This window comes from Coenobita brevimanus, chromosome 87 (genome assembly GCF_032717465.1).
Source record: "Coenobita brevimanus isolate Jiangsu-jjx chromosome 87, ASM3271746v2, whole genome shotgun sequence".
Lineage (NCBI taxonomy): Eukaryota > Metazoa > Arthropoda > Malacostraca > Decapoda > Coenobitidae > Coenobita > Coenobita brevimanus.
Window position 1 is genome coordinate 21009774 of NC_137040.1, and position 72089 is coordinate 21081862.

At 43.7% G+C, this 72089-nt stretch overlaps 3 protein-coding genes across 4 annotated transcripts in view; 2 read left to right on the forward strand and 1 right to left on the reverse strand.

The window, feature by feature from the left end:
* Positions 1–8187: 8187 nt before the first annotated feature.
* Positions 8188–36771, reverse strand: hay (ATP-dependent DNA helicase hay). The gene is made up of 2 exons (XM_080281137.1): positions 36649–36771; positions 8188–10660 (listed from the first exon to the last, which is right to left on the reverse strand). The coding sequence occupies exons 1-2, from the start codon at positions 36769–36771 to the stop codon at positions 8411–8413; spliced, it is 2373 nt and encodes a 790-aa protein (XP_080137263.1). The 3' UTR covers positions 8188–8410.
* A 19394-nt stretch (positions 36772–56165) lies between these two features.
* Positions 56166–72089, forward strand: part of LOC145410919 (nischarin) — a 106113-nt gene continuing 90189 nt past the window's right edge. The window contains exon 1 of one of the 2 annotated variants that reach the window (XM_080280961.1): positions 56166–56215. The gene's annotated coding sequence lies outside the window, so the exon portion shown is untranslated. The remainder of the gene's footprint in view (positions 56216–72089) is intronic. The other variant, XM_080280960.1, reaches the window with a different exon arrangement.
* LOC145411026 (uncharacterized) lies at positions 63453–64064 on the forward strand. The gene has a single exon (XM_080281088.1). The coding sequence runs from the start codon at positions 63453–63455 to the stop codon at positions 64062–64064; it is 612 nt and encodes a 203-aa protein (XP_080137214.1).

A 72089-nucleotide genomic window follows, 5' to 3' on the forward strand; every position in this document is an offset into this window, starting at 1 on the left:
GTTCTGTCTGAGGAAGTTGGGGGATTCTGGAAGAGAGCTCACATTCCTGCACCTGATCCACGGAATCGTTTCCCCAAAATCGAATCTCTCTATAAAGAACAGAGAAAGTTGGAGAAGAGTAAGAACTGGAATACAGGAGGAGTGGGTAAGAGAAAGAACTTCCAAAAACAGATGAAAGATCTCAATGACACTGCACACATGAATGCCTTCGACCTCATAATAAATCATGAGAAAATGGAGTTTCTTGTGGCTCAGAGGGAGAAAGGGAGGCGAGGCTCCATGATGGGTATTAATGGCAAACTCCAACAGGAAGAACGAAGATAGAGTGAGAGCGACAACAGATTGAACGGGATAGGAGAGAGCGTGAGGAATGTCACTAAGCAGTACGAGAGGAAATAGTGGAGCTGGAGGAAGACCCATCTAGTGATGAAGACAAAGCAGGTGACGATTATGCAGATATAGTAGGTCCTTCCTTTTCAGCTACAGTTCTGCCTCTGAAACATCAATGGGCAAAAAAACAGTTGTCACTTCTCCAGCTGCTGCTGCTTTAGATCAGACCAAGACTTCAGACTATGCTGCAGTCCATCTGCTTTCTGCGACCATTTCTGTCTGTGGACAAGATCCAACAATGTATACTACAGTATAAACAGGCAAAGTATCCGCCGAGATCAAATCAAGAGTTGGTGGGAATCTGCAGAATGGTAGAAGAAATCATTCCATTCGACTGTGCCACTTACTGTGCACTGGTATGGAAAACTAATTCCTGATTTAACAGGAGCAAATGTCACTGAACACCTTCCAATTCTCATCCCAGGTGATGGAGTTTCAAAGCTTTAGAATGTACCCAGTCTGGAATCAGGGACAGGCAACTCCATGCCCAATGTCATTATTGAAACCTTAAATGACTGGGGTATACCTGAATGTGGTAGGAACGGCATTCAACACCACTGTCAGCAATACCAGACTGTGCACAGGGGAGTGCGCCCTTATACAACAACACTTGCACAAGGATCTCCTCCACCTGGCTTGTCACCATCACATTTTGAGATCCTTGTTCAAAAGGTCTTCACCATTTGCCTTGGACCGTCCTCTGGTCCTGACATTCACATATTCAAGCAGTTCAAAGCAAAGTGGAATACTATTGACACAGCATGCTTTCAGACCCTGAATGACAATAAGGAAATGCCGGTGATTAATAGTGAGCAATGTGATGAGCTCAGCATTTTGTATGAAACAGCTGCAAGAACGCCAACCTCGAGATGATTATCAAGAACTGCTAGAAATGTCCATTGTTGTCTTCGGTGGTGTACTGCTGCCCCGTGGAACATGGTTTCAGCAACCTTGGGCTTGCCACCATGCCAGATGCAAGGCTATGTTTTATACAGCATCAAAGTCTATCTTTTCCATCATCAGACAAGCATCACACTGAAGAATGGCCGAAGATTGAAGCTGTTTGTTGTGTTCATGAAGCAATAGCTGAAATCATGGTTAATGGCAACAAAAGCAGATCTAGCACTATCAAAAGATCTGAGGTTTCTCCAGGAATTGTCACTTTACCCAGATAAGGACATCTCACAAGTCTCCTTGAAGGCATTTGGTTGTCACTTGTGGTATCTGTCAGAGGAATCAGTTGGATTGGCCTTTTCTGATCCAACTCTTGACCCCAAAGAGGAGAGAAAAATGGTGATGGCTCTTAACGAAGAAGGAAGCAAAGATCAACTAAAGACAGCAACAACTGAACTTCAGGCAACAGCACTGAATCAGAAATTTCAAGTTTTGTGACCAGTAACTTGTGGTAGGTGGGGGTGCTCACCATCCACTCACTCGATGTAATGTTGCTTTGGGTGTCTGCCCTTTCCTCTCTTCCTTCCTTCCTCTTCTTTCTTTCTTTCCTTCACTCTTTCCTCTTCCTTCTGCCTATGGGTGACTCTACACTGAGTGACAAGCCAAATGGTTTCCAATACACCAGGAAACCATTTACTACATTTACTGTGCTGGGTGGTAACCATATAACCAAATTAAGACACCTGGTGGTTTAGTGTGTAATTAAGGCACTCTAATCAGATTGAGCCTGTGTAGGTTTATCTCCAAGGCATGATTGGGATTTATTGCTCACATAATGCCATTCAGGGATGAGTGAGACTGGTCACTCCCATCTTAAATGTCAGGACCAACTTGCCTAGCCCCAGGCTCCTACAATCCTCATGGGGCTACATAAGATTCGATGATGATGATGATGTGCCAGTAACACCAACATAATCTTCACACTGTTTGGCCTTCCTCATTCATTCCAAGAATTCGATCCATCCACATGGGAAGGTCATGAGGATTATAATAAGTAAGGTGAGCGAATCGTCCAGGGGTTACAGGTAACAAATGACTTTGCTGAAAGAGGAGTATAACTGATTCAAGTGTTTAATTCGGTGTTGACCAAGAACAAAGATCAACGGCAGTTTCTTTTGTTGGCCATTGAGCAACACAGGCAACTGTACCCAGATGTGAAGGCTACAGCTGGCAGCATCTACAACATAAAACTAGAACACAATGAGAGGGAGTTGGGTTTGCATGACATCCTCCCCCAGTGAGGGAGGGACCTAGGTAACCCAATGACATAACATTATGCCATAATGGTATAACTTTGAACAAGATGTGGCACCAGTTAAAATTATGTAATAAGCATGAAGATTTGCATACACCATTTTTTAATCAATAGGAATGAAGTCCCACTGCAGCTGAAGCAAATTTTTCAAGCTGAAAATTAAGGACCACCCTACTGTACATTCAGTGGCTTCATTTCTCTCAAAAACAATAACTTTACTTTTCCCTACATTCAACTTTAGATTCCACTTCTTACACACTCTCCCAAACTCATTCACCAAGCCTTGCAGCTCACTTTCGTCTTCACTTAACAATACAGTATCATCTGTAAAGAGCAGTACAGGGAGTTTCCAAACACTGCCCTCTCTCATTACGGACGCTCCACCTCCCACTACCCTACCTTGTACCTCTCTTATAACCCCATCGAAATACAGATTGAACAACAATGGAGACATGACACATCCCTGTTTCAATCCAACATTCATCATCATCATCATCCAGACCTCCTTTCCCACCCTAGGGCAGGGTGGGAGTAGCAATGTCCAGACAGCCCAAATCTGCCCAGTCCAATGGGCCACTCTTCCCTTCACTCACCATTCAAGCCCCTGGAATCCCAGCTCTACCTGATATGCCAAAAACATTCACCACGTTCTGTAGCTTCACATAAATGCATCCGATAGAGCAATCTAACATTCAAACAGAAAAATTCACTCAGTTCATTATCCAAATACACTGCAGCCTTGGCCCCCTTATAAATACTCTTCACAGCATTCAAAAAATTCCTGTTTACTCAATATATTAATATTTTCCATATTCACTGCCTATCCACCCTGTCAAGTGCTTTCTCCAAATCCATGAAGGCTGCATACAAGTTCTTTCCCATCTCTAGAAACTTTTCCATTAAAGACCTAAGAATGAATATCTGATCTACACAATCTCTTGCCTTCCTAAAACCTCCCTGTTCTTCTCCAACTAATTCCTCTGTTATTTCCCTAACTCTGTCAATAAGTATCCTACCATATAATTTTCCCAATACACTAAGAAGGCAAATACACCTATGATTACCACACTTCTTTTTCCCCTTTTTCTTGGTGCTGGGGAATAATTATATCTGAGTTCCAATCCTTTGGGATTCCCAGGCCAATCTACACATCTTCCATATCCATTCCACAAGTATCTTTTCCCCATGCTTCAGTATTTCACAACACAGTCCATCAATTCCTGGGGCTTTCCCCATTTTGACCTTCTTCATTGCTTCCACTACTTCCATCCTACTGATTTCTTCCTCTCTTCTCACCTCCTTCCTTCTCCATTTCCCAGTCACGTATACTCACATTACTTTCATTCTCTATGTTCAACAATTCCTTAAAATGTTCTATCCATCCAATCACTTTTTCTCCCTTCTCCACAAGCAATCTACCACTTTTATCTTTCACTCCTCGACTTACTTCTTTATCACCATGTCTAACTTTCTTTACCTCTTTCCAGAATATTTTTTTACATTCCCTCCACTTTACAAATTCCTTATCCACTCTCTTCTTACATTCTCATACTATATTCGTTCTATTTTATGAAGGCAGTTTGGGTGGGGCGCTCTGGGGCCTCACTCTGTTAGCTCTGTTGCCACATCATCGCCACACATGTGCTCTCTCTCTCTCTCTCTCTCTCTCATATTTATATTAACTACTACTAATTGTATTTTCTTTATTTTTCTCTTGTTTTTGACTTTTTTCCACACCACCCCCGAGGTAAAAGTCTATAGGTGCGTTTTTTTTATAGCTTCCATGGCGGCAGGCTGACCGAGTATGACCCGCTCACGCAGGGCTGTCCCTCGTGTCACCACCTGACAATGTTGCACAAGCAACGCTGACAAATCTTATGAGATTTATATTATACTACAGCTTTTTTATTGAATTACATCTATAAAGAGTGTTTAAAATTCATTTACAAGTAGTTACTAGCTTAAAATAGGAGTGAGAGAGAGACAGAGAGAAAGAGAGGTGAGCACAAATAATTACACGTGTGTTGGCGGCAATGTGACAACAGAGCTAACAGTGTGAGGTCCCAGATCGCCCCACCCAAACTGCCTTCATTAAATAGAATGACTGTAATCTTTTCACCTCCCTCTTTCTCTCTACATGTAACTCTCTCTTCCATCTCTCAACTTCCTCCCCGCCCGTTTCTCATCCAGTCACTATATGCTTTATTCTTTTGCGTCACAGCCTGTCTCACCTCTTCATTCCACCATGCTGTTTCTTGAATCCCTTTTCATCTTCTCTTCACCTCACACACCACCTCACATGGTGCACAGATTTATCTTCTGTGAATATTTTGCACACACCTTCCACTTCAATGCCACTAAAAGCTCAAAATTTCTAACATTGATCCTGGACACATTACTGTAGACAGTGACCTAAACATAGCATATCCATACTTGATTATATGCCCTTTCATCTCATCACACTAAAAACCATCTGGAATTTTTTTTAAATTATGCATTAGTATCATTCATTCATTCATCATCTAATTCAGTGTTGCCCTATGAGGCACATTGAAGCCCAGGGTTGGGAAAGTTGGTTCAGACATTTTAAATGAGTGACCAGCCTCACTCATCCCTGAGTGTTATTACGTGAGTAGTAAACCCCAACCATCCCTTGGATATAAACTTGCATCAGCTCAATCTGATTAGAGTGCCTTAATTGCCCATTAAACCCCCCCGTGCCATAATTTGGTTATATAGTTACCACCCAGCATAGTAAATGGTTTCCTGGTGTATAGGAAACAATACAAATCCTGAATATAATTCAATTACAACGAAACTATGGAAGGTATGGTCCTCATATTATGAACACTAATATTTTAACATATTCCTTTTCATATCAAAAGAGTGAGAAGGCTTAAGGTAAAACTGATAAATTAGTATTATTTGCCCACCATAGGATGGACAGGAAATCCTAATGCCAATTAACAGGTTGAACATTATAACTTGTGTAATTTTCAGTACAAGTACAGAGCATATGATTTTCTTTTATGTTTCTGTAAATACTGCAAAGTACTAATAATATACTAGTACAGTAATGGACTATGCTGTATGTACAAACAAGTATGCTGATACACCAGAAAAAGAATTTGTAACTAACAAAACAAATTAATTAATAATAAATGATGAAAGACCAGAACAATAATACAGTATTGGCAATTATACACATCAAGATATGACTGGTACAATATTAACTATGTATATCTATCTATAGCCCCACATCCTAACCCCGCAAAGGGTGGCCACAGACAAAACGCCTCCAAGTCGCTCTGTCACCAACCATTTGACTACACCCCCTCCCTCATGTACCTCTCAACTCCATCCCTCCGCCCCATCCTCGGTCTTCCCCTCCCTCTCCCTCCCTCCACCTCACCTACACACACCCTCTTAGTCAGTCTTTCATTCTCTCCACATGTCCAGACCACCTCAGTGTATTTCTCCTAATCTTCTCAACCACATCCACATCCACCCTACAACATTCCTTCACTTCTTCATTCATCAACCTGTCCCTCCATGTTACTCCACATGCTCCTCTCAAGTAACTCATTTCCACTGCTCTCACTCTTGACTTGTTCCTCTCTTGCAAGGTCCATGCCTCACTTCCATATGTTAGGGTAGGGATCATAATACTATCATGCAGTGACTTCTCAACTTCCATACTCAACTCCCTATTTCTCATCACTGCTTTCAGTGAACCAACAACTTTCCTTCCCTGTTGTACCCTTTCAAGTACTTCATCCCCAAAAGTTCCATCCTTACTCATCACACTACCCAAGTACTTGAATGCTCTCACATTCTCCATATCCTCACCATCCAACCTCACTATGCATTCTGTGACTTCATTCCTCTCAAACACCATAACTTTACTCTTGTTTATATTAACTTTCAGATTCCTCTTCCTACACACTGTCCCAGATTCATTCACCAAACCTTGCAACTCCCATTCATCTTCACCCAACAGTATTGTATCATCAGCAAACAGCAACACCAGAATCTTCCACATCTCACCCTCATTCATTAGAGCCACCCCCACATCCACTGCCCTACCTTGCACCTCCTTTACAACCCCATCCATGTATATAATAAACAGCCATGGAGACATCACACAACCCTGTTTCAGTCCCACACTGAGATCAAAGAACTCACTCAGCTCATCATCCACTTGCACCGTAGCCCTAGCTCCTTTGTACATACTCTTCACAGCACTCAACAATTTCCCCTCCACTCCATATATTCTTAATACCTTCCACATACCTTGCCTATCTATTCTGTCATAAGCTTTCTCCAAGTCCATGAAGGCAGCATTCACTTTCTTTCCCTTCTCAAGATACTTCTCCACTAAACATCTTACAACAAATATCTGATCTACACACCCTTTTCCCTTCCTAAATCCCCCTTGTTCTTCTCCAACTAGCTCCTCTGTTATATGCCTAACCCTATCAATGAGTATTCTACCATATATTTTTCCAGTCACACTAAGAAGACAAATACCCCTATGGTTACCACATACTTCTCTCTCCCTTTTTCCTTTGTATAAAGGAACAATTATACCTGATTTCCAGTCCTCCGGAACCCTTCCCTCTTCCCAAGCCAATCTACATAACTTCCACATCCACTCCACAACAATCTCACTCCCATACCTCAGCATTTCACCACACACTCCATCAATTCCTGGGGCCTTTCCCATCTTGATCTTCATTGTTTCCACTACTTCTGCCCTATGGATCTCTTCCTCCTTCCTCTAATCTCTTCTCCCAGCCATTCCCCAACCACTTATACTCGCACTGCTCTCACTCTCTACATTCAACAAATCCTCAAAGTGCTCCTTCCATGTCCTCAATTTCTCTCTCTTCTCCACCAACTATCTATCATTCCTATCTTTCACTCCCCTACTATTTCCCCTTTCACACTGCCTTACTTTCTTTACTTCCTTCCAAAACAATTTCTTACTCTCCGTCCATTTCACATTCAGATTCCTCCCAAACTCTTCATCCCCTTTCTTCTTACTCTCCTTCACCAATCTCTTCACCTGCCTTCTCCTGTTCACATATACCTCTCTCTTCTCTCTCTCATCTTCTCCCCTACCTTGACTCACTAGCCATTCACTATGTCTTATTCTTTTGTTCCACAGCTCGTTTCACCTCATCATTCCACCATGCTGTCACTTCCATACCCCTGCATCTCCTCCTCACTCCACAAACCACCTCACACGCTACGCCTATCTTTTCCATGCATAACTGTTTAAAATAGATTATACAGAAAATTGCAATGCTAATATTTTTATGTATTCTGATCAACATGCAAAGTCGGCATTGCCTCTGGATGTACGTAAGAGGATACAGCAAAATACTGAAACATAAAGCAAATTCAAGACTGATCCTTTTTCTTGCAAACTTTATATTACATGTAAGTGCACGAGTATATTTGTTTTAACCTTAGATATACTGGACTATTTCTTAGAGATATTTCTATACAGCTGGCACAGTAGGATGCGTGTCACTCACAGTACAGTGTTAGGTGATGCATGATATCGGAATACCTGTGTAACTGCCTGCATAACAGACAGCTCCTCCTTCAAACCATAAAGATCCAATATGCTACACTTTCACAGAACTGACTGCACTGAATAAAGGATGGACCGCCACTGTTTAACTGGGAATGTACAATGCAATTAGAGTGAGAGAAACTTTTCTCAAAATGCAGAGATTACACCAATACAAAACATACATCTGCACTTCTGAACACCACTACATAGCAAAATTATGCGCCGGTCTATGACCTAAACTTTTTGAATAAATAGTGCTGATGATCTTTCTTTGAACCTTTTCTCCTCTCCCCATAGATGGAGTCATCAGCACCCGAAAGGGAACCCATATTGCCAGGCCTACGTTGAGATCCACCCATCCCCCGTTCACCCCCTACACCCTCCTCATACATGTCTGCTTCCGAGGCAGCCAGAATTTGTTCCAGCAATTGTACTTTCTCTTCACGTGTAGTGTAGTGCAATTGCTCCTCCTCCATCCCTACCATCTGTGCTGGAGTAATTACCTGGTAGGCATAGCCCTGGTTAATAAGAAAACTTTGTCTCTTACGGGAGTACCCCATCTCCCTTGTGTCTTGTGACAGAAGAGCATAGAAAAAGGCATTGAAGTTTTCTGCTATGGCACCTTTCTTAGCTCTCAATATCCTCCCCAGTCTCTGTGCTTCCTGCCTACGGGAGCCTCCCTGGGAAGATATTTCAATTAAAACATTTGCTTCAGGAATATCAAAGGATGTGTCTGCTACCCTGCTGAAAAATATAGTGTTTACTTTTGGATTCAACTTGAAGTTCTGAATAATTGTCATTCGTTCCTTCTGACCGGTCTTTCCACAAATGTAGGGTTTCTGCATGGTTTTTGCATAGTGGATCAGTGCAAACACTTCATCAATAAATACAATAATCTTGTCATTGCGGTTTTCATGATACTTAATTAAGAACTCACATGTCCTAAACTTATTAGGATTCATGGCACAAAGTAGTTTGATTTTTTGGTCAGACACTTTGCCCTGGAGGTATTCCCTGTAAAATTCAGGAGTCATAGGACACCACACCTCAGCACACTGCACCTTGGCAATGAACCCTTCCTTTTGAAGCTCAAGCCAGTTAGCTTCATACAACTTTGGTCCAATTAGAAAATTTAAATCTGCAATCTTATCATCTTCTCTTACAAGTGTTGCAGTCAGGCCTAACTTGCAATGTGACTGAACAATAGTAAGGACACGTCTGAACATCTTGGCTGGAATAGTATGTACTTCATCAAGAACCATTATACCCCACTCTTGTTCTTTTAGCCAGTTCATTGTTTGTTCAGCTTCATATGCCCTTTTCTGATTGTGGGAGATCATAGCATAGGTTGTGACCAAAATACCAGCATTAAAAGGCTTATCTTTGGCATCAGAGGTAAATCTACAAATCATATCATCTGTTGCTGTGGACCACATTTTGAACTGCTGTTTCCACTGTTCTACTGACACACCAGAATTACATAATACCAAAGCTTTCTTGTTAACTGTACAACAAGCTGTGACACCAACCAAACTCTTTCCAGCTCCACATGGCAGCACAATAATGCCTGATCTTGCACGCCCATTTCCAAACATTTTGCGCAAACTTTTTTCCTGATAGGGGCGCAGTACTGCAGAAGGCTTAAGGTCAATCTTGATATCTTCATTTACTGTATCATTCTTGAAATCATACTCAGCCAACAAAGGATAATCAAGGCCAATACAAGTTTTCTGCAATAATTCAATTCTATCCTGATTTACTTCAAATGAAAGAGTTTTCAAGTTCTTTTCATCTTCCTCCTCTTCATCAGCTTTATCAATCTTATCATAAAAATCTGTAATATCCTCTGGTATGGCACCACCCTCTTTGCTATCCCCATTTGGAACATCAGAGTCTGGCTTTGAATTTGACTTTGACTCCTCTGAAGTTCCAGCCATCTGAGCCTGATGACTGGTAAACATAATGGCTTGTGACTTCTGCCTTTCTGAACTTACTACCCCCTCATGGGGACTCATCATGCAATCCTGAATGGTTGGGTGTTTGATGAGCTTCTGAATGACATTGGGATAATCGCTTTCAACATAATAACGGTTCTTTTTCAAGACAAGCTTCACTTTGCCATAGGAAAGTGTACAGCTCTGAATGAACTGACAAATTCCTGGTGGCAGTGATGTCTTGCATAACCTTTTCAGATACTCTATAATGTCATGCGTCTGCAAACCAACACTAACTGCGGCATACAAGGAATAGGCTGTCAGCTTGTATTCATGTATATGTTCAGGACGACACACTGGCTCCGCAATGGTAATTAGGAAGTCCTTAGCATGCTTGTAGACAGGGGAAAAGGATTCAAGGAAAATGTGGCCATTGGTGGCAATCCAGAGGGGGCGTGTTTCGTGATCTTCCCGTAGCTCCATCTGAGTGCGGTAGTCAAAGGCTCCATATCCATCTTTGGGAGTTGATTGGTCACCACGTTCCTAGAACAAAACATATCATCATCATCACCATCACATCACTGTCTGAAAGCTACCCCACCCCTAGCAACTCAGGTAGGTATGATCCATAAAAAAAAAAAATAATAATAAAAATGAAATAAAAACAATTAAATATCATCATCAGCATCATCCAGACCTCCTTTCCCACCCTAGAGCAGGGTGAGGAGTAGCAACATCCAGACAACCCAAAGTGCCCAATCAAACAGGTCAAGCTTCTATTCACTTCATCATTCATGCCCCTGGAATCCTGGCTCCATCTCATACACCAAAAACAGTCACCACATTCTGTAGCTTCACAAAAAATGTATGTGATAAGAGTCAATCTGGATGCTGTCACTTTAAAAAGGGGTGCCAAATCCCTGATCATGCACTTCTTCTCACAATATTCATCCAGCCAGCTCGATCTCATCAGTCCCCTAGCTTCACTGACTTCCAAACCTCACACACTCATCCACCATATCTCTCCAACTTCTCCTTGGCTTACCTCACCTCCTCCCTCCTTCAAATTTGTTCATACATACTTTTTTCACCACTCTATTGTTATCCATTCTCTCCACAAGACCACACCATCTCAGTACACTCTCTTTGATTCTGGTGTCCAAAGACTTCCTCATTCCACATCTTTCATGAATCACATTGTTTCGTATCCTATCCATTCTCTGTACTCCACATACACTCCCCAGCAGTCCCATCTCCACTGCTCTCACTCTTCACTTTTCATTTTCATGCCACTTCATAGTCTCAAATCCATATGTACAAGTTGGCACTAACACTCCTTCATGTACGCCTCATGCAGCTGCAACATTCAAGCCTCTGTTTCTTATCAAGGCCTTCATTGCACCAGCTACTTTCCTTCCTTGTGTCACCGTACTTTCCACTTTTTTTGCACATTTTCCTCTCTTTTCTATCACTGTACCCAAGTATTTCAATTATCTCACTGATTCCAGTCTGTCTCCATTCACTGTAACATCACACTGAGAGCCACCTTCTCTCTCAATAACCATGACTTTACTCTTTTCTACATTTATTCAAAAGGCACGACACTCACAGACATCAGCAAAACTCTGCACTAATCTACCATGTTCTTGTCCAGTATTTGCAAGTAGTACTGCATCATCAGCATACAACAAATTTGAGATATCCAATCCATCACCATTCATTACTGACGCCATCCCCCTCTCCATTACTCGTGTTTTTACTTCCTTCATCACCCCATCCATATATACAGTATGGTATATATGTTGAACAATTACACAACCCTGTCGCACACCCACATCGATCGTGAACCATTCACTTAGATGCCCATTTACCCTCACACATGCTTCACTGTCATAAAAACTCTTCATGGTGCCTAGCAGCTTTCCATCTACACCTTACATGCAAAGCCTTCCACAATCCTTCTCTGTCTACTTTGTCATAGCCTTTTCTAGATCCATGAATCCCATAAACAATTTATAGTCCTTCTCACAAGCCTTCTCCACTATCTGTCTCACTACAAATATTTGATCTACACATCCTCTGCCACTCCTAAAGCCACCATGTTCATCACTCACTAGGACTTCTGATATCTCCCTTAATTTCCCTATAATAATAATTCTTCCATATACCTTCCCTACCAAACTCAATAGTTATCTCACAATAGTTCTTGCACTCACTTCGTTCACCTTTACTTTTGTACATGGGTACAATCACAGCCTTTTTTCACTCTGCTGGCACAATTTCACTCATCCATGCTTTCTAATATGTCTTAACCCTTGAACCGCGGGCTTGTTTTGCTTTGACTTGCGGCTCCCACGGGCATATTCGCGCTCCGACAGACTCTCTAAAAATATTTGCCAAAAATCAGTTATTAGTCCTAGAATATTAAAATCACATATACTTACGACACATACCTTCAGCTTTCTCCTGGGGTGTTTGTTGAGCCTTCGTCGAGTACCATAGGACTTGTGGAGACCTCTGAAGTTGGGTAACAAAATCTCCACTTTACACTTCCTGACAACTTGTAATATGATTACCACAGCCTGATATTATCACTAGAAACACTATTCTATGATTCTCAAATAGTTTGGAATCCATACTCAAAAAAAAAAGAACTGTGAAAGCAATGAAAATTACGAGGGCGTATGACCATCCCACTTCCGATCGTTTGCCGCTGGTGGTGTCATTTATTATTCATAAAAACACTCACAGTTTATATTTCTATTACTATACAACACTTATATATATCTACAGTATTTATCCATAAGTTTCCTTCAGTAATAGTAGTTTATTGTCACTGTAGGGATTCAATTTCTTTCAGTAAAATACATAGCATTCACTTTCTCGTCCTGTATACTAGCATTGAGAGTGAATATCACTTTCACCTTCACTCTCATAACTCATAGTATTCATACATGCTAGAGTGAAACTTTCACTTTCATTACTCCTAGTATATATACTCGTATTCTTATAATACTACTCATTTGCATTTCTATTTACGTTCTCTATTTTATTTACATTATCTACATTTCTATTTTATTTACACTGTGTTATGCACTGTCACTTGAAGTAACTTATAAAACTATTTTCCACTGTTCACTTATATTTATTCATTGCTTTCACTTGCTGTTTACACATTATTTACACATTATTTACAATTCCACTTGAACTGTTTTACTCAACAGAAAGATCGTAGTCACTCTCTTTCAATTGTCAGGCCTTTACCTCTTTCCACATGAGGTTTAGTAGGGGGTAAAGGTCACAGGGCCCTTTGCATGGGGCTAAAAAGCGGCGGAAGTTAGCAGGAGCGAATCTGGCATACTTTCACCTTGAAAGATGACAGTGAACTGATAGTGGTGGCCCCCTGCCGCCTGGCCAGGGTGAGTGCAATACCACCAACTTCAGCCTTGTGAGACCTGCTAATATATAGCAATGAAATGATTGGCAGGAAACCAAGACAATACATAATAATTAAGGTAGTTCCAGGTGAATGTAAATATCATTTAGGCTTCTCCCTTCCTTTCTTATATATATTTTTATTATGAAAATAGATTATACGGCATATTTCAAGGGGAAATAAACAGTGAAAATTTGCGAACGAGTGCATGTGAGGTGCTGTCAGGTGATAATTAGCCAATTCTAGGTGTATGGCACTCTCACTTACCTTATTTCTTTCTTGTATATATTATTTGGTATAAGAATAGGGCATAGTGCTTATTTCAATGGATGAAATCAGTGAAAAATTCCAGGGAAGATTTTCTTAGCATAGCACGGCTGAGCAGGCGAGAGGTTAGGGTAATGGAGGGGAGGTAGGGAGGGGAGTCAAGAACGGGGAGAAATGGCTAAATTGTCAACAATGGATGGGAGTACAGATGAGATTAGGAGTGCTGACTAGTGTTGGACATTGGCAGTACTGGTAGATGATACAAGCCACCGCTTGAAAGCCCGGGCGAATTCAAAATAACACAGAATCACAAAAGTGACGCCCAGCAGTATGATCCCTTGTTCCCAAGCGTCACGAAAGTGACGCCCCGCGGTTAAGGGGTTAAACAAGCACTCATTCCACTCTCTCCACTACATTTAATCATCTCTGCATACACCTCACCAATCCCAGCTTCTTTCCCATTTTTCAATCGATTCACAGCATTCTTCACCTGTGCGAGTGCCACGTTTCCTATCACTGCATTCCTTCTCTGCACACCCACAAAACCAATCATGTTTACAGTGGTTCTGCTCTTACTATTCCCATTCACACATAAATATATCTATATTATATATATATACATATATATATATATATTATATATACTGTATATACATATATATATATATATATATATATATATATATATATATATATATAATCACGTTTACAGTAGCTCTGCTCTCACTATTCCCATTTATATACTGTATATATATATATATATATATATATACAGTAGAACCTCTCTCATTCGGACTATATGGGGGGAAGGGTTGTCCGAATTAGCAGATTGTCCGGACCATCAGGGTAATCTCCAGGTCATACCATATGGTATATATGTATATATATATATATATATATATATATATATAATAAAACCTCTATAATTCGGCATCCTTCAAGTCGGAAACCTCTACAACTCGGGAAGGCTCCAAAATATTCATTTAAAAAATCAAAATTCAAAAATTCCCAATAATGCACACATGAGAGGAAGAGAGTCAGCAAAAATCCCCCAACTCCGTAAGATGCCGAGTTGTACAATGTTTAAGTGTTTAGTGCTTAGTTCTCCAGTATAGTACAAGTGATAAATACATTACAGTAATGGCCTTTATAGTGTTAATTGTGCTTTACATAGTGTACAGTGACATGTACAGTACAGTAAAGGTGTGCCCAAAAGTGATCTTGAGCCCCCCTAACACCTCCAAAAACTACCAAAAGTCCTCCTCCATGCCTGGAATACACCCTACAACTGCATGGAATCATGGTAAGGCAGCTTTTACTGTTTATTGTAAAAACTTTTAATTTTTGTCCATTTTTTTCCATTTTTCTTTTTTTTTTGTGTGTGTGTGTGCTGGGGGGGAACTTAAAGTTCATCCCTACAATTCGGTTCGGCAAATAGGCTAACCCGGCAAGGCTTGCACATGTATTATGCCAAGATGTAGAGGTTTTACTGTGTATATATATATATATATATATATATATATATATATATATATATTTGTGGTAGGGGGGGCGCTCACCATCCACTCACTCGATGTAGTGATGCTGTCAGGGGTCTGCCCTTTCCTCTCCTCTATCCTTCTTTCCTTCCATCCTCTTCTGTCTTCCTTTCCTTCATTCTTTCCTTGTCCTTCTGCCTACAGATAACTTTACACTCCCTCGTCTGTCTTTCTTTCCTTCATTTTTTCCTCTTCCTTCTGCCTGTGGGTGATTCCACACTAAGTGACAAGCCAAATGGTTTCCTGTACACCAGGAAACCATTTACTATGCTGGGTGGTAACCATATACCGGTAACCAAAGTTTGGCGCCTGATAATTTAGTGGGTAATTATGGCGCTCCAATCCGATTGAGCCAGTGAAGGTTTATATCCACGGGATGGTTGGGGCTGACTGCTCATGTAATGCCACTCAGGGATGAGTGAGGCTGGTCACTCTCATCTTAAATGTTGGGACCAACTGCCTAGCACTGGGCTCCTATGGTCCTCATGGGGCAATGTAGGATTGGATGATGGATGGTACTGGCGATCTTCTCACCTACCTTTCAGACTCCTGGTCATCCTCCTTTCGGGACTTTGGCGAAAGCTTTGCCATTGCACTTGACATCTCAAAGGCTTTTGATCGAGTCTGGCATAAATCTTTAATTTCCAAACTGCCCTCTTACGGTTTCTATCCTTCTATCTGTGCCTTCATTGCTAGCTTCCTTACTGGTCATTCTATAGCCGCTGTTGTAGACGGCCATCGTTCTTCTTCTAGATCTATCAACAGTGGTGTTCCTCAGGGCTCTTTCCTATCACCAACTCTCTCCCTTTTATTCATCAATGACCTAAGCTGTACATCTAACCCTATCCACTCATACGCTGATGACTCCACCCTTCACCTTTCCAATCGGTTCCCACAACGCCCACCTCAGCAGTTACTTCAACAAACAAGGGATGAAGCTATGGCACATCTAATGTCTGACTTGGCTCGTATCTCTGACTGGGGTAAAAATAATCTGGTTGTTTTTAATGCATCTAAGACTCAGTTCTTACACCTATCAACCCGACAAAATCTTCCACAGGTATACCCACTAATGTTTAATAATATTCAGCTTAATCCTGCATCATCCTTGAACATGCTTGGGGTTTCATTTACTCAGGACTTAAATTGGAAAGATCATATTACATCTCTAGTTAAATCTGCTTCCAAGAGATTGGGTGTGCTAAGCTGACTCCGTTCTTTCTTTACCCTTGCACAATTGTTGACTCTATACAGGGGTTCTATCCGCCCCTGTGTGGAGTACAACTCTCACGTGTAGGGAGGCTCCCCACATACAGCTCTTCTCAATAGGGTGGAGTCAAAGGCTTTTCGTCTCATTAACTCTCCTCTTCTTAATGACTCCCTTCAACCTCTGTCTCTTTGCCGAACTGTTGCATCTTTATCTCTTTTCTATCACTACTTTAATTGTCACTGCTCCTCTGAACTATCTGCATGCATTCCTCCACCTCTACAACGGGCACGTAGCACCCGTCTGGCAGCAAAATCTCCTCCCTTTTCTGTCCAACTCTCTAATGCAAGAGTTAACCGTTACTCCCAGTCCTTCATTTACGCAACAGGTCAACTCTGGAACTGTCTCCCTCTGTCTGTTTTTCCTGCTGCCTATGATCTCCAGTCTTTCAAACGCAGTGTGTCCAGGCATCTCGAAAAGAATGGATCTTGAATTTGGCTCTCTCTTGTATTTTGTTTTTCCTCTTGGAGAGAACTGTTATTGCGGGCTCATGGCCTTTGGTTCCTTCTTCCTCGCATAAAAAAAAATATATATATATATATATGGTAATCCCTCCAGTATCCGATCTAACAGAGCCAAAGGCATGTCCGGAAAGTGGGTCCATCCGGAAACTGGGAAAATGCCTCCTGGACTGGTACTTATGGACACTAACCCAGCCTAACTTTGAAAGCTATCTAAGTAACTCCCTACCGGACATGCATAGCACCTATTTAAGACCCTATTCACACCAGTAATAGACATAAAACATGAAATAAATGAAAAGGAACCAGAGAATGAGGAATTAGAAGTGAGTATGGAAAATATTTAACAGTGTACAGGGTACTTACAGCACGTCTATGGCCGCCTCCTCTAAGCCCCTGGCAGTGGTGAAAATGCTCCTGAAACATGTACAGTAATCCAGTGTTGTGCTACACTTAATTCTTTGCACTGTGACTTATAATTGTTTAACACTGCACATTCTGTTCTTAATTGCGCCATGCTAGTTTCAACCACCAATTTTAACCTCCAATATGCACTCCACACTTATGCCTTTGCACTCTAAATTCTAATTTCTTAACACTGCACAACACTGTAAATTCTCACGTGGTTTAGTGGCGAGGTATTGCAATTTATTCACTGTTTATTCATAAAAACGAGCACGTGCGGCATCCATTGCAATGAACATCTATTCATGACGGTGGTAAGGCGGTAACTGGTGAAGGGGGAAGAAGGAAGGGGTGAAGGGACTGTGCATAAACACAGCTGTTTGGCGTTGTGCGCCGATTTCAAATTGCGGGTGGAAAGAAATTTGGATTTGGGGGGATTTTTTTTCATTTTTTGGCAATTTTTGGGTTCCAAAGGTCCAAGCCCACAATGTCCGGTAAGCAGGGGGTCCGGATAGAGGGCGTTTGGATAGTACAGGGATTACTTACAATGTGTGTACTTATATATATATATATATATATATATATATATATATATATATATATATATATATATAAATATATATATATATATATATATATATATATATATATATATATATATATATATATATATATATATATATATATATAAATATATATATATATATATATATATATATATATATATATATATCATTCATTCATTGCCAGACGCCATGTATCCCAGACGGGGTGGCCAAGGGCTTAGAGTTAATTGTTTTATGGGGAGGGCATGATATATATATATATATATATATATATATATATATATATATATTGTGGTAGATGGGGGTGCCCATCATCCACTCACTCAATGTAGAGGTGCCATATGATCTCTACACTGACTGACGAGCCAAATGGTTTCATGTACCCAGGAAACCATTTACTAAGCTGGGTGGTAACCATATAACCGGGGTTTCTGGCAGGGTTAAGTGTCCCCCAGATTCCACTATCCAAAATCACTTAATCATGGTAGTCGGTTCAGAGAGCCTAGGAGGGCCCAATACCTGCCCAGGGCCCCAACCAAATGGGCAGACTCGTGTGACCATGTGCAATGTGAGAGGTGTGAATGAGGACAGCAAGAGGGTGAAGTGGTGAATGTGTTTAAGAGTGTCAGATATGCCGTGATGGCATTGTGTGAAACGAAGATGAAAGGGTGCGAAGTGAAGGAGTGGGAGGGTGTGAAATGTGTAAGATCGGGAATGAATGGGCGAGGAAGATGCAAGGAAGGAGTTGCTTTGTTGATGAATGAGGTGTGGCAGAGTGGAATGAGACTACAAATGTGTCAGCTCGAGGTGTATGTATGTCAAGTTCAAGTTTCAGAAGGTGAAAGTGGCAGTAATTGTAGCATATGCACTGTGTGAGGACAGGAATGAGAAAGAGAAAGACAGGTTTTGTGATGAGCTGGGTGAAGTAGTGGGAGAAATGCCCAGGAGCTATAAAGTGATTGTGATGGGGGATATCAATGGAAGAGTAGGCACTGGTCCTGAGGATGACATAATGGGCTGCTATGGAGTACCAGAAGAAAATGATAATGGGAAGAGACTAAAGGATATGTGTCAGGAGAGGAGGTTGTGCATTTGTAACTCGTGTTTCAAACACAGAGATGCACATAAATATACATGGTATAGAGGGAACGGGGATCGTGTTGAAAGAAGCCTGATTGATTACATGCTCGAAGAGAGGTCGATGATGGGAATGGTTGGTGATACGAGGGCTGTGAGAGGACGATGTGGAGGTCTGTCAGATCATATGATTGTGGTATGCAAGATCAAGCTGAGAGGAGTGAGGTGGATCAGGAGAGAGAGAGGAGCAGTCAGGGAGAAAGATTGAAAGTTGAGAAGCCAGGGATCAAAGAAATAGCAGATGAATACAGGACCAAAGTAGAGGACGAGTTAGAATTACTGACCTGGAATGAAATGGATCTGGACAGACTGTGGAATAAATATAGGGAGTGCTTAGTTAGGAATGCTAAAGCGCTGTGTGGTGTGGCAGGAGTAACAACAAAGAAGAAAGGTACAGCATAGTGGGATGAGGAGGTAAAGAGAGTGGTGAAGGAAGAGAGGAAGAAGTGGCTAAAGTGGTTACAGGATAGGGGTTCAGTTGAAATAAGAACTGAATATGCTGAGAGCAAGAAGCACGTAAAGAGACTAGTGAAGACGAAAAAGGAGGTAAATGAGGATCTGGGAAGAAAAATGAATGCGAACTACTCTGAAAATAGAAAGTTATTCTGGAAAGAGGTGAGGAAATGTAAAAGTGAAAGCGGAAAGAAATGTGATGGTGTGAAGGATGCAGGTGGTAGATTATTAACCCATGGAGATGAAGTAAGGACCAGATGCAAGGAATATTTTGAAAGCCTGCAGAGCAGCTGTAAACATGATTGGTTTTGGGGGTGTGCAAAGATGGAATGCAGTACCAGGAGACATGTCACTCGCACAGGTGAAAAGTGCTGTGAAGCGGCTGAAAAACGGGAAAGCAGCTGGGGTTGATGAGGTGTATGCAGAGATGCTTAAATGTAGTGAAGAGAATTGAATGAAGTGCTTGTTTGAGATATGAGCAGCGCTGCGGGAGAAGAATCCAAGCGCCACCACCCGCCAAACCCCGATTTCCCGCTCAAATGGCAGCCAGATGCATCCTTTACCATGTGGTGGGAGATGGATGCTTCTCTCTCTGTGCTGATAGGGTCGAAAATGCTATAGAATAACAACGTGTGCCAGCCCGTATGACAGATTGTCACAGGATGTACAACACCGCCGAGAAAGAAGAATCCAAGCACCAAATGGGGTGGCGTGGTGTCCACCAGCCAATCAGAGCGTCAAAAGGAATGACGTGCTGTGCCGTCACAGCCAGCCGGCCAATGGCGCGGAGCCTGATGCCGTGATGTAGGCCACGCGCGGCCAATCAGCTTGCTGCGGCTGTCTCGAGGAAGCAAGGACAGCCTCAGTCTCACTCTCCCTCGGCCACCATTAACATTGACTCTTGGATTATCTGTGCTTTTTAGGATTTTATAGCCATGGCTGCTCATGATTCTAGCAGTGATGTTCATAGCCCGCAAGCTATTGCTGTTCTTCGTGACGCGAGTGATAGTGAGAGTGAAGTGGAGCAAGGAAGAGGGAGAAAAAAGCCTCGAAATGTGGAGGAGTGGGGCAGTGTTGTGGCCAAGGTGAAGCGTAATCTAGGCCAAGCCTACACGAGTTATAAAACCAAGAAAGGGGTTTCTGCACGTGCAATTGGTAATTCTTGCTGTGATGGGTGCTTTGGGAAGGTTACGAAGCTGGCAGAGTCGAGCACAACGTCGCCCTCCCTGATGAGGATGACGACTTGCTTGATTATTGCAACTAATCCTGGGGGGACAGGGGGGGAGGGGGGAGGGGGGATGAATCAACATTCAACAGTCAAGTCACTCCAGTGTGGTAAGTACCCCTAATATTAGTGTTATAATCATGTCTCTAATCATTCTTTGCAGGAAAAGATGACATTTAGCTGAACTCTTCATGCACATGATTGGTATTATTAATTAATAATAATTACTAAATAAGTATTGTCATAAGTTTCTTCATAACATTATGAAGCTGATGCTTTAAGGTTTATTTTGATATGTGAAACATAAAAATCGTAGGGTTGGTTATTGAGATTTTTTACATTTCTTAGAGGCAAACTTTAGGAGCGATTTCTGCCATTTTTTAAAAAGGGCGCTTGGATTCTTCTCCCGCGGCGCTACTTATATGTAAGAAGCCATGGATGAGTGAAACTGTGCCTGCAGAGTGGAAAAAGGCTGTGATTGTACCCCTGTACAAAACAGCAGTGGAGATGGGACTGCTGAGGAATGCATGTGGAGTACAGAGGGTGGATAGGATACGAAATAATGTCATTCGTGAAAGATGTGGAGTAAGGAAATCGGTGGACACCAGAATTGAAGAGAGTGTACTGAGATGGTATGGTCATGTGGAGAGAATGGATAACAATAAAGTGGTGAAGAATGTATATCTGAGTGAATTCGAAGGAGGGAGGAGGCGAGGTAGGCCAAGGAGAAGGTGGCGAGATATGGTGGATAAATGTGTGAGGAAGAGAGGTTTGGAAGTCGGTGTGGCTAGGGAACTGACAGGAGATCGAGCTGGCTGGATGAATTTTGTGAGAAGTGCATGATCAGGGATTTTTGGCACCCCTTTTTAACACGGAGTGTCTGGATTGACTCTGTCAGATACGATTATGTGAAGCTACAGAACGTGGTGAATGTTTTTGGCGTATCCGATAGAGGCAAGATTCCGGGGGCTTGAATGATGAGTGAATGGAAGCATGGCCCATTGGACTGGGCAATTTTGGGCTGTCTGGACATTGCTACTCCTCACTCTGCCCAAGGGTGGGAAAGGAGGTCCGGATGATATATATATATAAATATATATATATATATATATATATACACAGTAATCCCTGTAATAACCAGATGCCCAATTCCTGGACACCCCAATCTCCGGGCATTTTGGGCCTGGGCCTTTGGAACCCAAAAATGGCCAGGGGAAAAAAAAAAAAAATCAACAGTACTATGAAACTGCTGAGCAGCGCCGAACAAATATGTCTGCGCATGTTGTAGGGTGGCCCCCTGCTCTCCCCTCCCCAGTTACCGCCTAACTACCGTCCTGACTAGAAACTCATCGCAATGGCTGCCTCCTGTGCTCGTTTGTGCATAAACAGTGAATAAATTGCAATACCTCACCACTAGACCACATGGGAATTTACAGTGCCATGCAGTGTTAAGAAATTAGAATTCAGAGTGCTAAAGATTAAGTGCTGAGTGCAAACAGGCGTGTTGCAACTGGTATGGAGCAAGTAAGAATAGAATGTGCAGTGTTAAACAGTTACACAGGTAATTCACAGTGCAAAGGATTAAGTGCAACACAACACTAGATTACTGTACGTGCTTCAAGAGCATTTTCACCATTGCCAGTGCCTCAGAGGAGGTGGGTTAATCTTTGTAATGGCCACGGATGTGTTGTAAGTACCCTGTCACTGCCAAATATTTTCCATACTCACCTCTGATTCCTCATTCTCTGGTTCCTTTTCATTTATTTCCTGCTTTCTGTCCCTTATTTGTGTGAATAGGGTCTTAAATAGGTGATATGCATGACTGGAGGGAGTTATGTAGGTGGTTTTCTGAGTTAGGCTGGGTTAGGGTCCATAAGTATCTGTCCAGGAGGCATTTTCCCAATTCCCAGACAAATCCAATTTCCGGACATGCCTTTGGCTCTATTACATCGGTTATTGGAGAGATTACTGTATGTATGTATATATATACACCCACTGCAAACTGACTTAGTACCTACACAAAGAATTGCTATGGGAGAGTTGTCTGTCTTTGCTTTGTGTTTCCACCTCTACCAAGTGAATTTTTGGGGCAAGAAGTAACTGGCAACTCCTTTGGTGTTGGTAGGAGGTGGTGAAACACTCAGCATGTCAGTGCTTGCCCAGAAACAAGAGTGGGAGTATATGTTCCCATCGCTCCGAGCTTGCACCTCCCTCTTTTTTCGTATGCATTACTGTTTGCCCTGTTATTTTCGTAAAGTCAAGTTGTCATGCCTGGAAAGTGCTGATCAAGGGGTGAGAGGGTCCATATCATTGCACAGAGGCAGAATAATGTCTCTATCAACACGATTTGTAAACATACTGGACGAGTAAAGTCGACCGTCATGAAGATTCTTGCTGCAGCGTGCAGCCTGCCGTCTGATGTCGTACAAGAGCACAAGCATGGCAGTGGAAAGAGGACAACGACTTTCAGAGGTAAAGATACGCTTCTGAACAGGGGAGTAACCATGAATCCTTGACTGACAGCAGCAGAATTGAAGAGAATGCATCCCCAGCTGTAACAAGACGTCTCAATTTGAACTATCCAACACCACTTGCAGGAGCTGGGTTAGCCAAGCCACACCGCAGCCAAGAAATCGCTTCTCACTGACTGCATGAAGAAGCAAGGCATTCAGTTTGCCAAGAAGTATGCACGCTGGACATCAGATGAGTGGAGAAAATTTGTTTTCCAATGAAATCACATTTCAAGTGTTCCAAGTGCGTTCTGCTAAGGTTCGTTACCCTGCCTCCTGTAGTCAATATGGCCCTGCTTACACGATGCTGACTGTTAAGCACCCACAATCAGTAATGGTATTGGGGTGTTTCTCAGGTGAAATGGGAAGGGGATGCCTCTACTTTCTTCCTAAGAACTTGATGATGAACGGTGGCTGGTACATTCAAGTTTTGAAAGATCATTTGTTAAAGTTTTTTGCTATTCATGGGTGTGACTTTTTCATGCACGATTCAGCTCCATGTCATAAGTCAAGAAAGGTGACAAAATGGCTTCAGGAAGTCCTTGACTGGCCTGGCAACAGTTCGGAACTAAATCCGATAGAAAACTGCTGGGCAAAGATGAAGAAAATCATGACAAAGAAGAAGACACCCAATCTGGACAACCTCAAGACTGAACTGACAAATGTTTGGTGCAAAGAAATGTCCTTAGATTACTTTACAGATCTAAGTGTTTCCATGCCAGAACGCATCCAACTGGTCCTGAATGAAAAGGGAAACATGATTTCATATTAATGAATGGCATATCATGAACAAATATTGTGATATACTATGATTTCTGTGATTTTTTAATACCTTGTGGGGGGAAGTCCTAAGTCAATTTGCAGTAGCTGTGTGTATATATATATATATATATATACTGTATATATATATATATATATAGTGGATTCTCAAATTTAGATAGGGATATGTACCAAAAAACCACATCGAAATTGAAAACATCGAAATTTAAACTGAACTTTTTATGGGAAAAATTAGTTCGGGTCCGGGGCCTCCGAACCTAACAACCTAAAATCATGATTTTTTGCCCACACCCCCTGTAAACTTTATGAACTATAATTGTGGTTAACCCCTAAAACGCGGATCGTCGCATTTGCGACGGTCGGCCCAAAGGGCAGAACGGCGGATCGTCGCGTTTGCGATTTGAGTTAATTTTGAATAACCGCGGGCAAGCAGGCTCCGGCTGGTATTGTCTATCAGTCCCGCCACCCGTGAGCTACGTTTAGCACACTTGACCTTTGTACTACTGACCTCGGTTGTTGCCAAGTATCATTTTTTTTACCCACCCACGCACCAATGCGCGGCCCTCCCTCATCGTGCGATATGGCGACGCGCGGACGGCTCATACGTGTCAATCTGTGCCGTCATCTCGCAAGCACTTTCTGCTATTGGGAAACGCTTGTTTCCCCAGTTGTCACACTGTGATTTTTTCACACGGTTTGCCCCAGATTAGCGTCAGTCCACGCGAATCTTCCACAGTGACACCATGTCCAACTCGAGCTCTTCCGTGTCTGTGCCTTCTAGCCCTCCGAAAAAGGGTTTTGTTACCTCAACCCCCTTCAAAACCTTACCAGGAACTACTAAGGGCCTAAGTGACTCTGCAATAGCCAGTGAACTGTTGAAAGCCTCGATGGACTATGGCAGTGACGTCGGTGTGTGGTCCAGCCTGGCAGAGTCTGACACACAATCAAGTGCAGAGTCCGGGCCAGAAGTGATTGTTTCTGTGCCTGAAGAGAGCGTGTCAGTGCCTAGCACCTCAGCAGGGAAGGCTCCTGCGAGAAGGGGCCTTGAGTATGGGAAGGGGGCAAAAAGAAAAAGGAGTGGTGACCCCAGCTCGCCGCCATTGTCCCCTATGCCACGTCACGCCACCGCCAGCCCGCCACGTACTCCCAGCCCCATTCTCTCGTCCTCCTCCTCTGCTGCCCTGTCTCCTGAGTCGTCTGAGTCGCCTTCACCACCTCGAAAGGGAAGCAGACGTGCTACTTTACGTTCTAGAGGTTTTCGTAGGCCAAGTGTTCGTGTTGGTAGAGCTAGAACTTTGTCCCCTAGTGTAAGGCTAGCTCGTAAGGAAACTCGCACTAGGCAACTCGGCAGTCACGCCACCGCGAGTGACCTTGAACCCAGTGATAATGTCCCCACCACCACCACCACCACAACACCAACACGACCTGGGATAGCCTCTGCCTTACGTACTGTCTCACCGCCTGCCTCACCCACTCCCACACGACCTGCCTCACCCCCCGCCGCCCCCAGCACCTCCCAGCCTAGGCAGGGAACGCTGGATGCCTTCGTTTGGTCAGAGGGATCAGATTTTGTGCCGGAGGATCTGCCCTTTGATGACAGTGGGTGTGGAGTTCAGGCTGACTTCCCTGTCGACGAGGATGGTGAATGCTTGGACTACCTGTTGGCCTTCCTTGACGATGAGGTTATGGAGCACATCTGTACCGAGACAAACAGGTACGAGGGGCAATGTGCTACAGTTCGCGAAGGAGAAGGTGAGGCGGCCACGCCATCCACGTCGCGGATGGCAGCATGGGTGCCTCTTACGATCAGGGAACTTTTTGTATTTATTGGATTGATGTTGCTAATGCCCCACAACTGGAAACACAAGCTAGAAGAATACTGGACTTCCGACGAGCTGTGCCCAACACCAATTTTCAATAAATACATGAGCCGCGATCGTTTTAGGCAGCTAATGACTTACCTTCACTTCGCGAACAATGGTGAGCCTTCCCAAACTGACCCATTATGGAAAGTGAGGGGAATCCTGAACATGATCAAGGATAAGTTTACGAGGTTCCTGCGCCCTTTCAAGAAAGTGGTGATTGACGAGTCCTTGGTTTTGTTCAGGGGCCGTCTTCGGTTTGTGCAGTACATTCCAAGCAAACGGCACCGCTTAGGAATCAAGTTTTTCGTGCTGTGCGACTGCAAGACGGGGTTCATCCTAGACTTCGTCATTTACACCGCCAGCAATGTCGATTTGGATAAGACTGACCCCCTTGGATTCTCTGGTTCTGTGGTGAAAGTGCTTTTGGAAAAGTACTTTGGCGAGAATCATGTCCTGTATACGGACAATTACTATACCGCTCCTAAACTCGCCAAGTACCTTTCTGAACACGGCGTCGGCTCCTGTGGCACTGTCAGAAGCAAAAGGGCACATTACCCTGCCTTCCCCGAGGCTGAAAAGTCAAAGCGGGGAGACGTGCACCTGAAGAAATCTGACAAGATGCTTGCGATCAGGTGGCATGATAAGAGAGTCGTGAACATGCTCACCACAGTACACAAGGGGGAAATGCTGGCAACAGGGAAGGTCGACAGAAGGACTGGCGAGCCTGTGATGAAGCCTGATGCTGTCATTGACTACAACGTCAATATGTGGCTGGTGGACAAGTCTGATATGATGATTGGAGAGATTGACTGCCTGAGGAAAAATTGTCGTTGGTACAGGAAGGTGTTCTTGCACTTGATTGATATGTGCATGTTGAACGCCTTCATCCTGTATAAAATCAAGAACAGGAAGCCAGCAAACTACTCTCTCAGAAGATTTTCCAAGACTTGTGTCTACCAGCTGCTTCAGCGTTACGGCCAGGTTCTTTCAACAGGTCCCAAACGCCACCCTCACACACCTCCAGACCGCCTACAGTGTATGGCCTACCTTCAGCGACACCGCCTGGAGCCACTGCCAGCCACTGCAAAGAGGGGGAAAGCACTGAGGAGGTGTCATGTGTGCAGCCACACTACCAGGCAGAACAGAACCTTTAGGCGCACCTCCTTGCAGTGCAAAGAGTGCAAAGTTCCCCTCTGTGCTTACCCGTATTTCTTTGACTACCACAGCCTAAGTAGATTTTGAAAATAAGGGTAAGATTCTGTGAAATAATACTGAGAGTGACAGTGATAATAGTGTTTAGTTTTCTTTTACGTGCTGACAGTGACAGCCTAATGAGTGTAAATTAGTGTATGTACTTGTAAAAGCACTGACAGTGACAGTGTTTTTTGGTGTAAATAATTGTACATAGTAATAATATAAGTATTGCGAGTGACAGTCACTCCAGTGTAAGAAGATGAAAGCATATGTTCCAATTCTATGTTCTGACAGTGACAGTTTGTTGTGTAGAAAATATTATTTTTATAACACTGGACAGTGACACTGATGAATAAGGCAAAAAAAGGACAGATACAGTGAAAGTGAGTGATAGAAATGAAGTGCAAGTGGCCGACCGGAGCGAGAATAAAGTGCCTGCCGTAAGGCTGAATAAACTCGCACCGCGGTGGTATTCCTCAGTCCCGATCCACAATACTGGCAGTGACAGTGATTTTTATGGCCGTAATAGTGACAAGCGAACGTTTGCGAAGTCCTATGATGGAAAATAATGTAGTATACGTGTTTTTTGCCGTGAAAAGGCAAATGTGACAATAGTGACGGGAAGATCGCCACCGCGCTGCATGTCGGCCATGCGCTCCGTTCATTTTAGCCTTATTTTCAGTGCTTATTTACAAATACGGATTCCAAACAACCTGTACGTTGTTGTATAAAGTGTACTGTGACAGATTGAGGCTGTGGTAGAAAGAAAACCGGGTTTCTGGAGGTGTGAAAGTGAAGACTTTGTTACCCAACTTTGCAAGTCTTCACAAGTCCTTTGGTAGTCCACGAAGGCTCAACATGTGTCTCAGGAGAAAGCTGAATGTAAGTACTATATGCCATAAAAATTTTAATGCTCTAGGGTTAATCTATGATTTTTGGCAAATATTTTCCCACAGGTACTCAGACCCCGCCACAGCGGGGGGATCGGTCGTACACAGCCGCGTTTTAGGGGTTAAGTAACTGTAGTTCTGCATTGTATTGTCATACTGTCACCAAGTGTATACTTGGTGTATTTCTGCCCTTTCCTGTATTGCCATTTCTCCTTTGGCTGCCAAGATTTAGAGGTGCCAGGCTGCTCTTGTCCATACCACTGCTACCCAAAGAACCACTCTTGTTTACCATCTTGAAACAGGCAAGTTGTGACGAAAATACAAAGAAAATACATACAACTATATTGCAGTGAAATGCATGTCCACATATGGAAGGTACAGGATGAAAGTGCAGCACTTGGCTGTAGAGGGCTGGCTGCTGGCAGGACAGTCGCAAGATGGCCGCCGACAACAGAGCATTGCCTTGCACATGGCTTGTTGTTGTTGGTGCCTACTCCCATCTGGGAGCTCTTGTCCTTAAACAACATGACTTTTTTTTTCTCAGTCTCTATTGTTCATTTCTATGTTGCTCCTTATATTCATAATTACCGTACTTCTCTTCGTTTCAGTATTCTGCCTACTGTACAGTATTTGCTACCACCTGTAATTCATTTTGTTTTAGTATTTCTACTATTGATTCTCTTCCGCTAATTTCTCTTGTTATATCTTCGAGTTATTAAAGTACTGATTAATTAATAATAAGTATATTTATAAAATGATGGGGTATAGTCCAGGGTGCAAATTGTCCTCACAGGAAATCATCCATGTTTTGACGGGGAATTATCTGATGGGCGAACTGACTTGACGGTGAATTGTCTCAGAACCATATCATCGTATGCTTCATATACTGTATGAATAAATGATGATGATTTTCATTCTCTTCTTGACACATGTCACATATGATATTAGGTTAGGCTCATACTTTTTCTTATAATTTTCCTTCACTTCTAGCATTTTGGTTTGCATCAAAAATATTATCTTTGCTTGTTTTGGTTGGAGTCTCGCCCTGAGAGCATGTCACATACGATATTAGGTTAGGCTCATACTTTTTCTTATAATTTTCCTTCACTTCTAGCATTTTGGTTCGCATCAAAAATATTGTTACATCCTGTCCCACACTGCCACAGGTTCCAACAGCAGTACAGTAGTACAGGACAGGAAAAACGTTGCCCAGTGAGTGGTTCTTCCTATGGTCAGCCTTAGGTGTACAGTACACAAGATCAGCTGAGGCAAAAATAAACACTGGCTCCTTAAAGTTCACTGTCTTTATTTTCCAAGTAATTCCACTTAATGCTTTTCAATTTCACTGTTCTCACAAGCACTGGATCAATACACACTCTACTAATTGCTATTACACTTAATGCTTAACAACACTTCCCTGTTAGTACACTTAATGCTTGCCAACACTTCACTTATTACATAAGTACCGAAAATAATCTTCACTGACAGTAATTACACTTATTACACTTCACTGTCTTCTTAAGTTCCAATTATATACAAACTTCAATAACTCGTCACTGTTTGCCACTGTTTTTACAAGTACCGAAAGTACCAAACTGACTGCACTTCACACAGACTAACTTGACACTCGATTAAACTTGTAATAATCTCTACTCCATGTTATACTAAGCTTGCATTACTCTTGAAACGTCTACATTTTACGAGTATACTCTAGACGGGCAACAGTTGCCAACTCAGACACATCAAAACATGAAGAGTTGTTTCACATTACATAACACTCTAAAGCATTTACCATACGAACTTAAACTACATAATCTAACTTGCAGTCATTTCAATAAAATATTATTGAGAAAAAGCAAATTAAATAAATGTATAACTTACGAAATAACTACGCTCACAAACAGCAGGCTAACTGGCAACTCTGACTCGTACCAATAAGGGAACTACTGCACAGGAAACGCCGAGAAACTTCTCGAGCACCTAACTGGCAAATCCCCCTTCATAACAATATTATCTTTGCTTGTTTTGGTTGGAGTCTGGCACTGAGAGCACATATCACATACGATATTAGGTTAGGTTCATACTTTTTCTTTTAATTTTCCTTCACTTCTAGCATTTTGATTCGCATCAAAAATATTATCTTTGCTTGTTTTGGTTGAAGTCTTGCCCTTAGAGTATTGAAATACGCGACTTTGCATCGAAAAGTAAGGTAGGCAGACCACTCCAAAATGCATCGAAATTTGATTCATCGAATTCTAAACAGGAGAAATACACTGAGGTGGTTTGGACATGTGGAGAGAATGGAGAATGAAAGACTGACTAAGAGGGTGTATGTAGGTGAGGTGGAGGGAGGGAGAGGGAGGGGTAGACCGAGGATGAGGTGGAGGGATGGAGTTGAGAGGTATATGAGGGAGGGGGGGGTGAGTTGGGGGGAGGGGAGTCAAATGGTGGGTGACAGAGCGACTTGGAGGCGTTTTGTCTGCGGCCACCCTTTGCGGGATTAGGGCGTCGGGCTATAGATAGATAGATAGATAGTATATATATATTATATTCTTTCCTTCCATCTTCTTCTAACTTTCTTTCCTTCATTCTTTCCTCGTCCTTCTGCCTACGGGTGACTTTACATTCCCTCTTCTGTCTTTCATTCCTTCATTCTTTCCTTTTCCTTCTGCCTATGGGTGACTCTACATTGAGTGACAAGCCAAATGGTTTCCTGTACACCAAGAAGCTATTTACTACGCTAGGTGGTAACCATATTACCAAATTAGGCGCCTGGTGGTTTAGTGGGTAATTATTGTGCTCCAATTGGACTGAACCATTGAAGGTTTATAACCAAGGAATGGTTGGGGTTTATTGCTCACGTAATGCCACTTAGGGATGAGTGAGGTTGGTCACTCTCATCTTAAATGTCAGGACCAACTGCCTAGCCAAGGGCTCCTACGCTCCTCATGGGGCAACGTAGGATTGGATGATGGATGGATGGATTATGTATGTATGTATGTATGTATATATATATATATATATATATATATATATATATATATATATATATATATATATATATATATATATATATATATATATATATATATATATATATATATATATATATATATATATATACTATATATATATATATATATATATATATATATATATATATATATATATATATATATATATATATACTGTAATCATGACGGTTCCCTACATTTCTTTCATTAGGTTTTCATTCTAGCAATAACGCTAGCCTCTCCTGCTCCTCCCACACTAAACACACACCCTAGATAACAAAACTTCATTCACTGCAGGTGGCTGCCTCCCCAACTGACTCTAAATATTCTGTTGTCCACAGCCGGGATACCCCAATATAGTGTACATGAAAAATTCCTCAACCTGTATTCTACTTCTAATGTCACTGCATCTTTTGTGAACCCATCTATTGCAAGTTGTACTGTACCCATTTTTACAGAACTAGTAGATGTGAAATTCACTAAGATTTTATTAGCCATATCCAAGGTGCAGCTATTGTGATTAGGTCTGTTTCTATGTACCAGTATGTACATTCGGCATCAGAAGTGTTGTCGCTTCTCATATTTTTCTCTCCATGGACTTTGAGAACAGACTGGAAAATCTGCAGAAACCAACACTGACATGACTGATCTGTGGTACAATAAACTCAGCGTCAGTTGCTGTTGATTCTGCAGACTGATTTTGAGGTCCATGGAGAGAAAATTATTAGAGGTGACAGGACTCTTGGTGCCTATTTTACATGTTAGCAACATATTTCATGAATGCTCTGTCCAATCAGGATCAAAACTGGCACATACCTGTGTGTGGGTCTGGGAAGAAATAACCTGATTGGTGCAGACTGCTTAAAGTGCAAGGTCATGGGTGACAGTTTCAAGCTTCAGGATGTGGAAATATCTAATAAATGTCTGATCCAATCTGCATAAAAATTGGCATATAAACTCTGGTTAGGGACAGATATATGGGATTTGCTTTTGGTGGAGATTGAAGATCATGGTTACAGATCAGAGCCAAAATTTGGGCACAGTTTCACTGTGCTCTCTGAGGACCCCCTCTACGTACTCTTATTCAGTATGAAACTATGTGATCATCATCATTCAATCCTACGTTGCCCCATGAGAAGCATAGGAGCCCAGGGCTAGGCAAGTTGATCCTGACGTTTAAGACGAGAGTGACCAGCCTTACTCATCCCTGAGTGGCATTACATTAGCAATAAACCCCAACCGTCACTTGGATATAAACCTTCACCAGCTCAATCCGATCGGAGTGCCGTAACTACTCACTAAAACACCAGGCGCCAAAATCTGGTTATATGGTTACCACCCTATCTATCTATCTATCTATATACCTAGGCTGCTTCCCCCAAGGAAAGGGAGGTAGCCGAGACAGGACGACTCACTCTCCATTTACTCATCCATTCAAACACATTTATTCGCATCTTAGCCCCAAAGCGGAGAACGGACAGATCCTCACCGCATCACACCGCACAAGGGTCAACTGCGCAATGCAATCAGTGACATCCACAGCAGAGCCCGACAGCAGAACTGGTTTACCCCTGCCACATCATAACAGACCCATCCCCTTACCTGCACCTGACCTGACTAGCTGATCAGACCAAATGCGGGAGAATATCCCCTCAGGGCTGCGTCATCACTTATTCATTCACAATTTCTCTCCATTTATTTCTGTCACGCACAGCCACTCTTCCTTGCTCAACAGACATCCCTCTCGCATCCAGCGCTCTCTTCACACTGTCCATCCATCCTATTCGTGGTCTTCCTCTCAGTCTTACACCTCTCACATCAGATCTAGTTATCTTTTTCACCAATCGCTCATTATCCATTCTCTCCATATGCCCAAACCATTGCAACACCCTCTGCTCAACTCTACCAGCCATCTCCCGAACAACTCCAGTTCTCCTTCGCACTTCATCATTTCGCACTCGATCCATACGCGTCACTCCACACATACTCCTCAGACATCTCATCTTCATTACATTCAAACTTTTCCTCTCTGCTACACCCATATCCCATGTTTCAGCCCCATATAATGCAGTCGGTACCACAACACCCTCATACAGCCTTCTCTTTACATCCATTCTAAGCGAACGACATTTAAACACTTTTTTCATTCCTCCCAGCACCTTTCCTACTTCATTTATTCTAAACTTCACTTCTGCATCTAATCTTCCATCCACAGCAACATGTGACCCTAGATATTTAAAACAATCTACCTCCTCAAGCAACTCACCATTCAAAACTATATTCATCCCCCTACCATCTATCAACCTTGTACACTTCATCACTTTACTCTTATTCTCATTTACTTTCAATTTCCTCCTTTCACACACCCTTCCAAACTCCTCTACCAACTATCTCAATCTCTCCTCTGAATCAGTCACCAGTGCAGTATCATCTGCAAACAGCAGCTGCTTCAGATTCCACTCTCCTCCATCAACATTTACCAGACTCAGACCACCTAAAACTCTTGCATTCACCTCCCTTACAACACCATCCATGTAAATATTAAACAACCAAGGCGACATCACACATCCCTGTCGCAGCCCCACTCTCATGGGAAACCAATCACTCACAGCATTTCCCACTCTTACACACGCTCTACTATTTACATAAAAACTTTTCACCCCTTTTAGTAACCTACCATCAAGTCCATACAATCTTAAAACAGTCCACAAAGCCTCCCATCAATTCTATCATACGCTTTCTCTAAATCCATAAATGCCCAAAACACATCCTTGCCTTTCGCTAAATACTTTTCACACACTTGTCTCACAGCAAACACCTGATCAACGCATCCCCTCCCTCTCCTAAAGCCACACTGCTCATCACTAATCACTCCCTCTGTACCCTCTCTAACTCTCATAATTAACACTCTACCATACACTTTACCTACAACACTCAACAGACTTATACCCCTAAAGCTAGTACATTCATACTTATCACCCTTGCCTTTATACAACGGGACCACACAAGCACTTGCCCAGTCAATTGGCACCATACCTTTCTCAAAGCACACATTCAATAATCTTACTAACCAGTCAACAATAGTCACTCCACCACCCTTCAGGCATTCCACAGCACACCCATCCATACCTGCAGCTTTCCCTGTTTTCATCTCCTTTACTGCCTTCTCCACTTCCTCCTTCGTGATCAAAGAATCATTCAACTCTCCCAACACATTTATTCCTTGCACCCTTCTATCTGCCACAATCTCAGCCACCCTTTCCTCCTCTACATTTAACAATCTTTCAAAATACTCTGCCCATCTCTTCCTTACTGCATCCATCTCAATTAACATCCTTCCATCCTCTGCTTTTACTCGTTCTTCCTTCCCAGACTCTCCCTTTCGCACCCTTTTCACCTCCTTCCAAAACATTTTCTTATTCTGTTGAAAATTCTCTGTCAGCCACCTACCCCACCTCTCATCTGCTGCCACTTTAGCATCACGCACAGCTCTTCTCGCTCTATTCCTCTTTTCCTTATACCTTTCATATGACATCTCATCCTTCCTCTGCAGCCACACTTCATATGCACGTCTCTTCTCAGCCACAGCCATACTTACTTCCTCGCATCACCATTCACTTCCTTTTCTTACACCACCACCCACACGTCTCACACCACACACCTCTTCTGCATGCCCCACCACAGCACTCTTAAACAACTGTCATTCTTCCTCCACGCTGCCATTTTCCCGATCTTTCACTGCGTTCCGCTCATCTCTCAATTTCTCCTGATACTCTATCTTTTTCTCTCTTTTATCCAACTCACTCACTTTCAAAACCTCCCTGCCACACCTAACCCTCCTAGCTCTCACCCATCTCTTACCTACTCTTAACTTTCCCTCCACCAGGTAGTGGTCAGACATACCTCCACCCTCCCCTCTCAGAACTCTCACATCCAACAATCTTCCTATTACATTCCTAGACACAACCACATAGTCCATCAAGGCTCTATCAACAACCCTTCCACCCTCCTGTCTCACCCATGTATACTTATAAATATCTTTCTTCTCAAACAGCGTATTCCCAATCACCATCTCTCGCTCAACACACATCGCTATCATTCGTTCCCCATTTTCATTTCTTCCAGGCACACCATGCATACCAACTACACCTTCAACTGCTACATTTCCCACTCTAGCATTCAGATCTCCCATTATTACCACATTCACATTCGCTCCAAAACTCTGCAGACACTCATCAACATCATTCCAGAAAGACTCCCTCTCTTGTTCATCCCTTTCACTACCAGGCCCATATGCACTCACAAACACCCACAACTCACGTTCAAATTTCGCTTTCACCCACATCAGTCTTGATGACACCTCCTTCCATTCAATCACACACTGCTGTACTTCCGGACTCACTAACAAGGCCACACCTTCTCTTGCCCTTCCTCTATCAACACCTGACAATCTTCCATTCACACTTCCAAACATAGATTCCCCCTTCCCTTTCATCTTCGTTTCACTCAAAGCTAACACATCCAACTTTCTTCTCACAAACATTCTCCCAATCTCCTCCCTTTTAGCCTCAATTGTACTACATCCACGCACATTCATAGACCCAATCTTCAGGGTACGGGGATAACTCCATCCCCCATCCCTTTCTCTGGCCTGTCTCTTTTTAGGAACTAAAAAACAGAGGAGGGGGTCCCTAGTCCCCTCACCCCACCCAGCGTAGTAAATGGTTTCCTGGTGTACAGGAAACCACTTGGCTTGTCACTTAGTGTAGAGTCACCCACAGGTAGAAGGAAGAGGAAAGAATGAAGGAAAGAAAGACAGAAGAGGAAGCATGAAGTTACTCGTAGGCAGAAGGACTAGAAAAGAATAAAGGAAAGAAAGACAAAAGAGGATGAAAGGAAAGAAGGATGAAGGAGAGGAAAGGGCAGACACCCGAAAGCAGCACTACATCGAGTGAGTGGATGTGGTGCTGCTCTTGGGTGTTACATTATAAAAACACTGTCTTACTGAAATCTCTACAGTCCTGAATGAGAAAGCCCTTGCATATCCTGATAAAAATAGCTTGGTACTGGTGCGTAATTGGTGACCAGTAAGCTCTTGGGCCTGTGTGCTCAAGATTAAGTCCCAAAGGTTTTCTCTCATGAAAACAGTTGGGCTCCCATCCTTAAATGTTCTAAATTATGGCAGTCTAGCTCCATGCCTCCAAGCTCTGAAAGGGCAAAATGGGATTGGCATAAACTAGTATTTAAAATGGAAAATAAATTACCACATGAAATAACTAAAACTCTGACTTCTTGTATACTTACATCCACTCACCAGGTAACTTCCATAACCAGTCTATATGAGACTTCTACCTCAACAAACATGAGTGCCAAAGCTGTGCCTATATAATGCTGATATATAGTACAGAAAAGACTGGGATGATAAACAGTGTCATAATCCAGGTAATGGCAAGCTTGGCTCTACAAGGACCTTACACAATGGTTGGCCGATCAGTACTCTATGGCTGGGACTCTGTATCTTACCTCCACATTCTGCTTGGATGCCTGTGGAACACCTTCCAGTTCCAGGCTCTCCTCATCATCGGAGGCTGCTTCATCCTTACGCTTCCTTTTACCCTTTTCATAGAATTTGCTCTTCTTGCCCATGCTACCTTGCCTATGTCTGAAATAACAAGGTGGTATATACAGTTACAATGCTGCAACTCAAACCACAAACAAATGCCCTAAGGTACTGGTATTTCATTAAATGATTAAATTTCTGTGCCAAAATATAATCAACAACTTCCTGGTACAAATACCAGAGGTCCAGAGCAGGGGTCATTTGTGTTCACTATACTGTAATGCCTGAAAAATATTTGGTTTAGTTTAAGCAGCAGACCTTACCAACTCACTTCTTATTCTTACAGTTTGTTTTCCATATTTTTCTTATTGTTTTTCATCCACCCATCCATCACCCAATCCCATGCCACCCCATGAGGAGCACAGGAGCCCAGGGCTAAGAAAGTTGGTCCTGACATTTAAGATGTGAATGACCAGCCTCACTCATCCCAGAGAGGCAGTACGTGAGCAACAAACCCCAACCATCCCTTGGATATAAACCTACACCGGCTCAATCCGACTGGAGCACCTTAATTATCCATTAAATAAACAGGTGCCATAATTTGGTTATATGGTTCCTACCCAGCGCAGTAAATGGTTTCCTGGTGTACAGGAAACCATTTGGCTTGTCACTCAATATAGGGTCACCCTTATTATTTTTATGGTGGTAAACAACTGCTTCACAGTGATTTTGTTTCCCAATTGTTTGTCTCCATGTTTTGTTTTCCTGATGCACACTGTTTCTTGAGCGTACAGGCAGGCTCTTGCAGTAAGAATGTGAGGAGGGCGGTTCTGGTTTGCATTAATCATAATTTGCGCAGCAACATGAACCATACCCCGAATCAATCAGCATGGCAGCTCCCCCTGTTAATGAGGCAAAATTCTTCTCAGAGAGACTCCTTTGCACTCCATTTGAAGATTTACCATGGTAATAAATGTCAACAACATGGCTGATGTGTCTAGCCTCAACCCCAGAGGAGTTAGAGAAACTTCAATCACCTCCTCTGGCCCCTCACCCTCAGATATTCTCCCTCACCCTCCAGACACCTAAATAACATTGTCATTTCATGGTGAGTAAACTGTACAGCAGTTTGTACACTCTAAATACTGTAACTCTTTCTTTTGCCCAATGATGTTTGTAAAGGCGGTGTAAGTACAGTATTACAATTAATGTCTGGTATGCTCAGGAAGGAGTAAAAAATATTCAAGAGGGTCAGATGGGGGATTTGGGAATATTTTGGGACATTTCCAGACCTATTTGTCCTAATAACATGGGTTTCAATGTACCCATCTACCAGTTTCCATTTGTGCAGTGAAATCCCTAGACCCATTAACCGTGTTGCTTGGGGGAGCACTGTAGCTACTGAAAACTACTTGGCTGAAGCAGAATTCATCAGAGTTACTAATTCTGCATATCTGGTTAAGGTTAGGTATGGTTAAGTAAGGTTAGTTTAGACTGGGCTGGGTTAGGTTAGGTTAACCCTTTAACCGCGGGCATTGTTTTGCACCGACTGGCCTCTCCCGCGGGGGTTCCAGCCAAATGTAAACAAACCTTTAAACCTTAATAACTCTGCACAGAATAAAGCTAGAGCAAAAAATAAAATACCATTAGAAAGTACTAACCTTCAGCTTTGCAGTGATGTAGGTTTCATGACTTTGTGGACTTTCTCAGGACGGGAAGTGCCGTTAGAAGTGAGGGGTGTAAAATCACTATTTTATGCCCCACACACCAGTACCAAATGCCAACCACTCTCTGATAATAGTACTATAAACATATATGAACACTGCACATATGATAAACACCCACTCTGTGTTCACTGAGGTAGGTAAAAGGCACTGTAATTGCCCGCACGTCACTGCGGCATCACACGCTCACTGACACTTGATTAGCGGCGATGTTTTCATTATTTCTAACTTCTATTATATTTTACATATAATCTGGGCAATATGCATTATATTTACACTGCACTTATTACTATATTGCGTTACTGTCGCATCACAGAATTACAGCAGTGCTGCAGATTTTCTTATTACCATATCACTTATATACTGGCCATATTTACATAATTTTCTAGGTAAAATATCTCTTATTACTATATTATACAATTATTGGTAAAGCACGTCACTGTCACATCACAGAATCACAGCAGTGCCGCAGATTTTCTATTACAATATCAATTATTATACTGGTCAATATTTACATTGTTTTCTAGGCAAAATATCCCTTATTACTACATTATCCCTTATACAATTATTGGTAAAGCATGTCACAGTTGCATCACAGAATCACAGCAGTGCCGCAGATTTTCTATTACAATATCAATTATAATATTGGTCAATATTTACATTGTTTTCTAGGCAAAATATCCCTTATTACTGTACTACATTATCCCTTATACAATTATTGGTAAAGCACGTCACTGTCGCATCACTGTATATCACTGTCACTGTCAGTATTTACTCAGAGAGTGGTACTCGGCAAAGCACGGAGTCACACAGAGAGCGTCTTGGCATTCCTGGCACTGGTGTGTGCTCATTTTTCTTGCCCGAGGCCTCCGTGTGGTGTTATGACACACTCTGCAGCGGCCATGTGACAACCTGACGCCTGCGGTGAGAGGCAATTTCACAAGCTGGTGCCGGCTCATGTAATTGCGGCACTCAAGACGGTCGGGTTGTGTGTCAGAGTGTCGCCTTGGGACCAATGCCGTCACCTGACCAAATCGTGCAAGCAGCTGCTGCACGACAGTCTTGGAGAACTGTCTCAAGGATGGTTGCCTTATGCCCCCAACTTGTGTCTTGTAGAGGAGGAAGGCATTGAGCATGCACAAATCGAGCATGTGGAGGCAAGCCTTCCTGTACCATCAGGTGTTTCTCCTGAGACAGTCTATCTTGCCAAACATCATGTCCGACTTATCAACAAGTCTCATGTTGATATTATAGTCAATGACGGCATCGGGCTTCATGATTGGCTCTCCCGTCCTGTAGCTGACCTTCCCAGTTCTCTGCAGTTCTCCCTTGTGGATGGTGCTGAGCATATTCACGACCTTCTTGTCATGCCACCTGATCGCCAGAAGCTTGTCAGACTTCTTCAGGTGCACATCTCCCTTGGATGAGGATGATGCTTCAGGGAGACTTGGCCACTCTTTCCTGTGGTTCCGTACAGTGCCAACAGTGTCGAGGCCGTGTTCAGCCAGGTATTTGGCGAGTTTCGGTGCTGTGTAGTAATTGCCTGTGTACAGCACATGATTCCCACCAAAATACCTCTCCATCAGCACTTTTACTACGGAGTCAGAGAAGCCAAAGGGGTCTTTCCTGCCCACGTCCACTGTGCTTGCAGAGTAGATAATGAAATCAAGGATATACCCTGTCTCACAGTCACACAGCACAAAGAACTTTATCCCAAAGAGGTGGCGTATGCTGGGGATGTACTGCATGAATTTGAGACGTCCTCTGAACAATACCAGGGATTCATCTATGACGACTTTTTGCATAGGACGGAAAAATCGCATAAATCAATCCCTAATCCTGTTGAGGAAATCCTTCACTTTCCACAAAGGGTCAGTTTGGGACGGGTTTTCATTGTCGGTGAAGTGCAGGTATCCTAGCAGCTGTCGGAACCGATCTCATGACATGTATTTGCCGAATGTTGGGATTGAAGTGATGTCATCAACCAGCTAGTACTCCTCCAACTCATGTCTCTTCATATGGGGCATCAAGAACATGAGAGCAAAGAACACATACAGTTCTCTGATACCGACAGGCAACCACGACGCTTGCTTTGGTGAGCCAATAGGTCCCAGCCCTTCTGTTGCACACTGAGCTGCATACCTATTGGTCTCATTGCTGACAAATTGCACGATTTCGTCATCCATGAAGGCCAGGAAGTAGTCCACAAAGTCATCTCCTTCGTTGCATGGGAAGGCAGGCTGTATTCCCGTGTTTGTCATGTCAAACGGCGGATTGTGTGGCTGAAAATCAGCACCGTCAGACCAAACAAATGCATCCACTTTCCCGGTGCGTGGTTCAGTGGCAGTGGCAGGTCGCATTGCACTCTTTTCCCGGTGAGAAGGAGTTGAGGTGGAGGCAATGGGTGAGGCAGGAGGTGAGGCAGGAGGTGAGCGGGAGGGGGGTGAGTGGGGGGATGGTGAGTGGGGGGGTGGCGAGGGTGAGGGAGCTGGGCGGGGGGCAGGCGGGGGGGTTACTGACCTGGTGTGTGGTGAAATCTGACCCTTTCTTCCCCGCTTATCACCTCGCTTATCACCCCGCTTTGCCCTCCTGATGCCATGCATCCCCTTTGTTCTAGGCCGGCCTGCCCTGCTTACCCTGCCTGCACGGCCTGCCTTCCCTCGCTGTGCAGGCTTTGGGAATTCATATTCCTCAGATGATGTAGACTGAGGAGAGGGCGCGGCAGAAGATGAAGATGCTGTGACGGCAATAGGGCTAGGGGAACGGGAAAGTGGTGGGAAATGCTTGCTAGGGCCGGGTGTAGGAGACGTAAGTTTCTGCTTCACTCCCTTCCCAAGTGCTACACCCATTTTCCCCATGGGCGCCTTCCCTTTCCCAGAGTAAGTTGTGGGCGGTGGGGGGGAGACAACATGTTCACTTTCATCACTGTCACTGTCAATCATAAACAGTTCACCACCAATCACTGCATAGTCATCACTACTTGCGGTAAGTGTATCACTCTCACTGCCACAATCCAGAGTTGTACTTACAGTTTTATCCAGCTCTGTCCTAATTTCTGGGGTGCTCAACCCCTTCTGCCTCGCCGTCGGCAGTTCCTTCTTCGGTGTAGAGGTCGAAGGCACACTAGCACTAGGAATTTCCAAGGAGGAAGCGAGTGATGATGACTCGGGATGGAGCGCCATTATCACGCACAGAGCTGGACAGATACTGACTGATGCGTGTCAGGGCAGGGGTGGGGGGGGCCCCTGGGGGGTGGGAGGAGGGAGGTGTGGGAGGGCTGGCGTGAAAGAACTCGACAGCTACTCTTGCGTGAAACAATTTGCGCACAGGAAAAACACACAGTGTTCAAAATATTCACGAACATTCCAGAATGACACCCGCGGTTTGGTCCAGTTTTTTCAATATCATTCTGGAATGACACCCGCGGTTAAAGGGTTAAACTGTACTGTTAGGTTAAAGAATTTAGCTTGGGTAAGGCTGTTATGAAAGTATTGGGTTAGGCTAGAAATAAAAATTTTAGATGACTGAAGTATGTTTAGAAAGTCACCAGTATGACTGAGAAACAAACACAAGCGAATCGGAATGAACATTGACAAAAAGAACATGGGAAAAAAAATCTCCAGTAAACAATCATTTACCACCTTAAAAATTATTACAAAAATACAGAAAACAACCAGGGAAAAGAAGAAGTTAATTGGTAAGGTAGGATATTTCTGCAACTGTATGTTTATCTAATGCCTAAATATACTGATATGACCCTACAGCATTCAACTTCATCTGATGATGACACAAGCAACCAATAAAACTGCCATAACAAAGAATGTGACTCAGCAGCAGTAAGACCTGAACAAAGTCTGCATAACATCCATCATGATAGACAACAAATCACCAGTTAATTAATACATGCCAAGGATCTGGGTGTTCATACTTATGATCCATTACGGTCAATTATCTTAAGGAAAATATAGTGGTTTCTCGAATTTCAATGGGCATGGGTACCAAAAAATCATCACGAAATTCAAACCATCAAAATTTAAACTGAACTTCTTATGGGAAAAATTAGTTTGGGTCCGGTGCCTCCGAACCTAACTATGTAAAACCATGATTTTTTGCCCACATCCTCCGTAAACTTTATGAACTATAATTGTGGTTAAGTAACTGTAGTTCCGCATTACATTGCCATACTGTCAGCAAGTGTATACTTGGTGTATTTCTGCCCTTTCCTGTGTTGCCATTTCTCCTTTGGCTGCGAAGATTTAGAGGTGCCAGGCTGCTCTTGTCCATTACCATTGCTACCCGAAGAACCACTCTTGCTTGCCATCTCGAAACAGGTAAGTTGTGACGAAAATACAATGAAAATACATACAACTATATTGCAGTGAAATGCATGTCCACATGTGGAAGGTACAGGCTGAAAGTGCAGCACTTGGCTGTAGAAGGCTGGCTGCAGGCAGGACAGTCACAAGATGGCCGCCGACAACAGAACATCACCTTGCATATGGCTTGTAGTTATTGGTGCCTACCCCCATCCGGGAGCTCTTGCCCTTAAACAACACGACTTTGTTTTTTTTTTTCTCAGTCTCTGTTGTTCATTTCTGTGTTGCTCCTTATATTCATAATTACTGTACTTCTCTTCATCTCACTATTCTGCCTGCTGTATTTGCTGCCACCTGTAATTGATTTTGTTTTAGTATTTCTATTATTAATTCTTTTCCTTATATTTCTCGTGTTATATCTTCGAGTTATTAAAGTACTGATTAGTTAATAATACAGTAACCTCTCAAATAACGCAAGGGTTAGGTTCCTGGAGAGGTCGCGTTAGTTAAAAATGCATTATTTAAACATAATTTTCCCATAAGAAACAATGGTATCATTGGGGGTTACGTTTCTGGACTCTGGGAAAGTCTACCAGTTTGAAGAGTTATGCTACTCTAAACTTAAAAGCAACAATATTATTTTGAAACCAAATCCACGTAAAAAACAAAAAACAGTATATTTGGGGAGAAATAAACAACATTTGGGCCCTAGTTAGGCCTAAGCTTTGTTTACTTCTCCCCAAATACAGTTTTCGTTTATTACGTGGATTTTCTCTCAATTCTGCTTCATTCACGGCATTGTGAAAGTTCCTAAACATTGTTAATGCATTAGTAGGTTATAAAAACACTACAGTAAAAGCAAAATTTTCATTACAGTAAGTAGGTCACAAACAATAACAACAGTCTCACTTCATCTATGCATCACTCGTCGTCAGCCGCTGTCCCTCCCCGCCCCGCTCCCCCACCTCCCGCCGCTCCCTACCCTAAATTTGTTGTCCCTCCACGTTCTGCTGTCCTTCATCTTCCTCTGACTCCTGTGCTACTGGTGATGAAGATAACTCCCTTAAGTTTTCTGTCATCTTCATAAAGAACTGCTCTATCTTGGTCTGAGTGGTTTTCTTCTTTCTGTTCTGGAGCATCAAGTTGTAACAATTTAGATCTGCCATCACTTTCCTGGTCAAATTTTGTCCAAAAATGAGCCAATTTGCTCAGAATGGGGCCAAACTTCATTTTCGAATATTATAGTTCGAATAAAACATGTTTAAACAACAGGCAAATAAAAAAATGTATTTATACATAAACTGCCACACACGGTCTATCAGGTCGGGACTGTCCAAGGCCCGCATGGCTAATTTGAAACCATCACGTATGTGTAAAGTCGCGTTAAATTGAGAAACCCTTGTTAGTTAAACATACCTCCTTAAACAGGTGAGGAAAACGCGTTTTTTAAACTCACGTTAGTTGAGAGGTTACTGTACTGTAAGTATATTTATAGAATGACAGGGAATAGTCCAGGGTGCGAATTGTCTTGACGGGAAATCGTCCATGTTTTGACGGGGAATTACCTGATGGCGAATTGTCTCGGAACCTTATCATCATGTGCTCCACGTGTCACATACAATATTAGGTTAGGCTCATACTTTTTCTTATAATTTTCCTTCACTTCTAGCATTTTGGTTCGCATCAAAAATATTATTTTTGTTTGTTTTGGTTGGAGTCTGGCCCTGAGAGCACATATCACATACGATATTAGGTTAGGCTCATACTTTTTCCTTTAATTTTGCTTCACTTTAGCATTTTGGTTTGCATCAAAAATATTATCTTTGCTTGTTTTGGTTGGAGTCTGGCCCTGAGAGCATTGAAATGTGTGACCTTGCATTGAAATGTGAGGTAGGCAGCCCACTCCAAAATGCATCGAAATTTGATTAATCGAACTTTAAACTGTAGAAATTCGAGAAACCACTGTATGATCATCTTGCAAATGGGGTTAAATTAGCATAGCACATACCGTAGCTATTTTAAGATATACAGAATCAGTACAAGCTGAATCAGTCAGAGAAAGTTACATCATCCATTCCCAACCCTGACAATCTTTGGTCCTAACCTTGGTAGTGTACCTGTAATGCCTGAAGCGTTATTTATACGCATTACACATATGTAGATGTAAGGAAATTGGAAAGGTTACAGGAGGATGAGGAAAATGCAGAATATATGAGAGAAGTGAGAGAACGATTGGGTAAATATGAATTGGAGCAGATGGGGGATGCGGAAAGTGTGTGCAACATAATCAAAGAGGAAATATGTGCAACATGTGAGGTGGTGTGTGGAGTGAAGAGAAGACGAAAGGGGGTGCGAGGAACAGCATGGTGGAATGAAGAGGTGAGACAGGCTGTGGCACAAAAGAAGAAAGCATATAATGAACGGATGAGAAGTAGGGGCGTGGAAGAAGTCAAGAGATGAAAGAAAAAGTTATATGTAGAAAGGAAGAGAGAGGTGAAAAGATTAGTAAGAGAGAGTAAGAAGACAGTGGATGAGGAATTTGGAAGGAATCTGAGTGTAAAGTGGAGGGAATGTAAGAAAATGTTCTGGAAAGAGGTAAAGAGAGTCAGACAAAGTGGCAATGAAATTAGTAGGGGAGTGAAAGATAAAAATGGTAGATTACTAGTTGAAAAGGGAGAAAAAGTGAGCAGATGGAGAGAACACTTTAATGAACTGTTGAACATAGAGAATGAAAGTAATGCGAGTACAGTATAAGTGGCTGGGGAATGGCTGGAGGAAGGAGGAAGGTGAGAGGACAGGAATGGATCAGTAGGATGGAAGCTGTGGACGTATTGAAGTCAAAATGGGGAAAGCCCCAGGAATTGATGGAATGTGTGGTGAAATGCTGAAGCATGGGGGAGAGATAGTAGTAGAATGGATGTGGATGTGCAGATTGGCCTGGGAGGAAGGTTGGAAGTCAGGTATAATTATTCCCTTGTACAAAGGGAAAGGGGAAAAAGAAGTGAGTGGTAATCATAAGGGAATTTGTCTTCTTAGTGTAATAGGAAAACTATACGGTGGGATACCTATTGACAGAGTTAGGGAAATAACAGAGGAATTAGTTGGAGAAGAACAGGGAGGCTTTACGAAAGGAAGTGGTTGTGTAGATCAGATATTCACTCTGAGATCTTTAGTGGAAAAGTGTCTAGAGAAGGGAAAGAAGTTGTATGCGGCTTTCATGGATTTGGAGAAAGCATATGACAGGGTGGACAGACAAGGATTATGGAAAGTACTAAGAATATATGGAGTAGATGGGAAGTTGATGAATGTTGTGAAGAGTATGCATGAGGGTGCTAAGGCTGCACTGTGTGTGGATAGTGAACTGAGTGAGTTTTTCTATTTGAAGGTTGGGTTGAAACAGGGATGTGTCATGTGTCCATGGCTGTTCAATCTGTATATGGATGGGGTTATAAAAAAAGAGATACAAGGTAGGGCAGTGGATGTTGGAGTGGCCCTAATGAGAGAGGCAGTGTTTGGGAACTCCCTGTACTGCTATTTGCAGATGATAGTGTTGTTAAATGAAGATGAAGGGGAGCTGCAAGGCTTGGTGAAAGAGTTTGGGAGAGTGTGTAAGGAACGGAATTTAAAGGTGAATGCAGGGAAGAGAAAAGTTATGGTCTTCGAGAGAGGTGAAGTCAGTGAATGTACAGTGAGGCTGGATCACGAGGATATGGAAAATGTGAGTACGTTTAAGTACTTGGGTAGTGTGATGAGTAAGGATGGAAGCTTGGAGGGTGAAGTGCTTGAAAGGGTGCAACAAGGAAGAAAGGTTGCTGGTTCCTTGAAGGGAGTACTAAGAAATAGGGAAATGCACATGGAAGTGAAAAAGTTATTACATGACAGTAAGCAACGTTGGGTCTGGTTAGTACTTGGGTGGGTGACCACCTGGGAACACCAGATGCTGTTGACATCCCTACGTGTCAAGTGGGGTTGGTGGAGGATTAGTGCCCCTCCCTGTAAAACAATTAACTCTAAGCCGTTGGCCACCCCGTTTGGGATACATGGCGTCTGGCAATGAATGAATGAATGAATTGTGATCCCAACTATGATGTATGGAAGTGAAGCTTGGACGTTGTTGGAGGGACACAAGTCAAGAGTGAGAGCAGTGGAAATGAGTTATTTGAGAGGAGCGTGTGAAGTCACATGGAGAGACAGACTGACAAATGAGGATGTGAATGAACACTGTGGTGTGGATGTGGATGTGATAGGAAGCATTAGGAGATATGCACTGAGGTGGTTTGGCCATGTGGAGAGATGGAGAGTGAGAGACTGATGAAGAGAGTGTATGTGAGTGAGGTGGAGGGGGAGAGAGGGAGGGGAAGGCCAAGGATGAGGTGGAGGGATGGAGTGGAGAGGTATAGGCTATGAGGGCTGTGCACTGTGCACTAAGGGCAGTGTGTCCAAGCTGTAAACAGGCCAATGCAGTGTCCAGGTCATGGCTGGAGGAGTGAGCCCAAGGTTGTGGGGTAGATGAAGAATGATACCAGTATGCAAAGACTTGGGCTGCAAAGTAAGTCAGGGATGTCAGCAGTCCAGGAGCTGAACAGTGTGTTACAGGTGTGTGATGAGAAGGGGGAAAAGTCAAGAGGATAGAATTCAGTGTCATTTATGTCATGTGCCAGTGTGGGCCACAGCATCAACTAGGGAATTGCCATGGATACCAGTGTAAGAAGGGACACACTGAAAGTGTACTGTGAAACCTCGGGCATGAAGAAGAACAGAGTGAGAGTTGGAGACAAGTTTATGATGAAAGGACAGGCGCCTGGAGTATAAGAGGGTTAGGGAAGATTGAGAATTGGAAAAAATAATGACTGTCTTGGGGTGGAAGTGAATCTCTGATAAGCGCCAAGGTGCCATGGATGGCAAAAAGCTCAGCAGCAAGGATAGAGTGAAACCCATCTAGTTTCCATGTTCTACACAGGGAAAAGGAAGGGACAAAGATTGCTGCCATAGTGGAGGGAGGGGAGGAGATATGAGAGCCATCCATAAAAATCTGAAAATAGTTAGCGTAATGAAGGGACACTAACTCACCAAAGAGAGGTAAAGCATTGGGACCGTCTATGGACTTGGTATACGGGGCGTGAAAGTTCAAATGAAAAAAGGAGGGGAGAGGGAACCAACGGAGAATTGGAAAGACAGAAGACAAGGGGAAAGGACAAGGCAGAGGCAAGGACAATCATGAGAAGAACTGCAAGGCATAGATGAGGAACAGAACACGGAAACATAAAGGCCAGGATGGCTCTTCATAGGAGATACTGGGATGAGGGTAGAGGACAGCCAAGGGATGGGAAGGGGAAAAGAAGAAACTTCAGTACAGGAACAAGCAATCTTTGAACACTCACCATCACTCCAGGGGAAACACATTTGCCTCTGCATGCATTGCAGGAGCCTGCGAGGAGCAGAGTGTTCCAAGTGCTAACAGGAGGGCAGAGTTTTGGATTACATCAAGCTTACGCAAAAGGGAGGAGGAGGGAAAGGGAAATGTTCTCCCGAGCTGGATCTTATTAGATTATATAGCCCTGTTAGATGACAGGAGGACGCTACCCCTCTCGGTATGGCAGCTACCAGGCGTGGTTTGAACTCACGACTCCCCGGTCCTGAGTCTGATCCTCTACCACTGAGCCACCTTGCTCCCAAGGGGGGGGGGGAGGTAGATCCATATATAGCTTACCATTTAGCTTACCAAGGCCACCCCAAAGCTAGTCTCGATGAGGTGGTCAGTTTAGGATCAGGGCATTAACCCCTAAAACGCGGCTGTGTACAGTCGTTTTCCCCCTGAGTGGCGGGGTTATATCGCGGTCTGAGTACCTGTAGGAAAATATTCGCCAAATATCAGAGATTAACCCTAGAACATTATACTTGGTATGGCAGATAGTACTTACATTCAGCTTTCTCCAGAGACAGGTGTTGAGCCTTCGTGGACTACCCAAGGACTTGTGGAGACTTGCAAAAGTTGGGTAACCAAATCTTCACTTTCACACCTCCAGCAACCCGGTTTCCCCTCTACCACAGCCTCATTCTGTCACAGTAAACTTTATACTACAACGTAAAGGTAGTTAGGAATCCGTATTTGTACAATAAGCACTGAAAATAAGGCTAAAATCGACAGAGCATACGGCCGACATGCACTGTGGCGGCGGTCTTCCCGTCCCTCAACAAACATTTCCATTTTCACAGCTAAAAACATGTATACTACATTATTTTCAATCATATTACTTCCCAAAAGATCACCACGGCGCGCTTTTTATTCTGCCTTACGTCTGCCACTTTATTCTCGTTCCTGTCGGCCGCTTGCACTGACTGGGAAGAGCTAGAACTCGCCATAATCTCACTTTGAAAGCCTGCAGTAAACTGACGCTAAACAGAGGCAAACCGTGAGAAAAAAAGCTAGTGTTACAACTGGGGAAACAAGCGTTTCCTAGTAGCATAAACTGCTTGTGAGAGGAGATCGCAGATTTACAGTTCTGAGCGCTCAGAGCGCTGCCATGTATCACAGCCAGGCTGGCCGGGCCGTGGTGGGGGGGGGGCGGGGGGAAAACGCGATATTTGGCAACAACTGAGGTCAGTAGTACAAAGGTAAAGTATGCTAGTTGTAGCTAGAGGGTGGTGGTACTGATAGACAATACCAGCTGGAGCCTGCTTGCCCGCGGTTATTCAAAATGTACTAAAATCGCAAACGCGACGACCTGCCGTCCTGCCCTTGTGGCCGAGCGTCGCAAATGCGACGATCCGCGTTCTAGGGGTTAAGCCTGCGCCGGCTCATATATAGCCCCCCTACTTGCCTAATTAATAATGGGTCAATTTTGGTCTTAAAACTGTTCACTGTATCGGCCATTACTGCTTCCCTTGTTAGATTAGTCCAATCGTCCACCACTCTACTTGAAAAGCAGGATTTCCTCACATTAAGTTGTGGTCTTTGTTTGAAAATCTTGAGCATGTTCCCTCTTGTTATCCCATGGTCCATAATGAAGAAGTCTTCTTTCTTTAATCCTTCTAAACCTTTCATCATCTTAAAAACTTCAATTCGGTCACTTCGTAGTCTCCACATCTCCAGTGATATCAGTCCAGTCTTCTTCAATCTAATCTCATAGGGATCCTCCTTTATACTGTCTATCATTTTTGTCATTCTTCTTTGCACCTTTTCTATATTATCTACATCTTTCTGGTTGTAAGATCTCCAAGCCTGCTGACAGTACTCTAAATGCGGCCTTACCAGACTTATATAAGCGTATGATGTTGGTTATATTCCTGTTGTCTAATGTTTTCTTTATATTTCCCATAATTTAGTTAGCCTTAGCCACCATCTTGGCTACCTGGGTACTCTGACTCAGTGATCTATGAATTGTCACTCCTAGGTCTTGCTCAAAATCCACACTTGCAATTTCCTGTCCTCCTAATATATACTGTATATAAAACCCCCATGAGGTAGGGGTTTTTTTCAAGACTGCTCCCCCAGTATCCCTGCTTGTCGTACAAGGTGACTAAAAGGGTTGGCGGAGGGTTAGTGCCCCTCCCTGGAAAACAACTAACTAAAAAGACAAACAATAAGCCTCGAACAAGGACTGACCAAAAGATGACGACCAAGGACAGGACAAAGGACATGGTAATCAGAACATGGAATGTAAGGGGAGTGAATGATGAGGTGAAAGAGAGAGATTGTCCAGGTGCTTGAGGGTGCGAAAGTTGATGTATACGGAATAACTGAAACTAAATGGGGAGGTGAGAGTGTGAGAGAATGGGAGTATGCATAGGGTATATGTGCAGGAGTAGGTGAGAATGAGAGAGCAAAAGAAGGAGTATGTATAGTTGTGAGTAAAAGATGGAAGAAGTGCATAAGAGAGTATGGATCAGTTGGGTCAGGGATTGTGTGGGTAAGATTGAAAGTTGGAATACAAATGTGGGCAATTGTGTGCATGTATGCGCCAACGCAAGATCATGCAAGCAGAGTGAGAGAAGAGTTCTGGACAAATGTGGAAGTGTGCATGGAAAAGTTTGGAAGGAATGCGAGAGTGTTTTTGAATGGTGATATGAATGGTAAAAGTAGGAAATGTGAAGGTGGATGGAATAGTTGGTGAGTGGGGTGTGCCTGCTGAGATAGATGAGAATGGCAGTGCATTAGTGGGGAGGGGGTGGGTGATAGCCAATACCCTCTTCAGGCACAAAATGATCCACAGGTATACAGTACATGGCGAGTGATGAGAAGGGTGGGTGGTGAACTGAATGAAAGGAAGACAATGATTGATTAGGTGTGTGTGGATGAAAGGATGCGATGTGTAATGGATGCAAGAGCTTATAGAGGTTGGGGGAGTGGACTTTCTGACCACTACTTGGTGGTGGCCAGAATCAAGATCCAAAATAACATGGAGAAATAGAGGAAGGGAAGAAGGAGTTTTTGTAAGGAGAGTGTAAAGGTTACAAGAGGATGAGAAAACCCCAGAGTATAACAGAGAAGTGGAGGAACGATTAGGCAAATATGAATTGGAGCAGATGGGGGATGTGGAAGGTGTGTGCAGGATATTCACAGAAGAAAAATGTGCAGCATGTCATGTGATGAAGAGAAGATGGAGGGGGGTGCAAGGAACAGCATGGTGGAATGAAGAGGCGAGACAGGCTGTGGCACAAAAGAAGAAAGCATACAATGAATGAATGAGAAATAGGGGCATGGAAGAAGTTGAGAGGCAGAAGAGAGAGTTATATGTAGAAAGAAAGAGAGAGGTGAAAAGATTAGTAAGAGAGAGTAAGATGAGAGTGGATGAGGAATTTGGAAGGAATTTGAGTGTAAAGTGGAGGGACTGTAAGAAAATGTTCTGGAAAGAGGTGAAAAGAGTAAGACAGGGTGGAAGTGAAGTTAGCAGGGAAGTGAAAGATAAAAATGGTAGATTACTAGTGGAGAAGGGAGAAAAAGTGAGCAGATGGAGTGAACACTTTAAGGAATTGTTGAAGACAGAGGATAGTGAAAGATAAAAATGGTACGGTAGATTACTAGTGGAGAAGGGAGAAAAAGTGAGCAGATGGAGAGAAAACTTTAAGGAATTGTTGAACATAGTCGATGGAAGTAATGCGAGTATAAGTGGCTGGGCAATGGCTGGGAGAAGGAGGGAGGTGAGAAGACAGGAAGAAATCAGTAGGATAGAAGTTGTGGAAGCAATGAAGAAAATTAAATTGGGGAATGCCCCAGGAATTGATGGAGTGTGTGGTGAAATGCTGAAGCATGGGGGAGAGATAGTAGTAGAATGGATGTGGAAAATGTGCAAATTGGCCTGGGAGGAAGGTTGAGTCCCAGAGGATTAAAAGTCAGGTATAATTATTCCCTTGCACAACGGAAAAGGAGAAAAAGAAGTGTGTGGTAATCATAGGGGCATTTGTCTTCTTAGTGTAATAGGAAACATGTATAGTAGGATACTTATAGAGAGAGTTAGAGAAAGAACAGAGGAATTAGTTGGAGAAGAACAGAGAGGCTTTAGGAAGGGAAGAGGTTGTGTAGACAGATATTCATTCTTAGATCTTTAGTGGAAAAGTTTCTAGAGAAGGGAAAGAAGTTGTATGCGGCTTTCATGAATTTGGAGAACGCATATGACAGGGTGGATAGACAAGGATTGTGGAAAGTATTAAGAATATATGGAGTAGATGGGAAGTTGTTGAATGCTGTGAAGAGTATGTATGATGGTGTTAAGGCTGCAGTGCATGTGGATGGTGAACTGAGTGAGTTTTTCTCTTTGAAGGTTGGGTTGAAACAGGGATGTGTCATGTCTCCATGGTTGTTCAATCCGTACATGGATGGGGTAATAAAAGAGGTACAAGGTAGGGTAATGGATGTTGAAGTGGCCCTGGTGAGAGAGGGTAGTGTTTGGAAACTACCTGTACTGTTGTTTGCAGATGATACTGTGTTGTTGAGTGAAGACGAAGGAGAGCTGCAAGGCTTGGTGTGTAAGAAACGGAATCTAAAGGTGAATGTAAGGAAGAGTAAAGTGATGGTCTTTGAGAGAGGTGAAGTCAGTGAATGTACAGCGAGGTTGGATGGTGAGGAATTGGAAAATGTGAGTACGTTTAAGTACTTGGGTAGTGTGATGAGTAAGGACGGAGGTTTGGAGAGTGAAGAGCTTGAAAGCGTACAGCAGGGAAGAAAGGTTGTTGGTTCCTAGAAAGAAGTGATAAGAAGCAGGGAAGTGAGCATGGAAGTGAAAAAGTTACCACATGACAGTATTGTGATACCAACTCTAACGTATGGAAGTGAAGCTTGGACATTGTTGGAAGGACACAAGTCATGAGTGAGAGCAGGGGAAATGAGTTATTTAAGAGGAGCCTGTGGAGTCACATGGAGAGACAGGCTGACAAATGAGGATATAAAGGAGCCTTGTGGTGTGGATGTGGATGTGATGGGAAGCATTAGGAGGAATACACAGCGGTGGTTTGGCCATGTGGAGAGGATGGAGGGGGAAAGACTGATGAAGAGAGTGTATGTGAGTGAGGTGGAGGAAAAGGGAGGGGGTGGCCGAGGGTGAGATGAAGGGATGGGGTGGAGAGGTATATGAGAGAGGGGAGGTGTGAGTTGGGAGCAGGGCAGTGAAATGGCGGGGGACAGGGCGACATGGAGGCGATTTGTTTGTGGCCACCCCGAACGGGATTGAGGCACCTGGCAATAGATAGATAGACAGATTTATATTCCCTTGTCCAATGTGTAGACATTTACATTTATCCACACTGAACTACAACTGCCATTCTTTAGATCACTGGTACATTTTATCCAAGTCATCCTGCATAGAACAAATTGCCTGTAATGTTAATGTCATACCAAAAATTTTGGTGTCATCAGCAAATTTAAGTACCTGATTAGTAGTATCCATGTCAATGTCATTTATATATATAACAAATAAAAGTGGACCTAATACCAATCCTTGTGGAACACCACTTTTCACTTCGCTCCATTCCGAAGTCTGTCCTCTAATTACCATTCGTTGCTTCCTTAACTTTAGCCAAGATCTAATCCATCTACTAACTTTCACTCCAATTCCATGAGCCTTAATTTTTTAAAGAGGTCTTTGGTGTGGAAGTTTATCAAACGCTTTTGCAAAGTCTAAATAGATTACATCCACTGGAAAAACCAGCATCAACATATGATGTAACTTGTTCTAAAAATGTAAGCAGATTTGTTAAACATGACTTTCCTGGTAAAGAATCCATGCTGGGACTTCTTTATCAGATTATTCACTTGGAGATGTTTCAATATTGCATCTGTAATTATTGATGCCATTAATTTAGACTCGCAATGTTAAGCTCACTGGTCTATAATCAGATACCGTCTTCCTTGATCCTTTTTTAAAAATTGGTGTTACATTTGTTTCTCTCCAGTCTTCAGGCACATCTCCCTCTTCTACACTCCTCTGAAATATATAGCTGAGGGGTTGCGCTACTATCCCTCCCATTTTCTTCAACACTGCTGGGTGAATATTGTCATTACCATGTGCTTTCTGTTCATAGCTTTCACCTTCCTAAGTACTTCACCAACCGATAAATTCACTTCTTCCTACCTCTGTTTTCCAAGATATTGTCTCCTAGTATTGGTTCTTTCATAATCCAGTTTGCTCCTGAGGTAAAAGCATTGTTTAAGCCCCTAATCTCACTGTATTTTATTTTTTTTTGACCTACCCTAACCAAACCAATCCAACCTAATGTATATGAAGCTGTCCTGTATTAACTAAAGTAACTGGTACTCAAAATTCTTGTCCCTGGGAGAACTCTCCATTGGAGAACAGAAAAATAATGAATTCCATTAGAGGTTGAAATGATAACAGAACCAAACTTCGACAGGACCTGCTAGGAGGCATCCCAATGGAAATCCGTTAAACATTTCAGGAGGGAAAGGCGTTTCATACAAAAGACTCGTAAATAATCAATGTGTGCCTGCTGAAAAAACTCTCCACAGTTTTTATCATCACGTTCCTTAGGGCGCACCTACGATTGTCTGTCTCACTCAACGAACCATACTCATAGGTGGTTTTCGTTTCCAACTGGATGCAAGGTTAGGTTGGTTAAGTTTGATTAAATTGGTAGGTCAATTATGGTAAGCTAGGTTAGGTTAGGTTTTTGTTAACAGTTCAGAACAGTACCTCTGCCATTATCCTGACGAGTCAAACGAGTTGACACAGCAAAACATGGCTAAAAACAACGGGAAAACTGATTTCGCATGAAACGTTTATCACCCCAGAAATAATCACAAAACTATCAGGAAGAACTGATTTGGTAAGGTGCTTCTACTGCTTCATAAAAAGCGCACCTTTACTGCATATTAGCGTTAATTAAGACTGAAATTATTTTTCATTCAAAGTTGTCCTAATCACGCCTTTCATACGTGGCTTTTGTTGACTGGAGTATAAGCCTGCTGCACTTTAATAAGCACTAATAATTCACATTATCCTATCTTTTATGGCTACCTGATGTTCACTAACTATTTAGCGACAAGCGAAGACCTGTCCTTCCACATGAACTAAAGATAATGCAATACTGCAATGTAAAATGATTACTCCACCTTCCACCTCAACGTGACCGACAACGACAAGTTGCGACAGCACAGATTAAAACAGGGTTGCACTTGCCATTTCTCAGTCTACCGCTCTAAGGTAGCTTCCTCCTCGCCAATCTCGCCAGAAAAATAGCCCCTCCTCTAGTCCAATTTTGATCTATAATCAAAAACATATCCCCCCAAAAGATAAAACCGAAAGCTAAAGACTTAAGGCCCTTAGCTTTGACAAATTATTCTGTGAGATATTCGCGTCCAAATTGAAGAAAAAAAAAAAAAAAAAAAAAAAGGGAGAAGCATGAAAACAGAAATGAAGAAAGTTAAGACACACAATATGCAGTAAAACTAAATTTAAAAAGTAGAAAGAAAAGCAATGCAACTATTACGACAGAAAAAGGAGTCTAATTGAAATATTTTTTGTAAAGGTACATATACGACAAAGGACGGTGGCTGCCACACACCTTCATCAAATACAGTTACGGAAAGTCAATGGTTATAAATTTGAAGGCCTGGAAAAAGAAAAAGACAGGGGAGCCGTTTCATGTTTTTTTTTTTTTTTTTTAATTATGTGATGTCCTCTCCTGACGCGCTCATATCTTAGGATTTATATCCACCCACTGGTTGTCCATAGATGTGATGCCAGAATAATTTTGTTTATTTGGCTAGACAAATAATCCAGACCTTGGTAACTCTGATGATTACAAGGAAGTCACGATTTAGTACAATACTGATAATGTAAATATATTAAAGATGAAAATTTTCCGTTAATTGAATTTTGATTAATGCTTGACAAAAGCAAATCCAGGGTGATATTGTAATATGGTTATTCAAACTATCACATATATAATTTTTAAAACGGAATCGTATGTTTATTTACTCTGGGTGAGCAATGTATGGCCTAATCTAACAGATTTTTATTGGTTGTTCATTCCGTGTAAGTAATCGTAATCACCCAAACTATAGTCTGTTTAATACATGATAGGATAATGAATTCATGCATTTTAGTTAGGTGTTGAAAACATGCAGATGTTAGGTACTGTTGTTTCTACAGTGGCCGATAAGCTAGGCAAATGGGTCTACACTCGCCGATAAGCTAGGTAAATGGGTCAAGGTTTACAAGTTTTTTCACTCGTTTTTACGTTCTGATTGTTATTCCGGTAAAATTATCGTTAAGGCCCTAACCCCCCTTTTATTTATATTTTCCGACATCTACTGATTTAGTGTTTTGTGTAAGATTTTGATAGTCGATTTTACCGTAAATTTCCTGTTTTCGAGTTTTGGACCCCCTCTTCCCCACTTTGACCCCTCCGAAATGGGCATTTTATGATATAATCGACAGCAAAAATGGTACTGAGATCTCTAAAATACATCAGGAAAAAGAATTATATATTTGATTAACTTTCATTAACCTAACCTAACCTAACCAGTCAAACCAACATATAAGGCTGCTGTATTAACTGAAGTAGCCTTTTCTTTTTTTCATTAACCTAACCTAACCTTGTACAAGGCCATGCCGTATTAACTGAAATAACTTTAAGTCACTGGCTGTTGGCTTGTCTGTGTGGTTTGCAGAAACGTGTTGCTAAAAGAGAGTGTAGCAGTCGTAAGTTCCTTCAGGAATAAATATCTTGAGAAATACTGATGGAAGTATTCTGTCTTCATTCCTGGATGCTTCATCCAGGAATTTAATAGAAGCATAGTCGTTTTTTTAAAAATTTACAATGAATTCGTAAAACCCATAGTTACAACTCAGACAGGTGCACTGGACAGTCGCCATAGCTAGACTAAATTCAAATTCATTTGAAGGGCCTCCCAAGAAGGACGCTGCCTAGACCCGGTCGTTGTCGGACGTGTTCCTCCCAGCCGTGTTGTCGACCGTCTTACTCTCGGGTGTTAACCCATCTCAGCCGTACAGTCACATCCAGCTTATCTTGGGCATATCGCAGTAACACCACAGTGTTCCAGTGTTATAACAGTGAGTGTAACGGCCAGGCATGGGGTCTTCCATGACCGGCCTCGCCACACAGGACATCCATATGGACCCCGCTCCTGCCGCTGCAGAAGTCATTGCCCCTGGTAAGAGGGTGAGGACGGCCTCCGCCACTAGTGACAAGGGAGGTGCCCCGGAAAAGTGGATACGGCCTTCCGCCCCAGTTGGTGATGTCTCCAGTGAACCAAGGAGCCTCGTTTACATAGCAAGGTCGGCTGACAACACCCCTGTATTTTTGAATCCCCGCAGGTTGTCAGATGCCATCAACAAATCTTCATGGGGTAAGTACTGTATAGAGGGATCACTTAGAGTTGTAGGTAAAGGAGCAGCTATTACAGTGCTCGTCAGAAGTATGGAGCGCCCTGCATCCCTCCTGAGAAACAAACCTTTCAACATTGAAAAAACATATAAATAATGCATTTTATTTACCTTTAGTGCTTCGTAGGGTAGCCTTTACATTTCTTCACGGACCTGAGACGTCTTGGAAGTGAAAGGGCGAGGCTCCTGAGGTGCTGGAGGGGTATTTTGTCCCAGGAGTCACGAATGGCGGCGTCCAGCTTAGGCAGAGAGCTCATGTCCTTCCCTTGGAGACTCTTCTTTACGAGGTACCAGAGGTTTTCAATCGGGTTGAGGTCTGGGCTATTTCCTGGCCAGTCTGTCATGAATGATACCTCGCAGTCACAAAGCCAATTGGTGACCGATTTGGCCTTGTGAGCAGGTGCACCGTCCTGCTGAAACACTCGTGCACCTTTTAGCTCGAAGGAGTCTGGTAAAAGATCACACAGAAGCTCCAGGTAAACATCCTGATTCACTCCGAGGTTCTTAGGAAGTACAACAAGCTTCCCCAAACCCTTCCCTGAGAAACAACCCCATACCATGAGTGAATCAGGATGTTTAACTGTACTTTCTACATACCGTGGGTCAAGTGGGTCACTACCTTTGCGTGCTTCTCTGTTACAGGTGACACTAAACATTGCCTCATCAGACCACAACACTGACAACCATTGCTTCTCACCCCAATTAAGGTATTTGTTAGCAAAGGCAAGCCTACGAAGTCGCTGGCTGCTAGAGAGAAGAGGCTTTTTCACAGGCCTGTGACTTGTGTAACCAAGTTCATGGACCCAACGAGACACTGTTCTCACAGACACCTCACCAAACACTTCCGGGTTGCTCTCCTTAATTTTCCTTGCACTCACACGAGGATTAAACTCCACTGCACGTTTTAAAACATTAACAGACCTTGGGGAAGTTTACCTAGGCCTACCAGACCTCGGTTTCTTTGTGGGAACTTCACCACTGTTTTCCTCCCGAAACCGCGCACACCAACGACGCACTGTCGATCGTGCCACACCAACCAATTCACTAATTCCTTTGTCTGGTGGCCTGCCTCCTTTAGAGCAATGATCTGGGATATGATTTCACTCACTAGTTCACGGGTAGGTGCCATAACAAAGTTTTGAAGGCCAAAACACTGCGGGACACTCGGTAAAAAATGGCGCAATTTGAGAGGGACACTTGGCGGAGTTCCTCTCTCTCAGGCAACCCGTGGGCAACTGAGGCGGGAACCAACCAGCGCGTCGGAAGGCCTCAGGCTACCGTGACGTCATGCTCGGAGCTCAAACTTGTGGCTCAATTCTTACCCCCAAAAATGGGTGATTCTTTTTGGGCCATAAGTATTGTGCACCCGGCGGACAACGCTGAATACTTTTTACGAGTACTGTAGGTTCTGTGTTTTTGCAGATGATGTGGCCAAAATGACTGTACCACCAGAGGCCCTCACCCCGCTGGGGGACTGGCCAGTAAGGTGTTGGTTGGCTCGCTCACCTTCCAGTGGCGAGTTCTCATATGGGAAGATAGGGCCTGTTGCTCCTGATGTCACGGAGGAGGAACTTGCTAGTAATCTTCGCTGCCTTGGCAACTGTTCCTCCCAGCTAGAGGAAGTCACCCGCCTTATGGTCCGCCCTCCTGGTGGTGAGGTAGCAGTGGCAGCCAGGGTGGTACGGCTCAAATTCAGTGGCCCCCTGTCGGAGCTGGTCATATTTGGCCACTTATGTTACTCTGTAGGGACTTACACTTTTCCCATCCTGAGGTGCTATACATGCCATCGATTTGGACACGGCACAATATCATGTAAAAATAAAGTTCGTTGCTCTCGTTGCAGCAGGTTCCATCCATGCAAATCCCCATCGGGTGGTCAATGCACTAATGACCCCTACTGCTTCTTCTGCGGTGGCACACACCAAGTTGTCTCCTGCATGTGCCCAGTCTACCAGCAGGCACTTGCCATCCATGACGCTGCTAGGACTGACCCGTCAGCCCTGTCGGATGTCAACACCCGTTTGCGTGCCCTTAATCCATCCGGCCGTATTCCTCCCAGCTCCAACCCCTTGACAACATATATTGCTCCCAGTTGGACTTCCCAGCCTGTTCAGGACTGTCTAACATACGCAACAGTGGTTAGCAACCGCTTTTCAGCATTGGAAGATCTTCCTGAAACATCTGGTGGTGAATCTCCAACTGAATCAAGTGAAGTGGAGCGAACAGTTGCCGTGTCCTCCCACCCAACCTCCCATTCAGCAGTGCTGCTCCACCCTCTCCCTCCACCCAAGCCCCGTCGACAGCGTCCCCACCCAAATCGGACCTCTTTCCCACATGCAGCACAAGAATCAGTAGCTCCTTCCACCCAGCCTGGTGTAATGACAGCCAGTTCCACCCCTTTAATGGCCACAACTCCCGCCTCAGATCCAAACATATCTTACGCCACCTCCCCCAGATCTCCTGAGACGGGCTCCACACCTGGTGAATCTGCTGCCTCTCCACGTCAGCCTGTACCAAGGGCAACCTCCCATGCTTCCCCTTATGCCAACCCCACAGGTGCCCATTCTACAGGGTCCTTTGTGGACCTTCTGCTTACAGCCCTGTCCATGTACAAAAACGGACAGTCCTTTATAGACATATGTGTCAGCCTCCTGCCCCAGTTTCTCTCTCTACTCTCCCCTCAGTGATGGCTCCTTTACCTCTACGTAGATTCTTCCTCTGGAATGCCAGATCGCTCCCTCGGAAAACATCTGATTTCAAACACACAGTAGCAGACCTCGTTCCAGATGTTATTGGTCTGTGTGAGACTTGGTTAGCTCCACATCTCCATCTATCGCTTAGGGGTTTTACTGTATACCGAGCTTATCATCAGGATGTCGGTGGAGGTCTAGCTGTCGCAGTCAGGGAGGATGTGCCTAGCTCGGTTCTCCCATTGACCCGCCCCCCTCGAGGGGTGTTGGACGTTCTTGCGGTCCGCATATCCCTCGTGCAGGGATGGATCACTGTGGCGGTTTGCTACAACCCATGCAAGGACATAGGCCTGGAAGAACTCCAGGCCTATCAAGACCAGCTCCCTTCACCATGCCTCCTCTTGGGTGATTTTAACGCCAGACACCCCCATTGGGATCCTTTCCTGACCCGAGGTTCTGGAAATGGTCAGGAACTTCCCTCTTCCGGTTTCTGCTAGAAAGTGATCGCTTCACCCTGCTCACCCCATTTGGGCTACAGACCCGTATTGACCCGCACTCAGGCCTACCCTCCACACTTGATCTATATTTGGGGGATCCTGTTTTTGGAGGCTCAACCATCTGGACTGGCCCATATTTGGGGTCTGACCATCTTCCAGTTATCCTAGATGTCCCCAATCTCTCCCCACCCTGCTCTGCTCCACCTTGTCCACATTGGATCCTCACTTGAGGGTCCTGGTCCTCCTTTATGGCGACCCTTGATAACACTGGGCCTCTGCCTGGAGGACCCATACATGATCGCGTGATGGACTTTACGTCTTCTGTGATCGCAGCAGGTAAGGCGACCTTCCGCAGGTCCTCAACACGTCTCCGAGGCACTGCCACGGTTCCTTAGTGGACAGAGGACTGCACCAGGGTTGTCTGGGCTAGGAGGTCTTCCTGGAACATCTGGCGGAGATGTCCCTGCCCTAGCCACCGAGACACTCACCGCCGTAGGGATGCAGAATGCAAGTGGACTCTCACCCGAGCTCACCGTGCTGCCTGGTCTGCTTTCTGCTCAACCCTGTGATTCTCAAGCTCACCATCCCAGACCTGGTCCTTTATTCGGGCAATGAAGAGTCGCCCTACCACCCTTTCGTATCCTCTGGTAAAGGAGGGTAATCTGGTAGGCCTCCAAGACAAGGCTACCTTACTGTCTGCCTTCTTTGGAGCTAGACTTGGCTTCCCAGCTCCACTTTCAAATCTTCAACACCTACTCAGGGTCACTCAGGCAGGCATCTCCTCCTCCCCCCCAGCAGGCTTAGCCTCCCCTTTTACCCAGGCAGAACTCTCCTCTGCTCTGCGGACCCTACTACCAAAGAAGGCATGTGGGCCAGATTTAGTACCTGACGAATTTCTGATTCATCTCCCTGTCCGCTTTCAAATGGCACTCTTAGATATCTTTAACAACAGCTGGGCATCAGGGATATTCCCATCTCACTGGAAAACCTCCCACCTCCTGCCCTTCCCCAAGTCAGGGAGGGACCCCTCTTCTCCGGCTTCTTACAGACCAATTGTACTGCTCTCCAATATCGGGAAGGTGCTTGAGAGGATGGTGTGCCATCGGTTCTCCTGGTGGCTGGAGCACAATAGCCGCATGTCTGATGTACAATGTGGATTCCGCCCAGGGAGAGGGACATCTGACATCTTCCTCCAGTTTGACCATCATGTCCACCAGGCGTCCTGTCATAAGAAGATACTCCTGGCTGCCTTCGTGGATCTCCAGGGGGCTTTTGATTCTGCCTCCCATGATGGGATACTGTACAAGTTGTGCCGTCTTGGTATCACAGGCTCTGCACTGGCCTGGGTGCAAAGTTTTTTGGAGGAGCTATCCTTTCGTGTTTCCCTTGGGGGTACATACTCTTCCCCTACCCCAGTCAGGCAGGGAGTGCCACAGGGATCATGCCTCAGTCCCTTACTTTTCAGTGTCCTGATGTATGACCTCCCTCATCCTCCTGGAGTATCCACCTTAGTCTATGCAGATGATGTCTCAATCCTCTGCAGTGCTGCCTCCCTATGGGAGGCCCAACATCGCCTCCAACAGGCTGTGGATGCCTTTGCCACCTGGGCCGCAGATTGGGGGCTAACAGTCAATGCACCCAAGAGTGCTCTTATGTACTTTGGCCAAAGGAGGCTCCCCTCCATGCCAATGATTCAGCTAGCTGGAGAACCTCTCACCCTCCGGACTCGGCACAAGTTTCTGGGCCTCCATTTGGACAGTCCCCGTCTCACCTGGGCCCCTCATATTGACCATCTTCAATCGGCATGCCTTAGGCGCCTGGACATCATGAAGTGTGTCGCAGGAGCTCGGTGGGGTGCTGATCGAAACACTCTTCTCTGACTATATCTGGCCTTCATCCGCAGTAAGATCACGTACGGCACCACCCTTTACGGATCAGCTGCCCAGACCCACCTAAAGAAGTTGGATGTTGTCCAGAACACGGCACTTTGCATTGCCCTAGGTGCCTTCAAGTCCACCCCAATTATTTCGCTTCATGCAGAGTCAGGGGTGATGCCCCTTTCCATCTACCGCATGGAACTGGACTGTCGGCTGCTTCACCGTATTTCGGCCCTTCCCTCCAGCCATCCGGTCTCCTCCCTTTATCGCCTCTCCACAGTCCTTCATCAGCCCCCAACTTGGCTGCGAGTGAGGTTACCGTACATTATCCGCAGCATCCGAGCCTGCCACACTCTGTCTCTCGATCTGCCGAGGCCTGCCCCAGTGGCTCCTCTCTCCCCAGTGCCCCCTTGGAAGGATTTGTCTCCATATGTCTACCCCTACTTCCCAGTACTGTTCTCGAAGTCGACAGATGCAGTCTTGGCACGGCAGATCTTTTACAGTTTGGACTCCTCGGTTTATAAGGACTTCCTGAGAATTTACACGGATGGGTCTCGCTCCCCTCCATCTTCCTTTGCCTCAGCGGCTTATTTTGAAGATCTTTCCATATGCCAAACTTGGTCGTTCAGCGGGCAGTACGGTCCTAAACGCAGAACTCATAGCCATCCTCCAGGCCCTTGAATTTATCCGGACTTTCTTCCAGCCTCAATCGGTAGTCTTATGCACCGACTCACAGTCTGCACTTACCCTCCTTCTCTCAGATCATCCAGTGACTCATGTCAAGACTGTCCATGCTATTATGGAACACCTCCTTTTCCTTGTTACTCCTCCCTGGTACCTCCACCTTCAGTGGATTCCCTCACATGTGGGCATCCGTGGCAACGAAATAGTAGATGCAGCAGCAAAGCGAGCACTGACATACAGTACACTGGTCCATGTGACGCCAGATAGTGCCACATTCCCTAAACTTGCACGTAGCGCCTGCATATCGCACTGGAATGCACACCTAGCAACTACCCTACCTGCCTCCCACTTGGGGCGTTTTCGCTCTGACTCCTTTGAACACCCTTGGGCACGCCATCCCTGCAGAGACATTGATGTAGCCATCACCAGGTTACGGTTGGGCCACACAGGCCTTGCAAGCCACCTGTACTGTTTGGGTATGATGGAGCATCCATGGTGCCAGTGGTGTCCTCAGGTTGAAGAAACCATAGAACATTTCATGTTACAGTGTCCTAGGTTCCACTCGCTTCGCACCCTTTTGTGGGAACGTTTGGCATCTCTGGGAGTTCTCAGTTTGTCTCTCCACACACTCCTGGGAGGCGGTATCGGGGACCCTCGGTTACAAGAACGGGTTGTGAGGTGCATGTCTGACTTTATCCGAAAATCTAGACAGCTCTCCCGCATATAATGTGAGGCCCTAAGCAGTTTGCATTGGCAGGGCATTGGGCCATTGTACTGGCCGTGGTCCTTAAACCCACAAGAAGAAGAAGAAGAAGAAAAAGGGCCTCCCTTTCCTATTAAGGGAAACAAGGTTTGAAATCTATCTATCTATTGCCAGACACCTCAATCCCGTACGGGGTGGCCACAAACAAATTGCCTCCACGTCGCCCTGTCCCCCGCCATTTCACTGCCCTGCTCCCAACTCACACCCCCCTCACTCATATACTGGTACCTCTCCACCCCATCCCTCCATCTCATCCTCGGTCTCCCCCTCCACCTCGCTCACGTACACTCTCCTCGTCAGTCTCTCACCCTCCATCCTCTCCACATGGCCAAACCGCCTCAGTGTGTTCCTCCTAACACTTCCTATCACATCCACATCCACACCACAACACTCCTTTATATCCTCATTTGTCAGACTGTCTCTCCATGTGACTCCACAGGCTCCTCTTAAATAACTCATTTCTACTGCTCTCACTCTTGACTGTGTCCTTCCAACAATGTCCAAGCTTCACTTCCATATGTTAGAGTTGGTATCACAATACTGTCATGTAGTAACTTTTTCACTTCCGTGCTCACTTCCCTGTCTCTTATCACTGCTTTCAAGGAACCAGCAACCTTCCTTGTTGTACCCTTTCAAGCACCTCACCCCCCAACCTTCCATCCTTACTCATCACACTACTCAAGTACTTAAACGTACTCACATTTTCCATTTCCTCACCATCCAACCTCACTGTACATTCATTGACTTCACCTCTCTCAAAGACCATCATTTTACTCTTCCCTACTCTTCCCTAGAGGCAACAGAAAGAAACACAACCCCAACTTCACACCAGAAATTCAGTGCCTCATCAGACAACGGGACACACTGTGACACTCCCCAACACCCCATACACAAGACACCATGCAACAAATACAAGAACTCAACACTCAGATAAACAATAAAATATCAGAACAGCAAACACAAAACTGGAAAAATTACCTCCAAACACTTGACCACAAAACAAATATCAGTAAACTCTACAAAACACTAAACAGCATCACACTTTCCAACATCAACACCACACAATCACACACTGCCATCACAACAACAGACACCATACCGGGTACCTTCAAACAAACAACAAGCAAACACTCTCATCAATCACTTTTCACAAGTCAGCCATCTAAACCCCCATCCCGAAGACTGACGTATCATCTGACGTAAGAGACAGTTCCCCACAGACCCAGACTATGCACCTTTCACTTACAACCAGACGAAGCACATCATTAACAACCTCAAGCACTCATTTGCCTGTGGACCAGACAACATAAGCAACTTTCACCTTAAACACCTAGGACCACAAGGTATACAAGCACTCACCAACATATCAAACTACAGCTACTAACACAACAGAATACCCAACATCTGGAAGCATGGCAATATCATCACTATCCCTAAACCCAACAAAGACCCCACCTTACCCTCTTCACATTGCCCCATCACACTCCTCTGTACCCTCTCTAAAGTCACTAAATGACTGGTACTACAACTAGTCACACCTCACATTCCCCTATCCCAGTCACAACATGGCTTTAGGTCGCTACACTCCACAAACACCCTTCTTACAGACCTTACACAGAGAGTTTTTGATGGCATGAATTCAGCTAGGCCACCACACAGAACGCTCCTAGTTACACTATACATTAGCAGAGCTTTTGATGCCATCCCCCGCCACAACCTCACAAACAAAATACTCAACACAAACATACACAATAACACAAAAAGATGGCTGGCAAACTACTTAGCAGGCAGATATGCACACGTAACATTTGTCGGTCAGTCTTCTAACATCAGAAACTTCACAAACGACGTCCCCCAAGGATCTGTTTTGTCCTCTACACTCTTTAAACTATGCATGCACGACCTGCCCACACCCCACACACCACAGATACACATAGCTTCCTATGCATATGATATAACACTTACATGTACGCACCAAAACTCAAACAGCTGCACTCATCATTCAACCTTACCTCAACACATTACACGAATGGTTCACCACAAACAGGCTCAAAATAGCCCCAGCCAAATCTACAGTGACTCTTCTCACAAACTGGACAGCAGAACACAGTCAGATCCCACACCCCGCCATAAACAACACCCCCCTACCACACACACACACACACACACACACACACACACACACACACACACACACACACAAAATCCTTGGTGTAACATGCAATACATCAATGTCATTTAAACAACACATCACAAAAATTAAAAATAAAATAACACCAAGACTCAATGCTTTGAGGTCACTTGCCCATACAACATTCAGACACAACAAAGAAACCACCACCACAGTATACAAACAATACATACGTTCAGTGATGAATTATGCAAGCCCTGCCTGGGCTTCTAACCTCACCAAAACATATTACAACACTCTGCATACCATACAGAACAAGGCCCTAAAAATAATCACAGGCTGCACAGCTACTACATCGACAGACCACCTACATCAAGAAACCAAAGTCCTCAAAGTCAAGATTCACCTAGACATGAGAGGCACCCAGTTTCTTGATGCAGCCTCCACAAACCCACAACATCCACTACAGTACATGGCAGCACATCCACCCACACCAAGGAACATTAAAACAACACCCAGCACACGATACCATACACAAATACCGTCATCTCTCCCCCCTCGCCCACCTCAGACCAGCTTCCAGAAGCATATCCACACTCAGATCACTCGCCGCTCCATTCAGTCGCTTAAAGACAACACACAGCTGCATGCACGGCCTCCTGACATCCACCCTTCTGAATCCTATCTTCCTCGTGAGGACAGGGTCCACCTGGCCAGGCTGAGATGTGGGCACCATCCAGCCCTCTTAAGCTACCAGAAGAGGCTGGATGACTCCGTTGCTGATGCCTGTCCAGGATGCAACACAACACCCCATACTATTAAACACATTATGGAAGACTGCATTGCACACAATCACCTACGCCAACAACACAACATACACTCTTTGAGAGCTCTGTGGGAAAGCCCGGTCTCCGCCATGGCCTTCCCAAGGGACTCGGGGCTGTTCGGCCAGACTGCCTAGGGAACAGCTACTACTAATACTCTTCCCTACATTCATCTTTAGATTCCATTTCTTTCACACTGTCCCAAACTCATCCACCATGCCTTGCAGCTCCCCTTCGTCTTCACTCAACAACACAGTATCATCTGCAAAGAACAGTACCGTACAGGGAGTTTCCAAACACTGCCTTCTCTCATCAGGGCCACTCCAACATCTAGTGCCCTACCTTGTACCTCTTTTATTACTCCATCCATGTACAGATTGAACAACCATGGAGACATGACACATCCCTGTTTCAACCCGACCTTCAAAGAGAAAAATTCACTCAGTTCACCATCCACACGCACTGCAGCCTTAGCACCATCATACATACTCTTCACAGCATTCAGCAACTTCCCATCTATTCCATATATTCTTAATACTTTCCACAATCCTTGTGTATCCACCCTGTCAAATGCTTTCTCCAAATCCATGAAAGCCGTATACAACTTCTTTCCCTTCTCTAGAAACTTTTCCACTAGAGATCTAAGAATGAATATCTGATCTACACAACCTCTTCCCTTCTTAAAGCATCCCTATCCTTCTCCAACTAATTCCTCTGTTGTTTCCTTCACTCTGTCAGTAAGTACCGGTATCCTACCATACACGTTTCCTATTACACTAAGAAGACAAATGCCCCTACTTCTTTTTCCCCTTTCTTTTTGTACAAGGGAATAATTATACCTGACTTCCAATCCTCTGGGCCTCTACCTTCCTCCCAGGTTTGAAATGATTGGCCTAAAACAAAGGAAATTGTAAGGAGGTCACTCATTGACCATAGTCCATGATTCATTCAAAATTACCGCCCTTGAGATCAGGTTGCTTATTGGCCACCACTCAAGGTCAGTAAAGCGCAGTGGAAACCAACTTACGCACGCACTCCTAACTCACCAGATCTGACCACAACAAGACCTGCTTTCGACTGAAATTTCAGAAAATTAAAAGAAATTCTGTATTGCCATTATTACTGAGTTGCAGTGGTAAGTGTTGGTATTCAAACTTCTTGTCACTGAGAGAACTATCCATTGGTGAAGAGAAAAATAATGAATTCCATTAGCGGTTGAAATGATAATAGAACTGTTATTTCCCATACCTTTTTGTGATTCGTTCTATTTTGATATTCTCATCCATCTCAAGACCCCTAACTGAGGCTTAGACCCCCACCCCTTAACTTTATCAGTAATCTCAGATCATTCTGCAAAAGAAATGCCACAGACGAAAAGTCATTAATTCTTTACCAAACGAGTATTGCCTTTCCATATTTACTGCTGAAATGAGTCTTTCACAGGTTAGTACAGTAGTTATTATTCCAGGATTACCACAGCTACTAGGGACTTTTATAAACTTACCTTTACCAAATGACCACTGCCTTTCCATATTTACTACTGAAATGAGTATTTCACAGGTTATTAGTTTTTATTCCAGGATTACCACAGCTACCATACTAGGGATTTTTACAACCTTACCTCTGAAAGCTATAAATGAGGACCTAGAATGCATCAATATTTCACTGATGTCTGCCAGTAGCCAGCCATGTTTAACATTTCTAACGCGCATTTCTAAATTTAAATATTTTGCCGATGTCTGCCAGTAGCCCGCCATGTTTAACATTCCTAATGCGTATTTCTAAATTTGAAAGTTGGCTGTCAAAAGCAAGTGAGGTTGAGTTGGATTAAGGTAGATTTGGTTAAATCATTAAGTTTGCCATTGCTTTGACTCGGGATACACTGACACGTCCAGTTGGAGCAATGGTTGGTAAACAATGAGGCCAGTCGGAGAAATCATAGGTAAACGTTGCCGTGGGGAACCTGGCTGCTTCCTATAATACCCCTAAATAGGTATATTTTGTCTTTTTCTAATCACTTTTTGCAGTCACAATGGAACAGTTAAATATCAGTAGCGCTTATGTACCAAAATAACTTACCTTGAGATTGTGAATTTGTTATAATATATGTGGAATTACCTCACCCATTTGGTAAAGATTTAGCGGAGTCATTTATGCTGATGGATACTACTTACTGGAAGCTAAATTATGGATGTCTTCTGAGGCTGGGTTTGTAAACTGAAGTCGACAAAATATGTATTCTGATACCACATTCTCATAAAATGCATTTATTACCTGGCTCTGACCACCTGGTAGTTAATATAAATATGGTACAGTGGCATCAGGTGCTCACGTTGCCAGAGCAAAAGCAATACCCACTAACAAGAGCACCATTGCCTTACGATGAATACTGGACGCATGACTTGCTAGTCCTCCATATCCAGATGTCACTGTCAGACCCTGGGGAGCTCAGATTTGTGTGGCAGCCTGAAGTGATTAATAATGGCTTTTCAAAATTGTATTTGATTGGTTGTTCATCCTAGAATATATCAAGATGTTTCTCAAAGGATGTGACCCTTTTAGTACAGTGGAACTCCGGAATTCGTACACCTCTCTACTTGTACAACTTGGTTTTCCTACAGCTTTTTTGTCCAAAAATCGCTCCAGTTTTTGTACAGTGACCCGCTATTCGCACCAAGAGACACGGTGTCATAGGTGCCACGTGTTCGCCAGCCCCACTTTGTCTTCTGCCAGCTATGCATCAGTCACACAGGCTCCATTAGACTTTGTGATAAATTACGTATTTTCGTTAGAAATTTGTACATAATCAGGTTCTTTACCATTAAAGAACCCAAAGCTATGCCCCAACCCCAAGCATTTCCCCATCCACAAGCATCTCCCCCTATCCCAAGAATCTCCTTGTCCAAAGAAACAGAAAAGAGAAAAACACCAGAAGGGAAATTACCTGCAGTTTTCACTGAAGGTGACTCCCCTTCCAAAAACTAACACCCCTCCTCCCCCTCTCCACATCCATCCACTTAAGCCATCAGCTCTCCTCAGTACTGGCAAGATGCAGTAAAATTATCATTTATATCATCTACAGGGTATATTTCTTTATTCTAAAGGTTTTTTGTATGGATTAATGCAAAATACATTGTTTCCTATGGAAAAAAATGATTCGGTTTTCGAACAATTCACAACTCGTACAACCTCCAGGAATGAATTGTGTACGAATTCCGGGGTTCTACTGTATTTAGCTATCACTCAGTCTGGCAAACGATTCCACACATCAACAAATTTAGAGGTGAAGTTCATTTACCGTAGCTTAGTCCTACATGTTTCCATAAATTATGAAATGAATTAAGGTAGAGCGATCTGGGACCCTACTACAATGTACCCAGCTCAAAATTTTCACCCTAGTAAGTGGTGATCATAGACCCAGCACATTTGACTTGATCATTACCAGTAAAGAAAATATCATTGAACAATAGCATATGTTGACCCCAGTGGGAAGGAATGACCACAATGTCCTGGAATTTAATAACGGTACCTTTATCAATCACCACCACAGCTAGAATTGGAAATGACCAAATTCAAGTTTTTCTAGGGTGATTATGTAAAATTCAAGGAGAAGATGCAAGGGATAAACTGGAGAGAAGAGCTGCAAGACAAGAGCACAGAAGAGATGAATAGCGTAATTGAAATGAAACTTTTTGAAAGGATAGATCAATTTGTACCAAAAAGTACATCAGGTCAGTGGACCAAGGAAAAGCAGCCCTGGTTTACCGTAGTGGCTAAAAGAGCAGTGAGATATACAAGCAGGAAAGCAGTGCTTGCACAAAAACACTGAGAAGGATCAGGTGACAGTATGAACTGAATCTCTTCAAAATGCAAATCAAATCCAAAAGCCCAGTACAGGTATGCAGCAGTGGCAGAAGGTCATTGATGAATAAAAGGAAGAGAGTTGGTGATGGGACAGAGCCATGAGGAACATCACTGTTGATAGATCTAGGAGAAGAACGATGGCCGTCTACAACAACGGCTATAGAACGACCAGAAAGGAAGCTAGCGATGAAGGCACAGATAGAAGGATAGAAACCATAAGAAGGCAGTTTGGAAATTAAAGGTTTATGCCAGACTCAATCAAAAGCCTTTGAGATGTCAAGTGCAATGGCAAAGCTTTCGCCAAAGTCCCAAAAGGAGGATGACCAGGAATCTGAAAGGTAGGTGAGAAGATCGCCAGTGGAGCGTCCCTGACGGAACCCATACTGACGGTCAGAAAGAAGGTTGTCATAGGAAAGATGCCTTATAATTTTTCTATTGAGAATTGACTCGAAAACTTTTGAAATATAGGACGTTAAAGCAATTGGACGATAGTTGGAGGGTTGGGAGTGGACACCCTTCTTTGGGACTGGCTGAATGAGAGCAAACTTCCAGCAAGAAGGAAAGGTACAAGTTGACAGACAAAGGCGAAAGAGTTTGCCTAGGCAGGGTGTAAGCACAGAAGCACAGTTCTTGAGAACAATAGGAGGGACTCCATCAGGCCCATATACCTTGTTAGTATTGAGGCCAGTGATGGCAGAAAATACATCAGCTGAAGAAATTTTAATGTCAGCCATGAGGAAGTCAGAGGGGGGAAGTGATGGAGGAACAGCACCGGAATCTTCTGAGGTGGAATTGGAGGAGAGTCTGTGTGAAGAGACCTGCTTTATCAGTAGAAGAAATAGCTACAGAACCATTAGAATAGAAAAGAGGAGGAAAGGATGATGAGGTAAAGTTGTTAGAAAGGTTTTTGGCAAGGTGCCAGAAGGAGCGGGAAGAATTCAAGTTGGAGAGTTGAGAGCATTTAGTACGGATGAAATTATTTTTAGCAGAGCGAAGAACAGACTTAGCACGATTCCGGGCAGAAACGTAAAGATGATGTGATTCAAGGGTGGGTTGGCTCTGGTACCTTTTGTAGGCCCTCTCCTTGTTGCGGACAGCATTAGAACAAGCGTGATTAAACCACGGCTTTCTCGCGTTAGACAAAGGATACGAGAAAGGAATGTATGCTTC

Coding starts and splice junctions, on each gene's coding strand:
- hay (XM_080281137.1), bottom strand. CDS start 36,771: ATGGGCAAGAAGAGCAAATTCTATGAAAAGGGTAAAAGGAAGCGTAAG. Junction 10,661..36,648: donor CATCCAAGCAGAATGTGGAG/GTAAGATACAGA, acceptor GTTTTGTTCTAG/GAACGTGGTGACCAATCAAC.
- LOC145411026 (XM_080281088.1), top strand. CDS start 63,453: ATGGAACACCTCCTTTTCCTTGTTACTCCTCCCTGGTACCTCCACCTT.